Source organism: Pollicipes pollicipes, unplaced genomic scaffold (genome assembly GCF_011947565.3).
Source record: "Pollicipes pollicipes isolate AB1234 unplaced genomic scaffold, Ppol_2.1 Scaffold_4002;HRSCAF=4701_pilon_pilon_pilon, whole genome shotgun sequence".
Lineage (NCBI taxonomy): Eukaryota > Metazoa > Arthropoda > Thecostraca > Pollicipedomorpha > Pollicipedidae > Pollicipes > Pollicipes pollicipes.
The window spans coordinates 13,037,449-13,095,453 of record NW_023596420.1 but is presented as its reverse complement, the minus strand read 5'-3'; the positions used below and the strand labels follow the sequence as shown (position 1 = coordinate 13,095,453).

The 58,005-nt window shown below is 55.7% G+C and overlaps 3 protein-coding genes across 7 annotated transcripts; 2 read left to right on the top strand and 1 right to left on the bottom strand.

The window, feature by feature from the left end:
- The first annotated feature begins 1,771 nt into the window (after positions 1-1,771).
- On the top strand, positions 1,772-7,404 carry Rrp47 (Ribosomal RNA processing 47). The gene is made up of 5 exons (XM_037216858.1): positions 1,772-1,788; positions 2,974-3,107; positions 3,830-3,896; positions 4,430-4,624; positions 7,275-7,404. The coding sequence occupies exons 2-5, from the start codon at positions 2,982-2,984 to the stop codon at positions 7,352-7,354; spliced, it is 468 nt and encodes a 155-aa protein (XP_037072753.1). The 5' UTR covers positions 1,772-1,788; positions 2,974-2,981; the 3' UTR covers positions 7,355-7,404.
- On the bottom strand, positions 7,397-9,650 carry LOC119093848 (mitochondrial import inner membrane translocase subunit Tim9). The gene is made up of 3 exons (XM_037216859.1): positions 9,563-9,650; positions 8,379-8,474; positions 7,397-7,656 (listed from the first exon to the last, which is right to left on the bottom strand). Exons 1-3 carry the CDS (start codon positions 9,638-9,640, stop codon positions 7,531-7,533), a joined length of 300 nt encoding a protein of 99 aa, XP_037072754.1. The 5' UTR covers positions 9,641-9,650; the 3' UTR covers positions 7,397-7,530.
- Positions 9,651-11,185: 1,535 nt separating this feature from the next.
- Snap25 (Synaptosomal-associated protein 25kDa) lies at positions 11,186-45,738 on the top strand. 5 transcript variants are annotated; one of them, XM_037216063.1, is made up of 9 exons: positions 11,186-11,390; positions 20,028-20,178; positions 26,808-26,849; positions 36,782-36,830; positions 37,622-37,740; positions 38,955-39,082; positions 39,967-40,111; positions 42,339-42,420; positions 45,309-45,398. In XM_037216063.1, exons 2-8 carry the CDS (start codon positions 20,104-20,106, stop codon positions 42,405-42,407), a joined length of 627 nt encoding a protein of 208 aa, XP_037071958.1. In that variant the 5' UTR covers positions 11,186-11,390; positions 20,028-20,103; the 3' UTR covers positions 42,408-42,420; positions 45,309-45,398. The 5 variants fall into 5 exon arrangements, with proteins under 5 accessions (XP_037071958.1, XP_037071959.1, XP_037071955.1 ...); XM_037216064.1 differs by lacking the exons at positions 36,782-36,830; positions 42,339-42,420 and adding an exon at positions 29,897-29,945 and having other exon boundaries at positions 45,309-45,738; XM_037216060.1 differs by lacking the exon at positions 42,339-42,420 and having other exon boundaries at positions 11,187-11,390; positions 45,309-45,738.
- The last annotated feature ends 12,267 nt before the right edge of the window (positions 45,739-58,005 follow it).

The following is a 58,005-nucleotide window of genomic DNA, read 5'->3' as shown; positions in this document are numbered from 1 at the left end:
GATAAGAGTCGATATATCTGTCAGACATCACCAGTAACACACAGTCTGCTCCGTGATGGTATATGCCTGAGGGCCCATTTTGCAAGCAGGGACAAGGCCGGAGCCAGCGATTTACATTGGTCAGGGCCCCACGACGCCTGAAGGGGGCCCTGTGCTGACAAGGGGCCCAAACTCAGCCAGAGGCAGTGTTAGAGGAGGCCTGAAGAGCCGGGGGGGGGGGGGGGGGGGGCACCGGATCCGACGATCAAGGGCTTGAGTGGAGGCTCTAAGAGTACGGAGAGTTGGTCCGGGTCTTAGGGTGTCTTCGACCGAAGGAAAATTGCTCAAGGAATAATTATCTCCCCGATAATTATCCACGGAGATCCTCCATTTTCGTTCGGCCGGTCCGGAAATGATCCACTGGATTCATCTCCGATGGCCATGCACAGCCAACGGGTACGCACCGCGAAAAAGGATTCTTCGTCTTGACCATCCCCCGCAATTTTTTTCCGGGTTGTTCCCTCGGTACGAAAATGATCTCGGATAACCTTCCGTGTTGGCAGTGTCGAACGCCATTCGCGAACATTTTCCAACATCCCGAATAATTTTCATGATTATCTGCCAACTGAACCCGCCCACATTGGGGGGGGGGGGGGGCGGATCCGTCCTGCGGGAAGGACCGTTAAATGACAGTCAGAGGGCCTTTTGCGCCGGTCAGGGACACGCTATGTAGATATGGGTCTATATGTTGGTCAGGCACCGCCGGTACCGCACAGTCCGCTCCGTATCCATATCGGTCTAAGGGCTTCACCTCCCATCCAGCGTCCAAGCTGAAGCGAGTGAATTGCACCTGTTTGGGGCGCGCATCTGCCAGGGACCCACAGCGCTTAACAGACGGCCCTGTGCTCCCAAGGGTCCCCAGCTGACCAAGTCAGGGCTCAGTGAGGCTCGAGAGGGGCCCGAGGGCCCAATGGAACCAACTATCGAATGCCCGGTTTGAGGACATAAGGACCTGAAGCACTGGATGTAGGTCACTTAAAGAGTCACAGCTCGTGAGGTCGTAGGAAATATCAGTCCAAGGTCCTCTTGTACCTTTTGAGGATCCCTCCTACAATGCGATTGCCCTGACAAAACATTGTGCGTCGAGACAGGACAGGTCGACCAGTGAGCATGAACACCGAACAGGTGGCTCCCTGTCATTCCGAACTCTATGTGCCCATTTCCCAAGCAGGAGCAAGATTGGAGCCCGCAAGTTGCATTGACCTGGGTCTCTGAAAAAGTAACTGGGCCCCTGCGTCAGTCAAGGGCCAACAGCGCATAATAACGGGTTGTGTCTCTGCCCCTAGTGGCCCCTAGTTGGTTACAGGCTTTGTTTAAAGAGGACCGAAGAGGTGCTGGAAGGTCCCTCGGGAGTTGAGATTAATGGTTCGATCGGACTTGGGCCCGGCCTTCACACGCAGTGCCGTGACCTGAAATGTCCCAGAGGGCTCCTATTAAGGCCATCATAGGGTTCTCTATCCTCTTTATATAAGGTCTCGGCACGAAGCGAAAAAGTCGGCTCCAGGCCCGTCGGAGCCCTTGAGACCCATTTCCCAAGCAGGAACGAGGCCGGGGCCTGCGATTTGCAATTACGTCGTCACGTCACGTGATCACAAAGCCTGGTCTGTGGCATCATGCGCCTGCTCACGATGCACGATGATGCCATATCCATATCGGTGTTTGCCTGGCTGCCATATCCACGCACGCCTGCGTTTCTAGCGCAGCTGTGACGATGCACAACTTGGCTGGAGAGGCAGACGTCGCAGTCTGGTGCGCGCGTGGGGATGGGGCGCGGGCTGCAAATTGTTTAGGAAGATTGTTCAGTATGGTGCATTAACCGCACAGGTCAAAGACGAACTGAGAATCGTCTTGTTGCGTGGTTATAAGAGGTGTCTCGAGGCCAGGCTGCAGACACTGTGCGGTACACTACGCAACGTCGGTGGGTGAGCCTCGCGCTCGTGCGCCGAGCAAATTGTACGGAAGCTTCACATGTTCTCATGAAAGTGCTTTCAGATGATTAAATTACCATTATCTTAACATTTGAACTTACCCTCGTACCATTATGATTCCTTGAAACATTGGCTTATGCACATAAATTACTCCAACCATGTACTAAACTCCAAGTGCAAGGAATTCAATGTGCCCAGTCTGACATTTTTGCCGTGGTGTCGCTGTGCTACACTGAAATGCTTAGGGCTTAATGTATGGTCACCACCAATTGCAGCACAAAGCCCATGTTTCTGGGAATTACAAGGTAAAGATCATTGCAGACTAAGATGTGAAAATATGAACACAAAAAAGTTATGCATAATTCAGTGTCATTTGACCAGGTACCAAGTTAAACACACATGTAGGATATGCAGAGCACCTATGTTGTGTGGGTGTGTGGGTGTCATGCACATTTGACTGGTCTTGTGCAGACTGGTGAGGGGTGTTAGAGGCTCTCTGGGCTGATATGGCTAAAATGTGAGCTGGAGGGCAAATGTGTGCAGAGCCAGGCAGCTAATATTACCATATTCCTATTTTTGAATTCTGAGACTACTGATGTGATGGGTTTCCTTTTGATGATGGGATGGGGACAAGTCACCCCACCCCTTATCTGCCTTCTGTCTTACTGAGATGTAAAGGTCAGATGGGCATTGGTGAAGAAACTAGATCATGCATACATACTTATATACTCATACATAAGTAAGTGTAAGAGCAAAAAATGATGAGAAAGGATGGATAGATACAATAATTATATATATATATATTTATATATGCATATATAAACAAGTTTTACAGAGTGGTGTGGTATATGTATACTTTGTCAGTCTCTTATGATTTGGTGTTTGTCAAACTTTTCTGGTAGGTTCTTTGTTAATCTCTTTGGATTAAAGATGTGGTCTTAAAGTTGATGTATGTCATATTCATGCTCTGAAGTGCCAACTTAGTAACATGTTACTCCTGTTCCAGACAAAACCATGTCAGCTGAAGAGTTTCCAAAAGGATTAGCTGTAAAGTTGGGTGAGATGGACAAAAGCCTCAAGAGTCTGGAAACAACTCTAGACCCAATTCTTTCAATACCTTTAGAAGAATCATACCAATCAGTAAGTAAAGACTTAAGTTAAACATCTTGAGAGCATTCATCAGTTGCTTACTAATGGCTGTCTTCTGCCTCCACCTGCCAGTTATATGTGTTCCCTCTCTGGCCATGTCACTGTGAGTGCCAGTCCCCAGAAAACCATGGATCAGTGCCTGGATCTTGTAGTGAACCAGCTTCCGGACACTGCGCGAGGCTGGTTGCACGTGGCTGCCTCCACCTCGCAGACTGTGCGGCTCATGGTGCGCAGCATGTGGCGTTTGGCGACCGACGACGAGCGACCAGCATGGCTGGATGACGTAAAGACTGCCTATTTGAGCACCTGTTGGCAGTGAGGCAGTCGTCATGCAAGCTGTCAGAGGCTTGCACAGCCGACTCGCTGACATGGTGACCAGTGCCTATCCAGAACTGCTTGATCCCGTCGCAGTATTCCGAGATTCCTGACTCGTATGGATTAAGCACCTGGAAATCAGGATGCTGATATTATGGATGCCACAAAACACATTACATAGCGCCTGTTATATCGCCGAACGGTTCTTAAACGAAGCACGCGTATGGTGCAGTGGGGTTAATTCTGGGAAGTCTTCATTCGTCTTTATTTTTGGATGCAATACGTGCGCGACTAGTCGTGCCGCGTTTCGTGTTACCCGACAACGCACCTTCTGCGTTGTCTGTCGGCCGCCAATTAAGTCCGATGAGGTGTTAACGATGCCCGTGGACCTGCTTCAGATGTCGCCGCTTGACCGGGCCAGGTATGACCTGGTGTCAGCCTACGCCGTCAACTCTCTGTTCTGGGGTGAGAAAGCTGTGAGGCATCAGCCAGTGTCTGCGCTTTCAAGGCTCGCGCGTTATGAACCACTAACTCCCGCACTATGCGCTCAAACAATGCACCGCACGCGAACGGTTCGGTGCTTGTCCATCTTCTTCCGTGTGGACTGGCCACGCGTATCTCACTGAGCCCACTGCCAATACATAACCATTTTCGCTATGGTTCTTGTCAGCACGAAGAGCCACTGATCCAGTGACCCTTCCAGAAGACGGGAGCCATTTCATCCATAAAGGTTTTGAGCTTTAACTGCAGGAGGCTTGCCATGTGTTGACAGTGCCCGCAATGCACGTCTTTTTTGACGGACCGCTTCGTTGGTTGTTTCCTGCATGATGAACATGATGCCACGCCTGGCTCCGTCACGCAAGATTATCGACGCGATAGTTGTCAGCCCCACGTCTGCGTCCGCGCTCCTCGGCACATTATTTTTGCCAGACTCTGTTGTCACTCGATGGCGAGCCTTCCGTCCAGCCGTTTGAAGCTGACGCCTGCCGCTCTCGCAGTGTACCTGCGCACCAGGGGGGAGGACGCGAGGGAGCACGGGATCAAGGGCGAACTGGACCGCCTGAAGACGTCCATGCTGCGCGTCAAGGACGTCGTGGACAGGGCGAAGGCGATGCGGGTCGACCAGCCGGCCGCCAAGAGGATGGTCTCCAAGAGTCTGTGGCAGGCAAAGGACAGGACCCGCCCGACGCCCGGTGAGCCGCGTTCGTTTACTCACTAGCGTCACGGAGCCGCGAGCAAGATCGCATTCCATTACTCGCCGGGATAATATGCCGAATCTTGTTCTGTTGCTCGCTGACAGTTCCAAGCGGGTGCGTATTGAAACGTCGAGAGCTCATAACGTCCATTGGTCAAAATGTCCAAAATCGCAGCATCCAGCGTTCATAACAGCCAGAAACCGTCCAGCATCACTGGAAAGAGGAGAATCAGAAAGTCCAAGCGCACAGCACCCAGAACCGCAGCATTCAGAGCTCAAAAGATCCAGCGTTCATAAAGTCCAGGGTGCGTGAGGTACAGGGGATGGGATACCGTACCACTTCCTCGCAACCCTTAACCTAATGGTTCGTCTACTGCCCGGCGGAGGGCTACCGTAGCCGCTTTCGCCCGTCTCAGCCGACGGGTGGCGTCATGCGGTGCAGTGACACCCAGTTAAACCACTGTGCATGGGCATGGACAACGTTTTGTTTATGCGCGCAAACTTTGCCACGTCAGCATGCCCTTGGCAGCAGGCGCATGAAAGAATTCAAGGCAGTGGCTCCACGGTAATCGTGGAAGACACTTGTCGGGATGCCTGAGGTTTTTGTATTGCGGGCTATGGGTAAAATTATCCGCGGTATTTGGTTCCATTATTTACTGTATGCGTTGGTGATGTTTCACAGCTCATTTTTTAAAGGAACCGATGGTTGATGAGCAAGGTTGACTGATTTCATGACTGCTCCAGGTAGGCGCGCATGTAGATCTGGAGCTCCTGGCACGCTAACCCATATTGTTAGTGATTTTGTTTGTCTGTTTCCCTTCCTCCTCCAACTGCAAATTCCTTCGCACGCTCCTGCAAACAGGACTTATTCCGAACTCTACATATCTTTACTTTCAAGGAGGTGGTGGGGCGGGGGGGGGGGGGGGCGGGCGGGGGTGGGATTGCTTACGTCAGATTTTGAAGTTCCGAGGTCATGACCTTCGGCTCAGATAAGATCTAACGAGGTCAACGTCCGGGTGGGTCTTCAAAGCGCCCCCAGAACCTTAGATACCTGTTCTAGGCAAAAGGTCACATGCTCCGTTCAGGTCATTGGCCTTGTGTGACTTGTCGAAGGTCATGATGACCAAAATAATACAAGACTGTTTCGAGCTATGCACTTGAATAAGCGACAGAAATTACGCTAGGCAGTATGTTCCTACAAACAAAATGTTGGCCTGGGTCATTTCAGGTCAGTGACCTGTTCTGACCTTTGAGAAGTTCATGGAAATGTTATGATCCATATTCAGCGTATATGTGCGTACTAGGCAGCAGGGTGGCGGCGGGTTCTGCCATTTTATTGATTTTTTCCCGCCATTTCAGGTGGAGGCAGGTTTCTCTGGTGGATGTATCGGTTTAGATAACAGCATGCTGTGCGTGTGTGTTTTTTCTCACGTATTTTAGTGCCCGTAGTATCTTGTCGAGTTGTGAACGGAGTCATGTAACGGGAGATGTATGTAACCCAGAGTAAGAGTGCAAATGCGTGAATTTATATCGTGTTATGCTCAGAAATATGTGGTTGTTAGTAAACAAGTACCGTTCTCTTGCTGTCTTACACATCAAGCTATTGCTGCCTTAGATATCGCCAGTGATGTTTCGTGAAAAGATAATCCCTATTTCTGCGATAATTGCGGAAGATAGATAATTGCGGCTATGCCCCCGTCCCTCAGGGTAAGGGGACAACAAAATATCACGGTGAAGGGGCAGCGAAATCCTGATTTCGGATCCACATAACCTTTATTTTGGAAAGCCCCGAAATTTCAAGGGCACCTTAAATGACCACAAATATATTTTCGATAGGCGCCAAAATCCGGGAACACCATAACTGACCCCAAACCTTCATTCTCCAAGGGCACTTAATTTCAGGGATACAGCATTATCGTGCCTCCCACCCTGACAAGATCCTGGATTGGCTCCTTTGGCTAGGGGGCACCAAAATGGTCAGTTTGGGCTGCCATAACTTTCATTTCGCGGCAACATAACCTTTATTTTAAAGAGACCCTTTATCTTAATGGGTGATTCAAATTCCCCAAAGCGTTGGTTTTACATTTTTGCTGCACATTATGAACGCTGGATTTGCGGTCTTGGACAATATGACCACTGTACGCTGCAGTCTTAGACGTTTTGACGGCTCCCCTTCCAAGCTGGCTAGTCTTGCACTGTTCATCCAAGTTACAAGTTACCTAGTTAAGACTGATCGTGTGCTTGTGATCGTAGACGGAGCGTATAATGAGAAATGCTTTCCTTGTACTCCATCGTTCATTCACGTTGCTGTCCTTAAAGGGGGTGCATCTTCTGTTGCTCACTCGCATTACGGAACCGTGACCTGGAGACTGGTGCGCTGTTGCTCAGTGCATCGCTGATGTTAGTGAATCGTAGCTGGCAAGAATTTTGAAACCATACCTTCTTCCTCAATATATAGATTTCAGCTTCCTAGCTTGGGACATGATGGATCTTCTGTATGGATAGATCTATGCATCTTAGCTTTGTTGCCTTGAATCAGCTATGAGCGGCATTTAGACTTTGGATTCGGTCCGAAGAGCAACATGGCAGATAAGGATCAGGTTATTACCAAAGACATTGCCCAAGACCTTACCATATTTGACTTGCAGGTGACGGAAAGCGGCAGACGGGGGACAAACCCGAACCTTCAGCGAAGAGAAAGAAAAACGCCAGCCAGGCCAAGAAGTGACAAGCCGTTTGTATCCCGTTCACTGCGCAGTAATACACATCATCACCACATCAATGTATTGGAGTTGGTACACTTGAACACTATCTCAGCAGGAGGGCTGCACTAGTGACGTCAACCACGCCCGCTGCGCCACAAGACGAACGCAGCATCGTCCCAGCCACCCGCCGCCGACTCTATCACCGACTAGCCTTCATCGCGGCCATCGCGCTCTCGTTGGCTATCATCTGATGCTCCTGGAATCGCTGCGATATCCTGTTGCTGGCCTTCAGGAACTTCTCGAGGCACGAGATCGCGCATGTCTCCTGAATAACGAACAGCATGGGTCAGGTCAACGGTCATGTCGCCGGTCATCATCAAACGCAGGCACAGCATCGCTCAGGCGCGTGGACGGCCATACGGCAGCGACTTCCGCCGTTCGTGCACTATAGGCACTCGCGCCGAGCAGTGCAGGCAGATGCCATCAGTATCGGCCGTCAGTAGATGAAAGGAACCCAGTCGCCACTCGATGCCACAAAACCTGATGTTCATATGGACATTTTGGTATTTGATGATTGCAGTAAGTGCCTATGGGCGCGTCGACTGCATGACCACTCGGCGCCCCCTCGAAAACTGAACTGGATGCCATTCAGTCCGTAATGGGTCCGTGAACTGTTTACATATTACTCAAGAATGTCCAAATACTTGATGTTAGCAACTGACATCTTCGTTTTACCTGTTCCCGAAGAGACGCGAACGTTGACTAGTATCTGCTTAGAAATGTCAGAAACTTTCTGAAAAATGCAACAAAACTGAGACGCTCGAGCATTCAAAAGGCCCGTTCATTTTTTTTCTCGAAACGTTTCGCTCCTTCGAAACTTAGCTCTATGAAAATGGATAATATTAACATTAGTAATACACAAATCTGACCACATGAAACGGTCTTACTAGCAACTCGGTTTTCAGCGAATCCACCCATAGTGCAATTCGCGTCTGTATTACGTGGGTGTGCAGTCCGGCCCTGAAGCTAGCTTTGATCGGCGCCCACCTCTTTTCCTCGCACGTCCCTCGTTGTGAAGTCCCAAACGCAGTCTGTGAAACACATCTCTGAGATCTTGTTAAAATGCATGAAGAAATCCCGTATCTGAAAAACGGAAATACATCAGTTGTCTTCTTAGCACCGCGAGCACACGGCGGAAACATAAGCCCATACAAAATAACAGACCGGACGTCCGAAAATAAGCATCAGATGGCTTAAGCCAGTGACATTAGTGCGACCCCCTATGACTTTTGAAGACGGTGCCACCTTTCTGGCCGCTCAGATCACAGTGACATTTCATTTCGCTGAGTTTTGGAATCTTGTTCGACTGACCCGCAACTTAACGCTTCAAATTCTGGTCCATGGACTCGCCCCCACGGTTTGCACCGCGAAAATGTGGACGTGAGCGTTTCGCAGTCACCAAAATAGCTCGCAAACAAATTACTTCCAATTCGCCCGCAAAGCCGTTAGTCATGGTCATTTATACAGCAGGCTGAGATACGTTAATGGTGATGGTAAGCCCTTTTGAAGGTCACGCCAGGCCGAATCTGGGAGAGTACTAAGACATGCTAGCAAACATTCTACGGTATAATTATGCCATCGTCATCGTCCATGAAGATTTGTGAAATGGCCGCAGCTGCCGATGCGCTGGTCAAGCACCACAAACGCTAAGATGTCAAGTATAACCGTTGAACCTAGAAAAATCAAAAGCCTCAGGTGGTCTTGCATCACCCCTTGGGGCATGCCTTCGCGTGGACCGGCTCTGCTTTCGGGAAAAGTTCAAATGAAAATAAAGATGCATCTTCACTTATTTTGGCCCTTCCTGAAAGATCAGACATTAGAGAGAACCAGGTGTGCTTAGTTAAGCTAGGTGATCACGTTGGCGACTGAAGCCCTGCATGCTGTTATGGTGAAATTTTTATTTAGTGAATTGTGTCTGGAGACAACACAAGTGTAGAACCTCCTCACTGTGTATGGTTTGGGAAAATTATGTCAACTGTTGGTTACAACAGTGACTGCATCCTATTTCAAGTTGCTGTAGTGCATCAGATGTATAAACAGCAGGGTGGTTGTATCTGCATAATGCTGTGCAAATGAGCAAACCAGGAAAAGACAGCCCCCATTAAGAAAGAGGAACAGCCAGCCAGCACAAGGTCAGGACAGAGAAACCGTGAGTCGTCTCCACATCCTACCTTGGTGATTTGTTCTGCTTCCTCTTGCGGGGAGGCTGCGATGCCTGTCCCAGCTGCTCCTCCCATCAGCCCAGCCATGTCAAGTTTGCTGCAATGAGAGAAATTTTAGGCTGCCACAAAAGTGTACTAGAGCTGATGCTTCATGATCCAAAATGGCTTCTAGCAGATTTAGGTCTCCTGAATCCTCAAGCCCACAAAATACATATCAAAATTCTTAAAATCAGCTTTTCAATCCTAAAAGTTACTGTAAACCATGCACACTAACAACTAAGTCTGAAACAAAATGTTTTCAAACATCTGCTAGGTTCATTCCTTAAATAAGCTGAAAAGTTTCATGCTTCATCTAACCTAACATCTAACCATGCATTCATCTAACATCTAACATTGCTGGTTTCATTCTGTTACCATCACATTTTTCTGGTTTGCTGAGTGAATGAAAGTGAACTGAAACTCAAGTAATCATGGGCTTTACCATAGGTTATTGGCAGGAACACCAAATATGCTCAGGATCATCTTAAGTAACAGCCCAATGAAGATTTAGATGCAGCCACAACATGGCCTCACTATTTGGACCTCTGTTCTAACAAGGGTGAATGCAAATCTTTGCAACTGGATACAATGCCCATGTAAGTCATATGATGGGGATGCACAGCTAACATATTGGGGCTGTGGGCAGGATCTGGGTGTTTGCACAGACAACCAGATTAGGTGAGGTTAGATTTGGTGGACAGGTGAGGTTGGGTTAAATTGTTTTTTTCCACACATCTTTGAAATGCTGTATCTTTGGAATAATTACATTTCAACTATGTTGTGGCAATGACACTGGCATGTTAAGAGTTTTGTGTCTCTGGAGCACTCAGATACTTGCTACTGCAAATATTAAGTTTGTAGGTAAGAGTAGATGTACCCGTCCTGTTTCATAATTACCGATAATTGCTACCTTACAGAAGACGATTCATGCCCAATGCTCTTTTGTAACATAAGGTACAGATGTCAACCTACACCACACACGAATATCCAACGCAAAAAACAGCAAATAAGAAGCACGCGATATAAACTTCCCACCTGACAACCACGAACACGAGGACCGGGTCAATAACTCGGCGAAGAGAAACATTGCATAGCGAGAATGTACTATTTACGCCAGTATGTCACAGACTCGTACTAACTGCCGCGTTCGAAATAGCGATAAAGTTGTCCCCAGAATGCGTTTTTCCCACACACCATTCACGACGAAGTGAATCAAGTGCGCGTGAAGCTGTCGTTTTCAGGAAAGAAATGAAAATGTCGACGAAATGCAATGTTTTGGATTTATTTAAAATTTGGGTTTTGGTTGTTTTTTGTTTGAATTTACATTACGTCATCTTGACATGTTCTGGAAGAACGCACTCATTGCTTTTGAAACTACGAGCGATATTTTTGTAGTAAAAAATAACTGATCTGAAGGTCTTTGTGATTTTATTTTTGCCCCACCCAGTGCATGCTACTCAGGGTGATGAATATTTAGTTTCTTTGTCTTAGAGACTTTATATGACGCCATTAAAGATCTGAGAACGGCAACAAATAACGGACATTATTACCAAAGATATTATACTTCCTTGGGTTCCTTGTTCCTTGTGAGGTGACGTGACCAGCCTTGGCCGTGACACCGCCTACTTCGGGTCTGGTCGGGTATGTAAAACCCGCTCCGGCCCTGCTCATTGCAGTCTGGTTCATTGGTTGGTCTCATTGTTTGGCGTTTGGATTTTCCGTGTTACATTGAATTGTGCGGGGGACGGCGCGGGTGGTTTGGTGGCCAGCAACCTGTCGAGGGCTCCATAGGCGGAGTGTAAGTATTGGTCAATTACGTGTGATCTGGTCGGAGTTCAGGGATGTTGTCATTCGTGTCTCGGCCCCCCCCCCCCCAGCCGTTTAGTTATTTTGCGTATGCGGCTTGCCTCGTAAAAAATAATCACAATAATTCAAGGTATTCATGTGAGCTATTCAGAACTTAATCAGGCTCATTTGCAGCAACAAATGGGAGGTATTTTGGGGGATTTCATATGAGGCTGAGAATCAAATGGGTTGTAAGTCAAGGTGCCTGCCTAGATGTCACTACTTAAATCTGTCCACTGTAACAGATGTTCGCATAACATCAGAAACCATGCACCAAACTTTGAGTGTTTAGATTGGTGTTGCACATTATTGCAGTGAAAATGTTCCTGGGATGCTGCTGTTACATCAAGCATTGTTTTCTGTGATGTGTATTTTATTTTAGTTTGGGCTGCATGATGTGAACAATGTATCTAGATGCCCAGATGCATGGAAATGTCGCAAGCACTTGTATCAACCATGGCATCTGCAAGACATACCTGGTTGTTAGCCCAGTCATGAAAAGTTCATCCAGTGCATTAGATGCTCAAGTAGCATGAACAGGCAGAACCTGACATATTTACAGGCCAAACTCAGCTCAAACTAAATTGTGCTTAATGTAGGAGTAATTTTTACATGCAAATAAGTATTTCCATCCTGAAAACCTTTTTATCTCAAGTTATGACTATCATAATATGATTCATTGGAACCTTGTCTTTATTCTTGTCAATATTTTCAGTGGTCATGCATTTAGTTGGGGGTACTTAAATTTGCTGCATACAACCAGTTAAATGTTTGGTCTAGTTTTTTCATTACTTTTGGCATGTTTTGTGTGGTGTATTTTTGCTGAGTCTGGATGTTAACCAATCCAAGAAGCATGTTATATCCACAAATGGAACTCACCTGAAGATTACAGAGTCCAGTTCATGACCAAATATTGAAAGCTCGGAAACTTCCAGCATCATCTAACATCTTTTGTCATCATTTGGAATGGCCTGGCATCTGCCGAGCTACAAGATCAACAAAAGTGATGATTTTTCAAATATTTTTCTTGTTAAATGAAAACTTTTGTTTGTAATCAAAGCTATCTGCCTATTTTAGGAAAGCACAATGATAATATTTTTGGGCCAACCCATCACCTGTAGCTCACAACACCTGGTGCTGGTAGGATTCAGAGCAGGTGTCCACACCTGGTGTGATTCAGAGTTAAGTGCAGATTGAACTATCCTGTTGAATTATTTTGTCATGTCAGTAATAGAACTGACACATAATCTAGTATTGATGCCTCCATTTGTCTGCTTTGTCTTCCAAACAAGCAAAAAGGTCTCCTTCCTTTATTGGTTGAGTTGTCATTAACCCTTTGTGGATGGATAGACATAGATCCATATGCTGACAGTAAAGTTGCTCTTCACAGAGACCTTGATGTTGATCCTATGCATTTTAAAACATCATTGGACCTTAGATTGTTTGTAGTGTTTCCTTGTCCAGGACCTGCTGAATAACACTTCACATATCCTCAACCAGGTTCAGGTCTAGCATGCTTCTGGAAAATATCTTTTGGCCAGGGATGAGGTCCCTTCTCTTGGCATAATGTCTTGGGCTGGGCAGAGTGTTGAGTTGGGAAGTCCTCTTGATGGAGATGCACTTTGATCTGCCATCCAACAACTGTGGCTCTAGAACATAGCTGATCCTGGATGTTCTGTTTAACCTGGGTCAGAGTTCTCAAGGTCAGTCTTCACACTGTGTGCAGCACAAATGGCTATGGTTTGTGGGGCCATGTGCAGCATATTCAGAGCCTGTTTGAACAGTGTCCCCACACCACCAGTTGCTGGAAGTAAATCACTCATCATGTCCCAGGCTAGTCTGGTGGATGTTGAACCCAGTGGTGTTGCTTGACTGACTGGAAAAATTTGACTTGTGACTCATGACTGGAAAGAGGCTGTATTAATATGGTAGCAGACCAGTCCTTGTGCTCTGAACATGAGGCCCTAAGGCTCTATTTGCTAGTTAATTTTGCTCTGACATGCATGTGGAGGCCTCATTCTTAGGATATCATCCCCATGGTGTGTCAACCTATCAGAGATGGGGAGACCCTGGCTGGCAAATCTTGGTGTGGTTGTGGTCACAGTGAAACTTTTCTTACTGCAAACTTTATTTAGAGCAATTGTCATCACTGCAGGCATGATCAGACAAAATTCTTACCTAGACCCATCTGTAACACTCCTTTTAGTCAAAGCTTACTTCCACCAACACTACAAATCGGACAGCTTGATGCTGGGACCTCCCAGGCTGCACCATTCTGTAGCACAACTGCCGATGCCAAGGTCTTGGATTTTGCCTGCATTTTTCAGCACCCATTTTTCCTGTGGATGTCCTGTCCTAAATGGGTCCTATTCTGCCAGAATTTGACCTTAGGTCACCCTGCGACCTCATTTGTGCTCGGGAGAATGACAAGAAATATCATTGCATTCAGGGCGTCAATGGAGGTACGCGAAACCCGGGTGCAGGTAGTGTGCATTGCGCGGGTAATATCCAAACTTTTCCCGAACTCTGCAGAGTGTCAGCCACTGATGGCGTCGCAGGCATACGTGTCTAAAAGCCTTGCTTCTATGAGTGATCATATGGATGTATTTCAGGCCGTGGGTCCCTGTTTGGAGGGCACTGGGGGAGTTTTTTAATGTATTATCATGCTCATGAAGTATGAGGTCAGAGCTGGGCATCATTATTTATGCTGTCTGAAGGCAAAGCGGCCTAAGATCATGTTTTCCTAAATGGAGTTATTTACATCATTTCATGCAGGTTGGATTACTTGTTATGTACTTTTATCTTGTGATTTAATGCAAAAACCACAAAAAATTACATTTGTAACATGCTCAGTTTTCTCAAAGCATGTATGCACGTTCTATTCGCCGAAAAACGCCTCCAAGCAATTTAGCCTGATCGTGCTCAGGCCTTTTTGCCTTTGCATGACAGATTTCGTATAAAGCATGGATATCAGGCAACACCATCTTTCCTTTTGCTCGAGGCAAATGTTTTGTGCCCGTGGAAAATAGGCAGTCAGCGCACCTTATACATAGTGCATGTTATACTTGCGTTTGGTAACTTTGCATTCGTGAGTTGCTCTCTAAGCATTCAAGGACTAGCATGATTGCAATCACGTTTGACTTCTATTGAATGGATGCAGAACCTCACTGTATTGGAAAACATAATGTTGGAATTTCCGGCTTTGGAGCTCGGACAACAGCAACAACAAATAACAGTCGCCAAGAGTCACACAATCATAATTCATAGGTGGATGCTACATGGAAGGTAATTTTTCAATATGGGAGACAAGACAGGTAAGGACTCTTACTTTTAAATGGGACGCATACACCGGACCATCAGCAGAATGACTTTTCAGTGCTCATGATTTATTCACGTAATGAATGCGCGTTGACATTGTAGTTGGCTTTGCACGGGCACAAAACATTCCGAACCAATGCAGTGATATAGGACGCCCAAACCAGCATCCGCAGCGGCGGTGAGTCTGGTAGGATTCGCAGCGTGTCTGGCTCGAGACTGGGCGCTACTGCGCCGTAGGTGGGACTCAGTAGATCGGCCCGCGGCGTCGGGTCCGCCGGCGGCCCGCGTCCGACGCCGGCCGCGCTCAGGCCGGCCGTCGGACCGACCTGAGCCGGGAGACGGACGAGCTCGGGCGCCAGTCCCAGCCCGCCCAACCGTCGGCATCCGCTGACCCAGGCCGGCCCTATCTCAGGTCAGCTGGCGATTGGCTCCGGGGACGTCGCCACGGACGGGGGTGGGAGGAGGGGAGGAAGTTCGTGCGTGCCTCCTTCCCCGATGTCAGCTGCAATTTAATTGTTTTGCTGATCCAGCATCCAACGATCGCTTTGTTCTCTTGTATCGAAAGCACAGGCTTGCCCTCTCACCCAGAACGGCAGTTGGTCGCTCTGGGGGAGAGGGGAAGGGGACTCTGGCAGACAGACCCCGGTGACGCTCTTGGTTGGACCAGTCCTACCACCTCCGGCGACCATTCACCGCGTCGCCAACAGCCTTATTGTGGGAGCTTGCAGCGCTGACCGTGTGCTGTGCACTTTATGGTAAGATTGCCTGTCTGTTCTGGCTAATGCGAGGCAACGCTGAAGCATCCGTCTGGAATGGTTTCGGGGAAATGCCCGCCTCTTGTGTGCTGGGAGGTCCAGAAGCCCATGAACAGTCAGCAGCAGCCATCCAAGACGTAGCAGCTGGCGTGGTTGTCTGTCAAGGACATCGAGATGGCCTCCTGTAGGACCGCTGCAGTGACCGTGTCCAGACCTAGCGGCCTGTTCTTCCAGGCGTCCTTTGGACACTGTGTTTTCAGCACCCGTCCCCGTGTTGGAGAGGGGCGGCAAAGTTTGCTTAGTCCGCGGCTCGCTGTTGCTGTACCGCTAGCGAGTCACGCTCCCCAAAGGCTGGCATGGCCCCCCGCTCTTGACGGAACACTCCCGCGGGAGGCACGGCAGCTGGCGAGTCAGAGTCCGCGGACGACTCGTCGGCCTACCGCCTCACGCCGGCGGGAGCCCAGCGGCCAACAGGCGCCCAGCCGCGGCGCGGCGGGGCAGCTGACCGCCGCCGGGACCGGAACGGAGCACGGCCCCGCTCGGCAGCATTCCGATGGTGACACGGCTCGTCGGTCGCCGCCGCGGCCCGGCTGGAAAGGTCAACCGACCAGCGGCGACGCCGCGGCCGACCCCGGCGTCCACAACAGGTCGACGCCTGTAGCAGCGCGCCTCGCGGCCTGCCTCTGGCCCGTAGAACCCGCCGCCGGCGGCCGCCAGCCCCTGACCGGTAGCGTGTTTTCCGCGTGCGCCCCGTATCGCCGCGCCATCGGCGCCCGTTTTCCGTTGATTGGCCGCCGCCCGGGCGGCCGGTGGCGCTGGCCGGCCTCCAGGCGGGTGTGCGCCTTTGTTCTGGGCCGGCCGCCGCCGCCGTCGGTGTCGACCGTATTGATTGGGCAGCGGCGGCAGCGGCGGCGGCGGAGCTAGCCGGCGTCGGCGTCGGAGGCACGCACCTGACGGTGCTGCCAGTCGCCGTGCGCGCCACGGCCCCAGCGCTGCCGCCGCCCCCGCCGGCCGCCCGCACCCGCCGCCCCGCCGCCCCGCTGCCGGCGCTAGCCCAGGTCAGGTCAGGTCAGGCCGGTCCGGCGGGTCGCGGCGCACGACGCGTCCCGACTGTCGGACTGTGGGTGTGGGCTGTGTGGGGCACCTCCCCGGCGGAGATCTGGAGTGGGCTGCTTGGGTTGCCGTCAGACCCGGGCCACCGGAACAGGCGGCCTGGCTCCCGCTGTCCATTGGCCTCTGAGTTGGCTGGGCTCCGGTGTCGGCTGGCTGGCGGAGGCCGCTCGGGAATTGGTACGCGGAGGCCAGTGAACCACGGGGTTTGAACTTCCAAGCGAGCGCAACGTGGTTTGGGCTGACTGTCGAACTTGTCCCGCCTTGCGCGGTTTAGTCGCATTGCATGTGGTTTCGGCTTCGACCCTGGGTGATGTGATATCGGTGTTTGGGGTGGCGGTGGTCCTCGCATTCTCGCAGCACAGCAAGAGGTGCTATTCTTGTAACAAGGAGTGCTATTTTCGGGGGGAATGCTTGCTCAAGGCAAATATTGGCCTTGCCTCAGAGTGGCTTGTGGTGTAAACAAATACAACTTTGTGCAGTTGCCTGATAATAACATGTGCTGGACAAGTGGGACAAGGTAGCCTTTCTTGACACGACTGATTGCTTTATTGCGCGCACTGGGGTACTTGTCGGAAATGCATCACGGCGGTGCGGTTGGCCATATGAGCAAGCCACAGATGGCTGCTCTCAGGTAAACACGAAGCATGATCAAACGCATTTTGAAGCTGTTTGATAGGTCATACTGCAAGTTCAGCACTTTGGGACGGTTTAGTGCCCGGAGTAAAACAAGAGCATGTTTATTGACAGTGGGCGTCCGTCTTGGCCCGCGTGAAATCCGCAAGCCGGTGACTACAGAAGTGATCCGTGCTGAGGCGCGAACGTCTGGGAAGGAAAGAAGAGGTAGCAGTACCGCGCTCACCGGCACAGCCGAGTGCCGCGAGGCCTTGGATAGTCATCACCGTCCGGACGCGGTCCGTCCGAGCCGCGGCTGACGTCATCCCCCGAACGTGCAGGGCCGGCGCCGACGCTGGGAGTCGGCGGCGCCGTCCGAGACCGGCGCTCGGGTGGTCCGTGCGGGGCCGGCGCCGGCGCTGGGGGTCGGCAGTGCCGTCCGATCCTCGGCTGACGCCATCCCCCAGCCGTGCAGGGCCGGCGCCGGCGCTGGGGGTCGGCAGTGCCGTCCGAGACCGGCGCTCGGGCGGTCCGTGCGGGGCCGGCGCCGGCGCCGGGGGTCGGCGGCGCCGTCCGATACCGGCGCTCGGGCCGTGCGTGCAAGGCCGGCGCCGGCGCTGGGGGTCGGCGGCGCCGTCCGAGACCGGCGCCCGGGCGGTCCGTGAAGGACGGCGCAGGCGGCAGGGCGATGCGGCGCTTCAGCCGCACGTGAGCCGTCGCCGTTGATGCGCGCCACATGTATGCACGACGGGCATTCGCGGTCGGGTGAAGGCCGCTGTTGTTTTGGGCGGCAGCCATCGGCCCGTGGCGCGTGTGTTGAAGGGGCTGGACACTTCCGGGCGCAAGGTGCGACGATGGGGAAGACGAAACAGGCGGTGAGTCAGGCGCGGAAGAGAACACTCAGCACACGGAGCCAGGTGGTCGTCGCGTGACGCACTTGACAGCCGTCTCCCCGCCTGCGGAGGTCGCCAACGCTCGTGCCGAGCCTGATTAGTGGATTCGGTCAAGTGCGAAATTGATCGCGTCGTTATTAGTGCTCATGCTGGGCAGATCGATGGGCATGCCAGCTGTCCGAATCGTCATAAGGGCTGCTTAATACTGTATCGGCATTCTGCCAGCGAGACCGCGACGATGCTAGAATTAATCGCGGACTCGAGCTTCGCATCACGCGAGCCCCGCGTCACGGGCGGTGCCGATGAGTTCCGCAGCCGAGGTGAAACGGTTTGCCCGCGCCAATATTGACCTGCGCAGACTGGGCACTCAGTTGCGGACCTGTTTGAGCATTGTTTAGCAATGATTGGCTCATCTGAACTGAGGGGTGAGGTAGGACCCTGGCCGGTAAGAAAAGCCTTTGTTTCCACTTCTCTCTCTTCGGCTGGATTTGGTAGCGCATGCGTACTGTCAGTAAACACAAGCGGAACTATTAGGCCAGCAGCTGAGAGACGCGTGATGAGGTTCTTAGCGCTCAGGCCTGACGCCAGTATGCAATCCTGCTGCGCAGTCTCGCCCTAAGAAGTCTCTGTAAGAGGACGACAACTGATTATGATGTGATAAATAAGAGAATGTATGATGCATTATTGAAATATGGTTTAAAGAGGGTTTGAGAAGGTCAGACCCCCTGTTATGGACAAAGTTATGCATATGTATATATATATATATATATATATATATATATATATATATATATACACATATATGTATATATGTATATGTATCTGTCGTCCAAAGGCAAAACCGGATATGTTTCTTTTGGCCAATTTGCGTTTTTTGTGTCTTTTGATTGATCTTCCCTAAATGAATGCAGTTAATTGAACGATTAGTTAAAAATTTTACAACCTTTTAGCTAAAGAAGGAGGTAAAAGTTTGTGAAAATTTCAACTAATGATTGAAATAAATGAATTCAGCTTGAGAAACAAATTAAGTGCCATCAGATACTCAAAATGGCAAAAAATGTGCGTATGGGATTTTGCTTTTGGACGGCTACATACATACATATATGACACGACGTGGGAGCGTCGAATTACTTCCATCCGCGCACGATGTTTGTGATGTTTTGTTGTACCAGTATCTCCCTCTGACAGCCGCGATAGGTTGTCTAACAAGTCTGGTGTACTGAAACTGCCGCAGAGGCGTGTTTTGACTTGCGATCGTGTGCTGTTATGTGGTGCAGGCTGCGTGAGCGTACTCTGATGTAAAATTGCATTCACGGCGAAGAAACTGCAGTGTTGTTTACAATTATTACCTCTTGATGGTAGCTTGTGCTTCTTTTTGTTATTTAATTAGAACGTGAGTCGTTCTTGTGACGGCGTCCTCTTGGCCCCCTAATTGCTCCCCACTCTACCCCCTGGCCGTGTCCACCGTCGGCGGCTCCTGGCGGTGTCCGAGTCTGATGTGCCCTCTGTCCAGGGATGTCGTGACGGTGACTCCCTGCCTGTGCTTTTCTGCCTGTACCCTGTGCCTGTGACACTCGCGCTATTCTTCTCTGATTACGCCCCCCCCCCCCCCCCCTCCCCGGCCGGGGACTTCCGACCATCTGACTCTGGCCCCCTGCCGGCAGTCCCGGGACAGTGTCTGACCCTCTGATCTTCGAACCGTGAGCTGCCGGCAGCCCCGGGGCAGTGTCTGACCCTCTGACCTTGACCCTCTGCCGGCAGCCCCGGGGCAGTGTCTGACCCTCTGACCGTGACCCTCTGCCGGCAGCCCCGGGGCAGTGTCTGACCCTCTGACCGTGACCCTCTGCCGGCAGCCCCGCGGCAGTGTCTGACCCTCTGACCTTGACCCTCTGCTGGCAGCTGCGGGCCGAGTCGCGTCGCCTGGTGAAGACCGCTGCCGCCGTCGCGCCACCCGCACCCCACCCCAACCGCCGTCATGGCTGCGGAGGCCGAACCGCCGCGCTCCGAGCTTGAGACGCTCCAGATCCGGACCAACCAGGCCACGGATGAGGTGAGCAGACGGCGGACGCGCCCCGCGGGAGCTGCCGCAGCCGGCTCGGATCGGACGGAGGGCGCGCCCCGCGGGAGCTGCCGCAGCCGGTACGGATCGGACGGAGGGCGCGCCCCGCGGGAGCTGCCGCAGCCGGCACGGATCGGACGGAGGGCGCGCCCCGCGGGAGCTGCCGCAGCCGGCACGGATCGGACGGAGGGCACGCTCCGGTCTCGGAGGCTGTCGCTGTCCCCCACACCCCGTGTTGGGGGGCAGTGTGCAGAGCTGCAAGACGGCAGAGCCGACAGTGAAGTGGCCGTGTGTGGGGGAAGCGAGAGATTGCAGCGTATTTCTGTCGGGCCGGGCGCCGCAGTGTGTTTTCAGTGGCCACTCCGGGCGTAGGCGGGCTGGTAAAATATGGGGTAGTTTGGGTGTTTGAACAGGTGGGGTAACTTGTGAGGTAATGACAGATGGCTCGGGTCTGGGAGCCAGCCCACCGACCCGAAGCTGTCGTCTACGCCTGGAAAGACTGCGAGGCTGGCTGCCTGCGTCGAAGGGCTAGACGTCGCTTGGATGCTGCAGGTAGTGTAATTTGTGGGGAAGCACAGACTGTGGGTGCAGGTTTCGCGTGTGGGACCTTTACACTGCAACGGGGCAATCTCGAATCATCGCCATCATCGTCGCTGGGCGGAGTTTTCTGGGTTTAGGGATACTATAAGCATCCAAGAAGAGAAGGAGCATTCCGGCTCGTATGTATAGCAACTTAGTGCGTGCCGCTGGTTTCCCTGCTTCTGTAAGTAATTGTGTGATGCTAGATTATGATTATTTTGTGATAAATGACATTCAACGAACCATAAACACCGCGAGCATTATGACAATTAACATGGAACACGAGATTGCTAATCCTGGCGACAGATTGGAAAACCATAAAGTCGACCACTCATTATAGTGCTCAAGTGAGATCAGATCAAATTCCTTCCGTTGAATGTATTACGGACGCCTGTGGTACCAAATCAACGCGCCTGTGTACGTTGAGCACGGCGCAATGAAAGGCCCGCACATTGGTCGTTAGCTTCACAGAGCATGTTGTGTGGAGCAGTGTAGAACGTGGCAAAACCAGGCAGGGCAAAAATCTCCCCGCTCCGTACCTCACAACGGCACACAATAGCCGCCGAGTCGGGCGTATGCTGCGGCAGTCAATAGCGCGGTCTGCGTTTATTTATAAATCGACCATTTGCCGTTTGGTCCATACTACCGATTTGGTTGGCGGCCGTCTCCCATGCATTATTGATGCTCACTCCATCACAAAGAAGCCATGCTGTCGATCGGCACACACCAGGAAGTACGCACCTTTTTTGGAGGATTCATGCTTCCGGTCATTGAGTGGGGGTATTTTTTGTCATACATGTTTAACTACCTGTAATCAAGTACTTAATGGGGCTTTGATGGGCGTCGCTTCCAGAACTGCCGCCTGTCCGTCCTCTGCCAATCTAATCACGCTCCCTATGACGTCACACTCGATCGCCGTTTATGACCCGGCGGCTGGATTGAGCCATCCACTTCAAGCGCGATTAACTCATCGTTCAGCTCGGCGACCGCTGCAGTGACCGCACGCCGCCTACTGAGACGCGGCCGGTGGTCCGGGCGGCCGGGCTAGTTCTGCTCCTGTGCCGGGGCCGCCGACGCTGACATCGGAGGAGCCGCCTGCCCACCGCGGGCCCCCGGCAGCGGCGCCCGCCGGGGCTGTGGAGGTCCCGGCCCGCCGGCGTCCGGTCCGCGTCAGCAGGGCACCACCCGCCGACGCATGCCCCGCCCCGTCCGCTCACGGGGGCCCCGGTTCCGTCCACGGGATTAGCCGTCGGTGGGTAGGCTGGACCGGCATCATTGCAGAAGCCTGCAGCGTGGCGTAGGTCCGTTAATGGTGCTCTTTTCGGGGCGTGGAGGCGGCAAAGGCGTGGACCGATGGCGCCTGGCGCGTGCATTGATCTCTCGCCTCCTTGACTGCCCTTTCCCACGGGTTTTCTCGCTCCCTCTGGCGCTGCTGCCCACTTCTTTTCCGTCGTCCCTCTGCATTCTCAGCTCCGCTCTCTCCACACGCCACCCGTCCGCTCGCTGACGCGGTGTACCGCGTCAGGGCGGCCGGCGCCGCCTCCCCCCCCCCCCCCGAGGCAGGTCAGCGCGGTGGTGGCGCCGCCGTCGCCGCGGCGGGAGCGACTTATCCGCTACGCCGGGGGTTCCCGGCCGGCCGGCGCTGAGCGTGGGGCGCCGATAATCGAAGCGGCCGTCCCCAGCGCTGATGAGCCAGCGGGCGCGCCGCTTCCGCCGCCTCACTCGTGTTGGCCTAGGCGGAAGTCGGTCTCGGTTTGAGGCTCACTGGCGCTGGCCTAGGCGGAAGTCGGTCTCGGTTTGAGGCTCACTGGCGCTGGCCGAAGCGGGAGTCGGTCTCGGTTTGAGGCTCACTGGCGCTGGACGAAGCGGAAGTCGGTCTCGGCTTGAGGCTCATTGGCGCTGGCCGAAGCGGGAGTCGGTCTCGGTTGGGGGCTTGCTCGTGCTGGCCGAAGCGGGAGTTGCGAGACGGACGGGGTTGGGTCTCGGTCAGCGGTTCGCTCGCGCCGGCCGAGACGACAGCCGGGGTCGGCGGAGAGTTCGCTCACGCTGGCTATGTCTGGCCGCGGTCTTGAACGGGGAACGCGTTCGGTATCGGCCGGTGTCGCCGGCTGGGCGCCGCGCGTCGTTCTAGGGCCGTGTGCTTGCCCAGCACAGGCCAACTGTCTGCGGACAGTCTGCTCTGGCTGGTCGCCCCACCGCGCTTAGCCCGAGCCACATGCCGGCCGGGCTTTTGTAAACGTTCACTTTCTGTCACTGCTTCCGGTCCGGAGCTATCCTCCATTGTCTGGACAAGTCTGGGCTCGGGGCTTCTGGGTTTCCTGTTGCGGTTGGTTGGGGATCAGCTCGCGGCTTTGAGTCGCCTGACATTGTCTGGCCGAAGCCCATTCCGCGGTGTTTTGCGGGCACCCTCATCTGTTTGATCAGGTGCAAATCTCATGGCTGCTAGGTTTCTTTCCGCTTTCCTGTGTATTCAAGCTCTTATCTTATACTCTAACCTTCGCCTTTTACTTATCGAGTTAATGCCTGACTCCGGTTCACACCGACAAACCTTTCTAACAGCGTGGGCGCAGTCGAGTGGAACAGCTCCTGGCAGGCGATCATGACTGGATCTGTGCAGCCGGTTACAACCGGTTTTGAGCGGATGGCTGCTGCCGGTAACCGGTGCACCCGGTGATTGTACTCAATGACAGGTGCATGTCATGAGGTACTTCGTTGGTCAGCCATGCAAAGGATAAGACTCTGAACATGTAAGCAACGTGTGATATGTTGCTGGTATCTTATGTGCATTTTCTGACGATTTGGAATGAATATCACAAAGGCGACATCTAGTTGCATTATCAACTTTTTCTTGTCTGTATTTCCGCGGTGTGCGCAACTTCCGTCAGCTCGCATCGAAATAGAAATTGAATTAGATAAAATAATGCCTGTTATCTGTATGGATGCTACTACATATATTTTTGAACTGCAGCAGAATGCTCCCATGCCTCTTAGTGGTGGTGGCCAGATTTCAACTGATTCTAGCACTCCGGTGATTCATCGAGCGGAACAAGCAGAGGTCATCAGGCGCAGCCTCAGGTACCCTCCGCTGCATCCACGCCATGCATTTCTGGCCACGCTTTGTGATATCGCTGTGCTATTGATCGGGCGATTGAAAATGAAATGATTAGTATGACGACAGATGTTTGCAAAAAGGCGTCCGTTTTGTCTTTCTAGGCTTTGCCAGTTTATGTCCTTTTTGTAATGGTTAAAACTAGTGCAAACCAGAAAGTTACAGCAGACAGTTTCAGTGGCCATAAATTGCACGCTTCCAAAGCCTCAAGAACCGAATAGGTGATTTTGATTGCCAACAAAACCTTGAATATTTGTGTGTTCCTCGTGGTTGTTTATTACATAGCATGCTGACGTTAGGGAACAATCAAGTACATACACTTTCGTCTCTTCCAGTCAGAAGCCTCTAGCACAAAACAGTATTATACTATTTCCATCGGGTGACACAATCTTCATTTCTGTAGAAGGGGGCGGCGCCAGCACATCAACTGGAGCCGTTGGTAGTGATGCCAAATACGCTGCGGCCACGTCCGTGCTCGAGCGCTCCGCCAAATGGCCAGTTTCCGCGGACTCGCATCGGACCATTGCTATCTGTTGCGTGCTGACGGTAATGTGATGTGAGGGTGGGCTTCCATGTTTTCCAGCTGGACGTGTGGGCAGGGGCGCGAGCGCCGGCCGCCTGCGCCCTGTCGGGAATATACCGAACATGGCCACCGGTCTGATCACGGCATCGATCCTCGGGCGGGCCCGCCGGCGGGGCTGCAGGCGGGACCCGGGGCGGCGCCCCGCCGCGTGGCTTTGCTAGCTGCCGGGAGGGCGCCCTGAGCGCAGCGCGACGCGGGGACAGCTGGCAGACGCCGCAGGCGACCGTGGGGTGCAGGGCAGGAGGTGCGACGGGGTCGGGGTTAGAAGCTGGCCTTGCAGCGCGGCTGCGATGCGGACGCAGTGAGCAGACTCGGCTCTTGCTCTTCAGTCATGCCATGCTGGCTTGTTAAGGAAGCGTGCCTGGTGAGGAATGGGAAAGGGTGCGGCGTAAGTACGACTGCTGTGCTCGGATGCCACCCTGATCCCTTGCCTCCGCTTCTGACGCTACTCGGGCCCCATACCGCTTCAATGCAGAGGTCTCCTTCTGAATTCGTGCACGGCTTCTGTTCGGTTTGATTTCCTGAGCGGTCGATGGCGAGGCGGCAGCCACGCGATGCCGTGCTATGCGGGCTCTTACTTCTGCCAACAGCGGCAGCAACACAAATGACGCAATGTGTTATGAACATAATAACGCTGCACCAAAGCCAAGGTCAAACCTGTCCTGCGTAAGTCGGTCCGCCGGGGGGGGGGGGGAGGGGGGGGGAGGGGGAGGGGGCGATTAGTCACGCCAATCGACCCAACTTTGCCGAGAGCACGCCTGCTCCCAACACCTCAGCTGGGAAGGCGAGGCGAAGGCGCCGGCGACGGTGTGTGGAACACCCAGGAAATGGTCACGTGACTGACCCGTCTGCATTCGCGTAACCAACCTAGACGACGCGCCGAGGACATAGCAACGAGATAACCGGTCTCACTCGCATAACTCTGTAGGTTCCCTCGCCCTCGCGGACACGAACCCTTCCAGTTATGTGACGCAAAGCTCCTTAAGATAACCGGTCGTATGGGGAGAGCTCCGTGTTTTCCCCGCCAGCTGCACGGGGCGGCTTGCAGTTGTCACACGGGATGAGGTCAGGGTCAGCCACCGGTAGTGTCTGCCCCTCCTCAGACGCCACCGGTGACCGTACGTTCCCGTCACGCCGCGCTCGGTCGGGCGTGCACGCGGCTCACTGCCGCAACAAGTCCGGCCGCCGCCTGTTGTGCGGCCGCCGTGGCATTGTTCCAGCGTGATGCGCCGAGCTGGGCCGCAGGACAGCGGGCGGCGGGCGGCGGGGCAGCAGCGGCCGGCGGGCGCGGCCGGCCGGTCCGCGCCATCGACCGTGCCGCCGGCGAGGAGTCCGACATCGAGCGTTGGCTGCCGCCCCCGCCCGCGACCGGCGAGCCCGCCGCCGGGGCACGGCCACGCGGCGGACGGCGGCCGCGGACACAGCGGACACAGCTCCAGATGGTGCCAGCGACCGTCCACACGACGGGTGACGCTGCAGAAGGCGTCAGGGAGCAGGCGTCAGGGAACAGGCGTCAGGGAGCAGGCGTCAAGGAGGAGGCGTTAGGTCACACCCACCGGCTCCTCGGGGATGGGACCTGGAAATCGGACCGTTGCAGAGGACACCGCTGACCTTTGGTGATCCGGGATGTGCGTGGCGCGGGAGCGCGGCTGGCGGTGATATCCCCTGCCATGCCAGCTATAGGCCGGTGGCACGTGGAGAAGCTTACGGGGCTTGCGGACGTGATGGAGCGCTGATGGGGTTTAAACGCCGGCGTGGGCCGAATGGCCTTACGGGAAGCGCGAGCGCTGGATGGCGAGTGCAGGGTGGTGGGAAGTAGTACCCAGGGGCGACCGGTTAGTCATGCTACCGGGGCTGAACAGGTCAGACGGTGCGAAGGCCAGCGGGGCTCGTAGGTCCCGGAGACCGTCGCCAGCCGTGAACTGCTGCAGGCTGTAGAGGGCCCCGAGTAGTGGGAACCAGGATCGGTGCTGGGGAAAACTGCGGCTGGCCTTTCACCCGCCTCTGTGTCCTGCTGGCGTCCTTTGTTAGGTCATTTAGTTGAACTCAGTCGGGTGTTGTTGCTATTCGTCGTCGATGACATTCTAGCGGGTGAGTGATTTGCTTGCAGAACCAACGTAAATTATTACCTCGACGATCTAACTAAGATTGCACGTAAGCGCTGGCCACCAACAACGTTCGCGTAAGGCGTCAGCATGTACCTCTTATCATGGCTGCACTTGTTGCAGAGCTGCGTACTGTTGCTCGCTGACCGCCGCGCCTGTCGCCTGACCCGGCGACGCCTCTCGTTGCCGTCGCCGTTGTGACGCGCCGCTGACCACCGTGTAACGCGTGCCGCCCCCGTTCCAGTCGCTGGAGAGCACGCGGCGCATGCTCTCACTCTGCGAGGAGGTAAGCTGGCTGGGCTGTACCGCCGCCCCGCCCGCCAGCGGCCGCGCGGCCGGCGGGAGGCGAGCGCGACGTCGGGTGTGACCCGGACCGTGTGCGTGCAATGAACCGTATGATGTTGCATGTGATGTTGCGTGTGATTTTGCGTGAACGGTGTGTGTGTGCGGTGCAGTGCCCGGCAGCGCCGCCGCCGTCGGCGAGCGCCGGCTGACCCGGAGCTCCGAGGACCGCCCGCCGGCGGCCGCGGCGCCGCCCAGGCCGCGCTGTCCTCCCCGACGATGACGCGGAGGACCGGTTGCCGGCGGCCGCGGCGCTGCCCAGGCCGCGCTGTCCTCCCCGACGATGGCGCGGAGGACCGGTTGCCGGCGGCCGCGGCGCTGCCCAGGCCGCGCTGTCCTCCCCGACGATAACGCTTCCGGCGGGGCCGCTCTGACCGGTCAGCGGGCTTCGATCGGCGGGGGTGACGGGGGCGGGTGCTGACGACCCGACGTCTGACGCGGCCTGGCCAGCGGCTGGGGAAGGGAGCTGGAAAGGTCGGCTGGGGAGGGGAGCTGGAAAGGTCGGCTGGGGAGGGCAGGAGGAAAGATCGACTGGGGAGGGCAGGAGGAAAGATCGGCTGGGGAGGGAAGCTGGAAAGATCGGCTGGGGAGGGAAGCTGGAAAGGTTGGCTGGGGAGGGGAGCTGGGAAGGTCGGCTGGGGAAGGGAAGGAGGAAAGGTCGGCTTTGGGCGGCGGGAACAGTGGGAGGCGGACTGGGCTCGCCGCCGCTTGGCTCTGGGGTGTAGCGAACATCCCATGGTCTGCTTTCGGAAGCAGGCTGAAGGAGGGGCGGGGGAGGGGGCGCGGAGCGTAACAGAGAGGACAGGCTGCGGACGAGACTTCTCACATTCTACTGCGGTGTTTTTCCACCCTAGAACGTTCTCACTGAGTAGTTTCCTTTTGACCGACTCTCCGCGTCGGAGCCCAATTCAGCATCCGAAGCTACCAACGACGCGTGCCTCCGCTCCCCATCTGTTGTGCGCAGAATTGCTGGCGCTTGACTTCATTTTCCAATCGCTGACATATTTTTTAATTGTCTATAGCGGCTTTTGGAATAGAAGTGGTGCAGCTGCTATGCGGACACATTCATTATGCGGCATTCGATGTCCTTCGGCACTATACGCAATGCGTGTGCGCCTTGGTATCACATGACTACTCACCGTATTTCTGCCTGTTTTTTTATCCGTGCCTTTTTATCGTCAGGAGTTTTTTTTTGCGCAACAGCTTTGTGTGGCTGCTAATGTTATTGATCTACAATGATTTGCTTTGCTACTTACGAATGTGTGAGATCTTTCATTATTGGCTTCCGTTCTCATTTTCTTAAAGAACTAAGTAATGGCCAAGTTAAGGGTTAGAGGAGGCACGATACCTATTCAGATGCAAATGATACCAGTGTGCGCGATGTGGTTGTGTCTGCATCCGGGAGGTCCTCTCGCCGTGTGCCCGGTCCTGGTCTGGTCCTCGTCGGGTTCGGTAGGTCCTCCCGCCGTGTGCCCGGTCCTGGTCTGGTCCTCGTCGGGTTCGGTAGGTCCTCCCGCCGTGTGCCCGGTCCTGGTCTGGTCCCTGTCGGGTTCGGTAGGTCCTCTCGCCGTGTGTCTGGTCCTGGTCTGGTCCTCGTCGAATCAAGGGGGTCTTGTCGCCGTGTGTCCAGTCCCGGTCCATTCCTCATGTGGTCCTGGCATTGATCCTGGTGGGATACGGTCTGGCGTGATCCTGTTCCGGTCCCGGTCAGACCCGGCCCGATCCCGGTCTGATCCTGGTCTGATGTAATCCTGGCGTGGTCCCGATCAGGTCATGGTCCACCGTCCCCAGTGCCGCCCGCTTGCCCCGGTTCGGCGGCCTGCCCTGGTCCGCCCCGGTCCGCCCTGGTCCACCGTGGTCCACCCTGGTCCACCCTGGTCCACCCTGGTCCTCCCCGGTCCTGGCCCGTTCCGTCCACCCTGGTCAGCCCCGGTCCTGGCCCGTTCCGCCGTCCCCAGTGCCGCCCGCTTGCCCCGGTCGGTCGCTGGCTCGGCCGGCCGCCAGTTGGCTCTGCACAGCCAGCCGTCCCACCATCGATCGGCCCCCGGTCTCGCTGCGCCGCTCCTCCTCCCGCCGGCCGGCCCGCCACCCGCCAGACCCGAATTACAGTCGACTCCTCTTCCCGGCCGCTATCGACCTCGATTCGGGGCCGGGCCGTCGCGCCCGCGCCGCCGCCATGAGGCCCGGTCACGCGCCGGCGCTGGCCTCGGGGACGGGGTCAGGTCACGGTTCACGGGCCGGGGTGCCGTCCTGACCCAACACTCGGCCTCGGCCAGTCGACCGGTCAGCGGCCTGGCCTTCCTCCGTGCTCGTGGCGGGTGCGTCTGGTCTGGGTGACACAGCGCCCGTGTGGTGGGACAGATGTGGTTGGGGGGGGGGGGGGGGGGGGGGGCTGACTGGCGTGCGGGAAGGAGAACGGGAGCGGTCGAGAGATAAACGGAATCGGCAGACATTGGGGATTGACGATAGGCAATGATAACGAAAAGGGTAGTGAGGAAATGGTCGAGACAGCCATGCATTGCGGCGGCAATGCGGCCGGGCATAGACAAGAGCGATGGTGAGAGATGCGTGGAGGGGTGGGCGAGACGAAGACTGTGGGAGGCCGACACTGGCAGCACTGCTACTGACTGACATGTAGGCAGTGACTGCCGACGGGAGGGACACTGTGGCAATGGGCGCTGAGGCGAGCATTGTCGGCAGCCGCGGCAGCGCGGCAGATCCGGGACGGCGTACGCCACCACCGTCTCGTTGTTGGACCTCCCCCAGTGACACGTGCGCCCCGTGTGTGTGTGCGTGCGTGCGTGCGTGCGCGCGCGCGTGTGTACGTGTGTGCGTGCGTGCGTGCGTGCGTGTGTGCGTGCGTGCGTGCGTGTGTGCGTGCGTGCGTGCGTGTGTGCGTGCGTGCTTGTGTGTATGCATATGCATATGTGTATAACCACGCCGCGCCCGACACCGCTCTAACGTTGCGCCTCACCCCGAACGCTGCACTAGAGCAAGGAGGCGGGCATCAGGACACTGGTGGCGCTGGACGACCAGGGAGGTGGGTGTCGGCTCGCGCGGCTCGCGGCCCGCGGCACGCCGGCCCGCCCGCACCACCGCACCCCGCATGTCCGCCGCCTGCCCTGTCGCAGTGTGCCCTGTCGGCTGTAGTCGCTCCGTGTGGCGGCCGGCGCCGCACACAGCGCACCCGCTGTCTGTGACGTGCTCTGGTCCTCAGGTCTCGGCAGCGCGGCGAGCGGCGCTGCGGCCGCTGTCGTGTCATCCGTGTTGTGGCTGGCTCGGCGTCGCCTCTGTCGTGCCCTGCGCCCCCCTCCCCTGCCCTCTCCTCCCCTCCGCAGCCGTGGCCTCGCCGCCCGCCGATGCGGTCCGACGGCTGGCGTGGGTTGGAACACAGCCCGTGTCTGTCTGCGCGTCTGCGTCTGAAGCCACGCCGTCGCCGTCACGTCCAGTCACAGCCCGCCCTCCCCTGGCGAGCCGCCGCCCCGGGTGCCATATGACGGGGCGGTCGGCGCGCCCCAAAGCCCAAACGATCGCCATCACCCGCCCCATCGCCTTGGCGCCGGCCGTCATATTAGGCCGCATTTGTGACCGTAAACGACCCGGTGGCGCCCGGCTGGCCGCACCGGAGACCTGCGAACTCCTGGGAGGTCCGTGTCGGCCCGCCGTGTGGGCCGGGCAGTTCCGCTGCAAATGACGGGCGGTGGCCAGCGCGGGCCGCGGCGCGGTGGCGTCCTGGGTCACGCGTCCACCTGCACGTGACCAGCCGCCGGCGCCGCGGCGATTCCGGCGCCGCGATACGTCTTGATCGAAGGGACGCAGTGCTGCACGAAGGCGGCGGACGCGTCGGTGCCGGCTGTGCGCGTTCGCTTAGCTGTCAAATTAGTCATCGAAGACATCGTACGCCAGTGGTGAAGGCAATATCCGATACGGAATACCTTAGATATGTAACTGTCTTTCAGTTTTGTCCCGCTGCAAGGTTGTAATGCTGCGACAGTCCATCGTATGGAAGCCAGCCGTTATCGACGCGTGTGGCTAATAATCACGCAATGCCGCCTGACAGCGTCTGCCATATCGGTATGGACCATGCGCATTCGCTTGGCTGACGAAAGAAACGCACGCCAAACAAACTTTTGTCCTCCTGTGTGTGTGTGTCACATTGTATAGATGCACAGTTGTAAAAACGACTGAGCTCGTTGAAGAAGGATGGGCACACGGATGATGGTCGACGATCCAATTGACGGTGTTCGGAGGGGCAAGTGCTCGTTGACAGTCTTCACCGGCTCGAGTCTTGTCGCGGGTGGTTATACCTTTCGAGCCTCGGGACGCTTCATCGCGGCCCGCTTTCCCTCCCCACTTCACTCTACTCCACCCCACTCCACTCCACTCCACTCCACTCCACTCCACTCCACTCCACTCCACTCCACTCCACTCCACTCCACTCCACTTCACTCCACTCCACTCCACTCCACTCCACTCCACCCCACCCCACTCCAATCCACCCTACACCACACCACACCACTCCACTCCACTCCACTCCACTCCACTCCACTCCACTCCACTCCACTCCACTCCACTCCACTCCTCTCCACTCCACTCCAAGGTCGGCATTGACTGGGGTGTTGCATCGGACGGGGCTCTTCGAATACAGAGAGTTAGCTGACATACTCAAATAGAATCCTATAACTCGTGCCATCTGGCTGGGGTACGATGTCTACGCCACAGGCTCTCCGGGCTGAGAACGCTGCTACCGAAGCCGCGCAGGCGAACATAAGCTCGCTTGGAACTCCGAGAAACCCAGGCGCCGGAGGACCGGGTGGAACATGGTCCAGCTCCTGCTCGTCCAAAGTTCGGCGCCAAGCCTTTGGGCTGTGGATGAAAGGCTGTATCCGAAGACGGTTCGACCTTCGCGCTCTTCACACACTTCCACGCTTTTGAGAGGCCCCTGCTCTGCATTGCTGTGCTACGCGGCAGTGCGGCGCGTTCCCAGCCCATGTAGCGAATGTGGAGCGGGCATGTGGCGCTCCCATCGATCTGGCGGTCGACCGAGGGACGAGCAGACCTGTTTTCCCCGGACAACTGGACGGACCCATCCCCGGGGTACCGCCGCCGCCGCCGCCGCCGGCCGCCACACAGCCCCGGGGCGGTGTTTACTGTCCTGTTGCCGTGTTCGCGTTTCTGGGAAGGCGACATGTCGCCGCAGTCCCGCCCAGGGGACCTCCCCTGACCCGCCGCCGTGGTGGTCCTGACGAGGGGACCTCTCCTGATCCGCCACCGTGGTGGTCCTGCCCAGGGGACCTCTCCTGACCGGCCACCGTGACGGTGGTCCTGACGAGGGGACCTCTCCTGATCCGCCACCGTGGTCCTGCCCAGGGGACCTCTCCTGACCCGCCACCGTGACGGTGGTCCTGACGAGGGGACCTCTCCTGATCCGCCACCGTGGCAGTGGTCGTGCCCAGGGGACCTCCCCTGACCGGCCGTCGTGAGATTGGTCCGGCTCGAGGGAGCTCGTTTGACGCGCCGCCGTGACAACACGGGCCGTTACAGTGGTGCAACCCAGCGGACTGGGCCGTGTCGGGGCAGCCTGGCGTCTCATTACTAGCCAATCGATCGGACAAAAACCGCCGCCGCCGGCGGAGGCCGCGCGACGGGGGCGGCCCGGCGCCCGTGTCCGTCTGCGAGGCGCCGCGCCGCCGCCGCCGCCGCCGCCACCGCCACGGTCGATTCCCTGCCGGTCTCTGCTGCGCAGTCGGGTGCTCCGACCCCGTCGGCGGGCGATGAGGTCGCTGCGCCGGGCCAGGCGCCCGTGCCCGGTCCGTCGGCCCGCGGACCGCAGGGGCCTGCCCGCAGTCCGCCGGGGTGCGTGTGTCCCTCCCAGTGCCGTGGTCCTCCAGAGGGACGGCCGGCTCCGGAGCGGCACCCGTGCCGTCAGGAGCTGGGCGGCGGGCGACAGGGCTCCATCCGCACCGGCGGGAGAAGAGGAATGATGGAAGTCGCCGCCTTCGAGTCCTGTTCTGGTCGCCGTGAGGGAGACCACGTCGGTCCGGCTGCCCCCTCGTGGCCGGCGGATGGCGCCGCGCCGCGCCCGCACCGGCCACGGCCGCAGCGGCCCTGGCGAGGAAAGGCAGCGCTTCCTCCACCTCGGTGTCTCCATATCAGTGCAATGCACTGTCGCGCCAACTGGAGTCTTCCCACGCTGAATTCCAAGTAGCTCACAGTGGGGTGAGATGACAAATGATGACTGCGCCATGATGCTGTGGCGGTGGCAGGGACGGCAATGGCTGTCCGCGGTGCCCCGCGGCCATAGCAGCAGTGTGGAGGCCTGTCGCGTGGCCGTGACGGCGACCCACCCTTCCCCTGCATCGTTAACGGGGCCGGCCGCGGCGCCGGCCGGCACCCGCCGACGACGGCCGACCGGTCGCTGCATTGTTCAGAGCCCGCAACGCTGGCGTCGGCCCTGGCGTGAGACGAGTTCGTGACCGGCCGGCCGTGGCGCCGCTCCACGCTGTACCTGTTACGCGACGGCTGCCGTGGTGACTGGCGCGCCGGGCCGGGGTGGTGGCCGCGGCCCGGCTCGGGCAGCCGTCGACGCCCTCGGAGACGCCGTCGGATCTCGCGGCGATGCTTCGCCGCGGCCGGCGCGGTCGCCGGGGGCTGGCGCAGCGGCGGTCCGCGGCGCAGAAGCGGGCGCAGGGCGACGACCGGCGAGCGGGCGGGACGACTTCGTCCGAAGGACCGGGCGGGCGGGGCGACTCCGTCCGAAGGACCGAGCGGGCGGGACGACTCCGTCTGGAAGACCGAGCGGGCGGGACGACTTCGTCCGCGTAACCGAGCGGGCGGGACGGCTCCGTCCGAGGGACTCGTCGCCCGGCCTGGCCCCGCCGTAAATCGGGAGGCCGGTCGACGTTGTCATGACGGCGGAGTGTGACGTCACGGCTCAATATGTCCCGGTGTGGGGGCGGGCCGGGTTCATGAAGCGGGAGACAGCGCTCCGTGTCAGCGGGCGGTGGCGCGGCGCCTCCGCACAGTGCCCGGACACGTGCGCGGCGAGTGGCGTGGCCATTGGCGATAGAGACACGCAGGCGGGTCATGCAGGCCCGGTCCCCGAGGCCTGCTCGCGAAGCGCTTCGCCTCGAACTCGAGTCTGACTGAGAGCGCCGAGTAGGCACGCCGGTAGTTGTTGTTAGTCTGCTGCAGCCGCCGGCCGGCTCCTGTGGCCCGACTTTGGAGATCGACCCCGCCGGCCGGTCGGAGGTCGTGTGGTCCGGGCAGCTTCTCTGGGATGGAACACGTAGGCGCTGGGAGACAGACTTGGAGGAGCAGACAGCTGAAAGTGTCCACAGGCGACACCCGGACTTGTGCGAACGTCACTGGTGTGGACTGTAGAGCTGTTGCTGAGCTTCATGTCGCCCGTGGTATTGTCGGATTTGCACGTCATCTGCCATCCGGTTTATCCATGTGCGTCGCGGTCTGAAACGTTTTTAATCTCCAATTCATAACTCAACAGATGGTGCGGCGGGCCGTGATAACAGCCGCCCTACTGTCACGTGAGTCAGGAGTTCAGAAGCGTTTCTCTTAGTCAACCTGTCATAAGAGTTCCGTTGAATTTTGCCGGGTGTCTGCTCCTTATTTCATTCGTTCATCCAGACGTCTAGCGTCCGGCGGCCGTTTTGGAGCCTGTCGTTGGCCCACTTGCAGAACCAATGGCGCGCCATTTGGGACGATCAACTGCACTCTGCCGGGGGGGGGGGGGGGGGACCGAGACCCGGTCGGCGTCCCGGCGCCGCGGCCCGAGCCTCGTCTGCCCCGCACCACAGATGCCGTGCCGGCGCCGGCTCGCTCCGGAGGCGGGCGCCGCTGAACTCTGAACTCTGACCTCTCTGCGGCAGTCTCAAATGGCTGCCTGAAGTCCGAGGCCCGTACGTGCTAACGGCGAACGAGTCGGTGTGCTCTGAGAGCGCGCGCCGGCCGCCTCGCGCTCTAAAGACCGACAGGATGGCCGGCAGCGCTCTCGCAAATGTTATGGCCTGCTTCGCTCGTTTAAATCTTGCTCGGACGTGGTGGCGTGGGCTGTTTTGTGGGCCGTTTTGCGCATCCGCGTGTGAAATCCGGCTGGGAGTGGACGTCTTCGACCGGGGTGCGCCACGCGCCAACAGTGGGACCGACCGTCGAGTGGGCGGCTCTTGCAGCTGGTGCCACTTGAACCGGGCAGTGCCGAGGGGCGGCCGAGCCGAGGTCTAGAGAGCGGAGGCGAGCCGAGAGGAGGGGGTTAGGGAGGCCTCCCAGCGACGGCAGCTTCCTCTGCCTTCGCCCAGTGTAGGAAGCAGATCCGACAGCCGAAGGGGCACCCGAGCCGAGGTCTAGAGAGCGGAGGCGAACCGAGTGGAGAGGGTTAGGGAGGCCTCCCAGCGACGGCAGCTTCCTCTACCCTCGCCCAGTGTAGGAAGCAGATCCAACAGCCGGAGCGGCGGCGAGTTGTGAACTGAGTTGAAAACGGATTCGAGCAGTTGGCACCCAGCGGCCGATCCCCTCCTTGTCTTCGCGTAGCTCGCAAACGCCTGTACCTCCTCTCCGGCGCAAAATGACCCTAGAAGTCGACGCGCCCTAAAACCCCAATCATCATCATCATCTCCGACGAATCCTCGCGCTGGCTGGTTGTGACGTATACGTGTCTGCGCCTGAAACGTGCGGCTTCTGTCCCGTAGGCGAGTGATGCCGGCATTAAGGTTGTCTGTCTGTTGGATGAGCAAGGCGGTAAGTCCAGCGTGTGGGGCGCTGTGGGTGTTATGCGGCTCCTCCTTTTCAGACGGATTTTGTAAGCTGTGTGCTGTCATGATTGGACGTGTGTGGACGGGCGGTGTGAGGGTTGTTTTGGTGACGGGATCTGTGGATTATCATCGGGTTCCTTCTTATGGCATTGGGCTCAATACTTGCATATTTGAAACAACCAACGTACAGCGCAACGATCCGATTCAAAAGGAGCGATTCGACATCTAGGCCCCCAGTGTCACAGCGTCCAAGTGTTTCTCTCATTCAGCCTCGAGTTGCAGTGTCAGCATGTAAATAATTTGACTCACGTCTGGAGCTCCGACGTATTTTTGCCGCCGACGCCAGCCATACGCCAGAGTTTGCCGGTGGGGAATGTATCTTTCACAGATCCTGTGAATTTTGGCCACATGACTGCAAAATCGCGCAGTATGTGTTGTAAGCTTCTTGGCCCCGAGGGCGGGACGGGAGGGGGAGAGGGGGGGGGGAGGGGGAAATAACCCTCTGCCCTTGGCGGCGTTCCTGACTGACACCATCCCTAACGCGGTTTGCAAACGTGCAATCTCTTTAGTAATAGATGACGGGATCTTGGCATGCGCTGTAGACGCGCTGCGGGTAGGTGAGCCGCGCCCGTGAAATGGAACGGCCATTTCCCCACCATCGCACAACAGGTTCGGTCGCTCACATTGTCTGCGTGCCCGTCGGCAGACCGTGCTCGTAGATCTGCTGTGTGCAGCTTGTCACGTTTCCCCGACCTGGCCGTCCGGTGTACTGTGCCAATGGACGCCGAGGTTACCGGCCCCGCCAACGGGCAGCTGTTGGTGTGCTGGTGTCGGCTGCGTCAGGCCACGGCGCGAAATCACACACCACACGTCTGCTGTCACATCGTCTGCGACGTGCTCGTCACGACTCGCTTGTGTTTGCAGGGCATGGCTCAGGCTTTGTGATTGGCGAGATTATCGGAGCTTCCGTATTTATTATTTTCATCTGGCGATATGCACGCTCGTGTTGATTTCGTATGTTTTGTGCATTCGGGTCGATGTTTTGCGTTGAATTGGTTGCATGTTACATGTGTTATTCTTTTTGGTTGATTTCCGTTTCGTTTATTTATAGAGCCAAGACGTCGGCGCAAAGACCCTGGTAAATTTGAACAACCAAGGCGGTAAGCATGCCCCACTCCTTTAATCACACTGTTTCCATTTTCACATGGCTGCAATTTAGGCTCAATGACGTGCGTTAGCGTCTGTCATTTCTGCTAAGTTCTCTTTGCTCACAATCTTGCTGTATTGTTTGCCAGTTGCATTCACGGAAGCTGCGTGGCCATTGGCGGACGCTGCGTGGCCATTGGCGGACGCTGCGTGGCCATTGGCGGACACTGCGTGGCCATTGGCGAACGCTGTGTGGCCATTGGCGGACGCCGCGCCCTTAACTTCCCCCGTTGACGAACGTGGCCAAGAGTCAATTCGCTAGCCCGCTTTCATTGGGTGGTTTTTCAAGTAAACGTACTTTCATCTTCCGCCTGGATGGGCTCATAACTCATTTTTGTATGCTTTGGAGACTACGAGCGCCGTATGCTCGTGTTTCCCCATCTGGTGTTATGTTACCGCGGTGCCAGCGTGGCGTTCAGAGTATGCTGACGGCCGCGCTGGGAGTCATTCGCAGCGATGAAAAGAAGGCTGCAATCGATACGAACACCCTAAATTCATCATCGTCTTCTGTAGTCGCATCTCTTGGAGGAACTGATTGTGTGGATCGGTGTCTTCAAACGCTTTCCCGTTCTGACCTGCATTAAGCCAACGGGACTGCCGACCGACCCAACCACAGCGCGCCCGGCCTGTGTCGCCCTGTCGCAGCCGCGCCCGAGCCATGGCTGGAACGCGTCCAAGCCGCGCCCCAGCCTCGCCCAGGTCGCGTTTGGGTGTCGTTTGAGCGGGCGCTGGCCGCGTGTTACAGAGCAGCTGGACCGGATCGAGGAGGGCATGGACCAGATCAACGCCGACATGCGCGAGGCCGAGAAGAACCTGACCGGCATGGAAAAGTGCTGCGGTCTATGCGTGCTGCCCTGGAAGAAGGTAATGCCGTGCCGTCGGAATGGGGACAGGCGGAGATTACATGTTTATGCGTTTAAACGGTAGAAACTCTACGTGTGGAAAAGGCTTTCCGAGTGATGGGTGAAAGTTGCAAGGGTGAACACACACGTGCGACTAGGTCAAAGGGCATAAGCGTGGTGACACCGCAACGCTGCCGCTCAAGGATCTGGGAAGCCATGCACCGCACGTCTAAAAGCACTCACCGAGGAGTCGTGCAGTTCTGTGAACAGCAAGCTGCACAACAACGCAGTACCAAAAGCGCCGCCTGCCTGCTCCAGTCCCTATGCGGGGGAGAGCTTGAAGGATCCTCTCTCGTCACGGAATCTGGTTTGTAGGCTGTCTACTCTCGTTTAGGCTTGGTAGCTGTTGCGTCAGTGGGACGCTTATTTCGTTACCGCGGCTGCCTGATTGGATTTTGAACGGCGGGCGTGCATTGACGTCTCGAAATGCATTATTGACTGGGGCGAGTTTTGTCCGACCTGGACCGCTACTCGCATGCCACCAGTGTGGATCCGCGGGAGATACGTCCTAGCTTTCCGCATTGGTGATGTGGCTACGGATTCGAGTGTAGTCGGCTTACCTCCGGCATCGCCTGGTCCCGGGGAGGGACGCGACATAACGTACGGCTACTTCCATCGGACCGCCGTACCCTCCGCTTCGTCAGACTTCGTCAGAGTGGTACCCAAAATCAGAGCCTCAACCACAAAGTGGTCTGCTCTTGCGCGGCGGCCCGCTCAGTAGGGCCATTTGGACCAGAGCCAAACGAGCTCGGAAGGACCGTGAGCGTGCGGAAAAATGAACCGCGTGCAGGCTGAACGTTGCGTTTAACGGGCCCAGGTATGGCACGCCCCATCGTCTGGCGAAGGACGCACACGAAATGCAGGAAGACCAATGCGTTTAACTACGGCTTGTACGTGGGGCGGAGGAGGACTTAGCAACCTCATTTTCTTTAAAGAGCACAATGTGTGTGGGCCATGCCTATTACCATGCTCACCTCGACCTTTATCAACAACGCAGCACAAACTTTTTCGACTGAACGGTATTTATTTGACACCAAATTTAAATCACGTTGACGGTCCGACTGCAGGATATTTGGTTGCAGTCGGTGTCGCGCTAAAAACTAGGGGGCCGGGCATCGCCTTGCCACCGCCATCTGTTGACCGTCTTGACAACCAAGCTTCTCGCGCCGTCCGCAGGGCGGCCAGTTCAAGGAGGACGACGGCACCTGGAAGGGCAACGACGACGGCAAGGTGGTGAACAGCCAGCCGCAGCGGGTGATGGACGACCGGAACGGCATTGGCCCCGGCGGCGGCTACATCGGCAGGTCGGCACCGTCTCCGGCGAAGGGGGAGCGGAGGGGGAGGGGCGCGCGTGATCCGTGTGACCGGGCCGTGCGAGAGTCGAGACGAAGGTTCGGTTGCTCACGTTGTGACGCGCTGCTGGTGGTGCGCCATGGTTTTTTTCCTGCCGTGAGTTGGGTGGCGAACACCTGAGACACTGAGGCGTGAACGCCACTCCGCCTGCACTCCGGTTGACTGGACCACGACTTGCGGGTCATCGAACAAATCAGAAACGTTGGCGGAAAGTTGGCTTTCACAGGTTAGCCATGGAGGAACCCGCCGTGATGAAGTGGCGTTAATTAGTTGACAACAGTCGGGTCATAGAGATGGCTGCAACCGGGTAAACCCCCACAGTAACCAACCCCAACCCTGGTCATCAACCACTTTTCTTGTTTTCGAGTGGCAGCTTTTCCGCTGTACTCTGCTGAAATGCCTGTCCGCGGTGGACGTTGCCCTTCTGGCAAGTTTGTCACCATAGCTACCATGTCTAACCCCTGCAGCAAAAGTTTAGCCACGGATGCTCCACGACCCCGCAGTAGCAGCGCCCAAAACGCCAAACGAACAGCCCAGGAAAAGGTCAGCTGAATGTTAGCGGCGCCCGCCGCGATCTGACCTGCGAGGCTGCGGCTGAAGCGGGTGGTGCCCGCCGCGATCTGACTTGCGAGGCTGCGGCTGAAGCGGGTGGTGCCCGCCGCGCTCTGACCTGCGAGGCTGCGGCTGAAGCGGGTGGTGCCCGCCGCGCTCTGACCTGCGTGGCTGCGGCTGAAGCGGGCGGTGCCCGCCACGCTCTGACATGCCAGGCTGCGGCTGAAGCGGGTTGTGCCGGCCGCCGCCGGTTGCCCCAACTCCGGTCCTTCTCCGCCCGCAGAATAACCAACGACGCGCGTGAGGACGAGATGGAAGGCAACATGGAACAGGTGAACACGATGGTCGGCAACCTGCGCAACATGGCCATGGATATGGGCTCAGAGCTGGACAACCAGAACCGGCAGGTGGAGCGGATAAGCGCCAAGGTGAGCCAAGACAAGCCAAAGTGGGAATAACCGCCAAGGTGTCGCTGTGCCCTAACGGTGGCTCGGGGCCGCGGACTGCACGGGTCACTACAGGGCCCGTGTTTGATGCTGGTGCTGGTGCTGGTGCTGGTGCTGAGGGTTGTTTGGTGGCGGGATAGTGTATGGTGCTGGTGCGGGGAAGTGTCCGATGGTGGTGCTGGGAGTTGGGGCACTAATGTTTAGGCTAGGACCGTGGCTAGTGCTGTTTCTGGGCTTGTGTCCGGCGCTGTTTCTGGGATTGTGTCCGTCATTGTGTCCGTCTGTGGCGAGTGTATGGTGCTGGGGCGATGTGTGGTACGGGCACTGTGCTGCATGCTGTGTGACTATGTCTGACACTGACAATAGGATAAGTGTTACGACTGCAAGGCTGGTCAGTCTGATGCTGGTGCCTTGGTGCAAAAGCTGGTGTGCTGCTGCTGGGTTTGTCTGTTGTCTGAATTGTAGTCGGCTTGCGTCGTGCTTTGGTATGTTTCATGTCTGGTCCAATGCTGAGCTTTCCCCTGGCTGGGACTGGGGCCGTGTCTGGTGCTGCGACTGGCGCGGGTCGGCTTTGTGTGTTTCATGTCTGGTCCGATGCTGGGCTATCTATCCCCTGGCTGGGACTGGGGCCGTGTCTGGTGCTGCGAATGGCGCGGGTCGGGCTGTGTTCATGGTGCGGTGCCAGGTCTGTGTCTGGTCTAGCTCTGGGTCTGTATCTGACCAGATGCTGAGACTGGCTGGGATTGTCTGGGGCGCTGGAACTGGAGCTATCAGCACTGGGGCGAGATCTGGTCTGGTTTTGACCACGGCTTTGTACTGGGCCTGCGTTTGGTCTGGTGCCGGACCTCTGTCTGGTACAGACGGAAAGCAGTAGAAACATTACTGTGCCGACGTGCCCGGGTTCATGTCGTGACGTGTGATGCCTATAGTCGGATCGAGAGTGTACTGCAGGTAGTCAGTTGGCTGGTGTGGCATGGGGAGGTGGGCAGGCTAGGCCTCCACCGCCAACATCCACCGTAATGCTAGGTGTTTGTTGTTGTCTGTGCGTCGCTGGGTGAAAGGACATGGTCAGGAGGAGGTGCCTGCAACTATATGATTTACTTCGATGCTTGTGGCGTCTGTAAGTCGGTAGCTTTGTGGTTTCTTGTGGGTGGCTTGTCTCTGACGGCGCATGCCGAGTACAGGCCGCGGCGTGTCGGGGTCGGCGCTGGTGTCTCGTGTCTGGGTGTGGTTTGCCGGGGTCGGCGCTGGTGTCTGGGTGTGGTTCGCTGGAGTCGGCGCTGGTGTCTCGTGTCTGGGTGTGGTTTGCCGGGGTCGGCGCTAGTGTCTGGGCGTGGTTCGCCGGAGTCGGCGCTGGTGTCTCGTGTCTGGGTGTGGTTCGCCGGAGTCGGTGCGGGTGTCTCGTGTCTGGGCGTGGTTCGCCGGAGTCGGCGCTGGTGTCTGGGTGTGGTTCGCCGGAGTCGGCGCTGGTGTCTCGTGTCTGGGTGTGGTTCGCCGGAGTCGGCGCTGGTGTCTCGTGTCTGGGTGTGGTTCGCCGGGGTCGGCGCTGGTGTCTGGGTGTGGTTCGCCGGGGTCAGCGCTGGTGTCTCGTGTCTGGGTGTGGTTCTGGGGTTATGCGAGGCGTCCGGCGCCTGCGCCCGTCGGACCTGGTCCCGTCACGTGGCCCGTGCCATCGCGCCGTTTGGGCCCGGCACGGCGCCGCCGCTAGAGGGACTCGCTGCTGCATGGGCGCGGCTTGCAGTCTAGAGAGGGCGGCGGCCGCCGCGCGCCGCCGCCGCCGCTGTACAGAGGACCGGGAACCCGGCATGGCGTGTGACCCTTCGGCACCGCCCGCCGCCCCGCCCGCCGCACCGCCCTCTCCGGCTCTGCGTGTGTCGTGTGTTGAGCCGGCCGCCACCCACCGCCGCCGCCGCCGCCGTCGGCGGCGGCGCCGGCTGGCCCAGCTCCGTAGTGTGCCCTCCGCTCACCGGCACCGCCGCCCTGCGTGACCATCCTCCGGCCCTCTGTGTGCGCCCCTCGGTGTGTAGACGTGTGTGTCGCGGCACGCCCCTCCCTGCGCGTCACCGCCGCCTGTGCAGACGGCCGGCCCGCCCTCACGTGCACCGGGCCCGGGCCCGCCGCGTGCCTGCCTCCCCGCCTTCCCCGCGCCCCGGCTGCTAGGCGCAGTCTGCCGCGCCGCACCGCCAACACTGCTCCCGTCTGTTTGTAGGCCAACTCTAACGCGTCGCACGTCGCCGCGGCATCCAACAGAGCTGGAAAGCTTTTGAAATCCGCCTAAACGCAAAGTAAATGTATGTTTCTCGTACTTGCTCTTTCTTCCCTCCTCTCTAGCTCCCTGTTTCTTCTTCTCAACCTCAATTTCTGTTACTCTTCTTTTCTTTCCTGTTTTCGTGTCGTGGTCATGTAATCATTCCACTTGTTTTTTTGTAATAATGTTGTTATTAATATCCATATATCGTCCCATAGTACTTGTTTTTTTTGTGTGGTAATAATGTTGTTATTGATATTCATATATCGTCCCATAGTACCTGTGTTTTGTCGTAATAATGTTGTTATTAATATCCATATATCGTCCCATAGTACCTATACATATTTTCAATGGAGCCCCTTGTTGCTCCACGTATCCTTTCATTAAGTGACGAATGAGTTGTTCTCGCACATATCTTTGTTCTGACCTTAAAACGAGCCCTCAGACCTGTCTTTTTTGTAAACCTTGTTTCGGGTTTTTGTTCTGAGGTGGCATCAACTTTCCGTTTTCGTTAGTTGACAACTTTCTGTGTTCCCGGGTCTCAGTGCTTTTTGTGACTTGCCCGTCGATCGGATCCTTTTGATATTTCTCGAACTTGCTTTCTTGTCTCCCTAGCGCTTTTTCGTCCGTCTTGATTTTCCTCTGCTATCTTTCTTCCGTTCGGTTTGATGTTCGTAATGCTTTTGTCCGTGTTGAGTTCTCCCGCCCATCTTCCTCGGCTTTGGTTTGGTCTCCGTGGCGCTCTCGTCCGTCCGTAGTCTGGCGCGCTCGCCCGCCGTGGGCAGGCTACTCGCTGCTCTTGATGTTGTCTGTTCTGAGCTTGTAGTCCCTGTGACACGGAACACCATGCCTTGCGGTTGAAGGATGGCTAGCCGCCCGAGGAGCCCGCGTACGGCTGCATTGTAGCCGCAGGCGGTTACACGAGTCCGAACAAGACTTAGATTAGTCTGTCGGCAAGCCTGTTGCGTACGGTCGAATGTAGTCGGCAGACGTTGGCTACACGGACTCCGAGTCCAGTGCAGATAGAACGCGATGACGTAAGCGTAGACGAGCCGTCCGCAGTTGAGTTTTGTCGTGGATTGGCATGCAGGCAGCGTCTTTAGAACCCCTGACAGACAGGTGTGCGGTGCGCACAACTGGAATTTTTCGCCGTCACCATAGTCGAGAGACGGCGGAGGCGGGATCTCGTGATCCGGCGGCACTATGTGCCAACCCTGGGGCTCGTGCCTGGAAAGTAAGAAGGTGTGGGACGCCCGCTGTGTCGCTTCACTCGATGCGAAAGAGGTCCCCCGGTGTCTTGCCCGATTAGAATATCGGTGATCACAGTGTGGTCTGCCGTAGAACGCGCTGTTTGGAGGATGGGCTCCAGAAGCACACAGCATTCTCTTCGTTTCTGGCTTTCCGAGCCGGGCGCCGTCAATGCGGTTTGTTAAGATTAGGTTTTAATGAGAAAGAGGTCATTGCAATCGAGTTTACCCGCGTATACAGTGCAGCGTGCTTGTGTGGGAGAGCCTTCAGTCTATCCAGCTCACACATTGGCCACGGCGTCTTGATCGTACCCGTCCTCTGCCCAGTCTATACCTGTCCCACCCACCCGTTACCCATCCGTCCGCCGCATTCGAAGGCTTGGGCTTAGCGGCAGAGGAAGAGGACCGCTTGCCATATTTTTGGTAATGCGTGGAGCATTTGCCACGCAACTGATGCTCATGCCCATACCCACGCTCGTGATCTTCCCAGAATTTCTCTCGAATCCAGCCTGCCACCCATTCCATACGGGTACCCATGGGTCCCCCTGACCATTGGAGGGCTCTATTGTCCCAGCTCTGCTGTGCACCCGAAAAACCACGTCAGCACGCGCCAGTCTTTTCAAAACAGCGGGCGCTGGTTGCACACCGGCGCTTCCCGCAGTTTTTATCTCGCATAATCAGGCATCGTACAGGCCACTTACGTACACACGCACAACAGAGGCTGCATGCAGCCCTATGATTGTCAGCAGACGTTTGCCGACGTTAGAGAAAGCCGCACCGCCTTACGGGGAGGTGCGTTTTGAACAGTGAACACGAAGTACGTCTGCTACCAAAATAAGCGATCTACCGTCCATTGGTATTTTTTCCCAAGAATTCATCGGTAAATGATAGTGAAATTGAGACAAGAAATGAACATGACGCGCACTATGAAGTTGCATGCCGCGGTCTATCCTAATTCGTGGCGCGTAAATTATACAGCCCGTCTGACTGAGCATTCGATGGGGTAGCCGCCACCTGCCGTCGGTCGGGGACATCCCTGACGTTCAGGTCCAGGGCGCCGCAGCTCGCTGAGGCACGTCTCGGCGCCGCCGGCGCTCCGTGCCTGCTCCCGCCCGCTCCTCCCACTGCATGACCGCCACGTCCGCTGCCTGCTGCACTGGACTGTTGCGCATGTGCTTGTGTGCGCTTGGCGCGCAGTAGCGGCGGCCCGCCAGCTGACGCCGCCGCCAGCGACCGTCCCACGCGTCGTTCACGTGCGTGGTGGCCCCTGCAGCGTCGCGTCGGCGACGTTGGCCGGACCGGGATCGGGGGGGGGGGGGGGGGGAGGGGGAGGGGGGGGGGACGGAGGTTGCGACGGCCAAGTGTTGACTGTGGAGCCGGCCTGGCTCGCTGCTTTGTTTGGTGTAAATATGAATGGATTCGCTGCGGATGTAGAGCCGTCCTCGACTGGCGTGTGGAAGCGTCACGCTTCTGTGACCCGTTGCGGGTTTGAGGGGTCGCGGGTCGCCGGCTTCACCAGCGATCGGCCTGGCGATTGTGACGGTGATCGGCCGGCCTGCCGGCCGGTGACGCGGCGTCTCCGCGTCGGTCGCGGCGGCCGCGGACGGGCGCTCTGACGCGCGCCGAGGCCCGCCCGATCGGTGACGCCTGGCTCCCACTGACCACGCCCCGAACCGTGTTCCAGAGCCAGTCGAACGAGGCCCGCCTGAAGCTGGCCAACGACCGGGCCAACAGCCTGCTGAAGAACGCGTAGGCGGCCGGGCGGCACCCGTAGGCTGCGCCCGGCAATCCGCACCCGCCGTCAGCCCCGCCCGTCGACGCCGCGGCGGCGCCGGCCGGTCGCGATCGGCTGGCCGGGGACGCGCCTGTGGGCGACGCCGCCTGTGGGCCGGAGACCTGTCCGCTACCGGTCATCGGGACGGCCGGGGGGCTAGTCTGCGGTCGGCGGTCGGTGCCGTCCAGCAGCCCGTCCCTGGTCAGCCGGCACGAATGGTGTCTCCCTCGGTCTATCTGTGCCGGCTAGGGGGGATAGGGGCTGTTGCCTCCCGCCTACCAGTGACACCTCGCGGCGGCGCGGCGTCGATGCTTGCCATCCTCTCTGCTCTCCTCCGACACCCCCCTTCCTTGCCCGCCCCTGCCGTCGCCTTCCCTCTCGCCCCGTCCTGCCTGGAACCCCAGCTCGCTAGCAGCCGGCACGGCCAGCTCTGGCCGTCCGGCGCCGGTGACGTTACATTCCGGCCGCACCACTGGCGGCGGCGGCGCGCGTGGTGATCGCCGTCGCCGCCGCCAGCGGCGCGGTCAGCGGAGCGGAGTGCTCGCCTACATCGAATCGGAGGGGCCGGCGCCGCCGCCGCCGCCGCGGCCGGCGGCGCGCGCGCGGGCCGCGATGGAACGGTTATCAAAACACGCAGATAACGACTCGTTTGTTACAAATCGTAGTGAATTCCGTTGCGACTGGTGCAACCCGTTGCTTCTACATCGTGTGTTGTTGCGTTGTTCGTGTCGTGTGTCGGGGCATGGGGCGTTTTGTCCCCGTTTGTAAGCGTTAGGTAGCTGGTCACTAGCCTCTAGCACGCACCGGAATCGTCGCCGTTGGTCAGACGTCTGTGATTGGTCGGACACGCAATACGAGCAGTTCTCCATTGGTGCCGGCTGCGCCTCTGCTTCCCTATAGTAATACTCCGTGGGATCGGGCCTGGAGTCGTTGCGTCGGTGGGGAGGGTTTATCATAGGCCAACATTAGGACGGGCTGGCCGTCGGCATCGCAAGTCTCGATCAAGCGGGCGGCGAGGCCCCTGCTGGCCATACTTTCCCGTGTTTAGAGAGGGAACTGCATCGCTCGTTGGATGTTTGTTTGCTCCTTCGGAGACGCAAAATACCATGTTTACGCCGTTGTTTGCGTTGTCTGTTCATCCTACAGCAGATTAGGCGATTTTACTAGCGTATTTATTGCCGAGCGGCGGAGCAGTAGGCTGTAGTGTAGTGTTTGCACAAGTTTAAGCGCCGTTTGTATAAACTGTACATAGTCACGACGGTCGTCTGCCTTTGTGGTGATTCCTCTCGAGTTGAGCCTCGTGGTGATTTTCCTCGTCTTTGGCCGGTCTGTAATGCTTCCGTTGCTCGCAGTGCTGTCCGGCTAACAGTTGGACACGGCATTATGGAACTATACAGCTGGCAGTTTATCAATATAACCGATATAACAGGACGGTGGTGTTGCGGTAGCGGCGATTGACGGATGTCGCCGTCACTTGTTAATCAAGGCGGCGCATGTGTCTGGCCGCTGTACCGATGTCACAACCTCGAACGCGTCGGAAAGAGTAAAACAGACAACCCGCCGGGGCCGTAGCTGATACTGCCAAATGCTGTGACGGATGTTCACAACGGGTCTCCTACCCATAAACTTCAGACTTCAAAATCATCATCATCATCATGAACCGCGGCCGTGAGAGCGCGCGCGCCAAGAAGACCGCTGCGAACGTCGACACACCGTCTGGGGACTGCACGAAGGTTGCGTGCTCCCGTCTGGTCCGGAGTCGTACGGGGTGTACAAGTGTACGCGGTGCACCCCGGGGTACTGTTCGAGCACAGCTCCGTCAACACGGGGGTGGTAGACTGCCGTGCGGCTAGGTTCCTCCGCCACCAGAACTGGAGTGTACGGCGCAGTCGCGTGTACAGTGAGCGTCACCGGCACCAACACGCGAGACTAAAGCCACCGTGACAGCGTCTTTGATGAAGGTGGTAGGGCCGTGTCGGAGTCCCATGCGGGGGGTCTCGGGTTCGTGTCCCGGTCTCGGATTGGCATCCCGACGCGAGACCGACATATTATGACGTAGCAAGGGACGGACATCGCGCTGGCTGAGCCTGAACCGTCCACCCGTCAACCCACGAAGGCGTATACGTGTGCCAGCGTCATGCGTCCCTCACGCAAACCATGGGTCCGCCTGCTGTGGGGTGTTAGCAAGACCGAGATCAGATCACAGTAATCAGGCCAGATAAAGACGTGAAGTCAGCTGCACGGCGCGGGTCAATGCGGACGCTGTCTATAAATTACAACAGTGATCCCGTCACCCTCCTAGTAATGAGTCAACGGCCTCCGACCAATAGGTCAGCGCCCTCCGACCAATTGATCAACGCCCTCCGACCAATGGATCAACGCCCTCCAACCAATGGGTCAACGCCCTCCGACACCGACCAATAGGTCAGCGCCCTCCGACTAATGGATCAACGCCCTCCGACCAATGGGTCAACGGCCCTCCGACCAATGGGTCAACGCCCTCCGACCAATGGGTCAACGCCCCTGATCAATGGGTCAACGCCCCTGATCAATGGGTCAACGCCCCTGATCAATGGGTCAACGCCCTCCGACCAATGGGTCAACGCCCTCCGACCAAAATGCGTCAACGCCCCCGACCAATGAGTGCGCCAGAAGTGCACAGGACAGCGACCACTGTGTTTCCAAATGTGTTTGTGAACAGAGTACGCCGAAGTGAAAAGATATTGGGCTTGAAGCTGCGTGGACGTGTTGCTCAATTTGTTGTGACTAACATCCAGCGAAAATGATTTCAGTCACAGTCACCAAAAATGCCGACTTTCCCAAATGCATGGCATTCGTTGATGAAATCTATCAAATGTTGCCAGGCTCCAAGTCAACCAACCAATCAAACATCTATTGCAAATGCGCACGGGAATGCCTAACATCAGTGCGCATCTGCCTGCCAAGCTCAGGAAGAGAGAAAGTCCAACGCCTTGATCAGACCGATCTGCTGAGGGTAGCCAAAGCCGACAGGTAGCATTGTTTTATGTTATGTTATCAGACACAGGATAATGACAGGTCTGTTATCACCCTGCTTGTCGCATGCCGCAAAAGGTGTGCTTCCGTGTTCTGTAACGCGTGGCATATGTTTAACTCGAGTGATGTACATCTAGCTGCAGCTGACGTGCTGAACCTATCCTAGCACGCAAAACCGCACCGAACCTAGCAGCTGACGTGCTGAAGCTAGCCTAGCCTACACAACCGCACCGAACCTAGCAGCTGACGTGCTGAAGCTAGCCTAGCACGCACAACCGCACCGAACCTAGCAGCTGACGTGCTGAAGCTAGCCTAGCACGCACAACCGCACCGAACCTAGCACGGCGCAGCCGTTTCCGTCTCGATGTTCAAGCACGATGTCAATGGGCCGTCCTCGACAGGCGTGATCATGCTCACTACAACTGCACCCGACGGCGGCGGCAAAGCGCGCGGCGCGAAGCTTCCGTCACACCCGGAGCTTCGGCCGGCACGGGCAGGGGGAGGGGGGGGGGGGGTAGCACGCGCGCGCGGGCGTGTGGGAGTGGTACCGGCCGGCGGCCGGAAATTCCCTGGCGGATCTCGAGATGCTCGCCCTCTGGCGAACTCTGCGTCTTTGCTGGAAGCCGTGATCGTAGAGCGGTCCATCCGCGGTGAGCGGCCGAGTGTAATCCGGGAAACGCCGCTGCAGTTTTTGGCTCTGACCGCAGCCATCGCAGCCGGGAGCGGTCCTCAGCAGGTGTGTATGTATCATGAGGTCTTGAGGGTGGATGGCGGTCTGTGGGTTTGAAGGTGTGGCTGGGGAGGCAGGATCCTTTCACTCTTGGAATAACCTCATTGGATCGTGCTTTGCATGTGTACGGGGTTCCGCGATCCGAACATTTCAGACGAAGAAATGTGGGGTGTTTTTGTATCTCTGAGTGTTCTAAAGCTTTCATCACTGGTGTCGACAGCCTCTTTCGAAATATGTGCCCTCCGGAACAGTTTGCACCCACAGTTTGTATCCAGTTGTTCTTATCATGCAGTTCCGCTTCTGTCCGATTTCGAATTTTCTGGTCGGACAGGACAGCTGTTCACGCTCCCCTGGGGTAGCGAGGGCCAACAATATTGTGCTATACGATCGATAGCTATTTAACTCGTGGCAAAAATTTGGAAATTCGGCCTCATACTACCGCTTAAGGCTGCTGTGTTCTTTTCCGCGTTCGAGACGTTGTAGGTGGACGAATCTTCGGTGTCCTCGGCACGGGCCGACCGCTGGTCAAAGCTGCGCATGCGAACACTGACTAACCTCATATACATGCTGTGATGTTTGAAATTGCCGAACTGAGTGCGAGATGGGTCAGCGCTCAAGTCCTTGTCAGGGCGCGGGCTTCAGCGGAGTGGGACCTATCCATGGTCTTGTTTTAACCGCACGGCCGGTACGTCAATGCGCGAACGGGGTCAGCACAATCATATTCTTCTCCGGGAGGCGCCCTGTTTGGGATGGAACGAGCAGGACAGTGGCTCAGGTGCGTGTTCTCGCATAAGGCGGCAACAAATCCGAAGGAATGTTGTTAAGTGCCTCCCCGTCCCATACTTAGCCGGCTGGAGTACGTACCTTCCGATCCGTCTGCTTATGGCGGAGTGGATTTAAGTTAATTCAGGCGCTCGTCCTTGCCCCTGACTGTGATGCCCTGCGGCCGGTGGCAGCGGCCGCGCTAAGGGTCAAGTGACGTGACGCGACACGATGGACCGTGCAAGCATAGCGGCACTTTAAAGGACACGGAATTTTGACAGATTTGGGGATATTAGTTATAACGCTTGGTATACTTTTAAATGGAATAGACTGCACTAGACAACACAGTATCTCCGTTTAGCAAATATGCTCCGTAATACGTCATTGTTTGCGTAAGTCATTTTACTGTGCACAACATTAATTAAGAGTCAATTGACAGTCATAATATCAGAACATCGTGCTCACGAACGACTCGACGATCATATTCTTATTAGCCTTGATTGCCGTATGCGTTATGGAACGGTATGATTTGAATGACGTGATTATGACGTCACGTATGCCTGGGTGACCTTGAAATAGGCTCCCCGAAGAAGTGTGCTTATCTTCGCGGACGTCTATCTCAGAAACTAAGGGGTTTGGGTCGAAGAATGACAGATTTGTGAACTGCACAGTATGATCTTCAAGATGGTTATTTCAGTTCAAAACCCCATACAAATAAGAAACACTGCCTTTGAGTGTTTATCGCAAGTCGTTATCGTCGTTTAGCCGGCATTTTACGACCGGGCGGTGGGGGTAGGATTGGGGGTTCATGACTCCGCAATACTCACTGCTAAGAGTAACCGCTGATATGAGGAATCCATCTGATGTAAAGACTCTCCAATGTAGTCTTTAAAAAGAAGCATTTAAAACGTGCCAGAAAAAATAACGTCATTGGAACATATCCCCGTGTAGTCACACCACACGCTTGTCCAGTGCGGTCTAGTACTGAAAGGCTGACAATCCCTCCCGCTCTGAAGGCATTTCTCAACACCGGCTACGCAGCTCCACATATTTAAAACCTATGAAAGAAAATGAATCGGTGAGCTCGTTCCGCGCGCCTGCAATATCCAGGCTTAGCTGAAGTTAAGCTCAGCAGCTTAAGTTAAGACTCGGCCTGCAAGCCCCACTTGTCCTTGTAAAGCCACAAACCGCACGCCTCTGGCACCTCCACCATGAACTTCATGTGCCGGGGAAGGCGGCGGGCATTCATGTCGATACAAATGCACACCGCTGTGCTCGGCGGGCTTTGCGCACTCAGACGCAGACCAAGCATTTGGAAATTTCGTGCGTTTTGATGATCAGTCAGATGTGGGTGATCGGGGTACATAATGGGTGAAGCCGGCTTCATGGTGTCGAATGTTCCCTCTACTAGCACGTGGTCAACTGAACCACGCTCGACTCCTCGGGCTGACCAGCAAGCGACCTGGAAGTGGGCATTGGCCCGGTTGCCGAGACCGGACCAGATTTTGATTACGTAGTTCCTTATACGGATTACAAGTGCTGTTTGCATGACCGTTTTGCACAGAATCCGGATTTCCGAGCGCAATGGAAACGAGGTCAAGGTTGATTCTTTCAAAACCGGTCTCGAGTCAAACTCACCGGGGCCCAAACAGAAAAAAAAACATGGAACATGCAAGCCACAGAGGCGTATTGCCACCACCGGCAAGGAAAAAGCAAATCACTTCTGTGGAACGTACGCTGAAATCTCGAGGCTTACCCAAAAATGTAACCACAGACTACCCAATCAGAGGAGAATCCAATCAAACTGTCAATGCCGTTCAGTGACAGTGGCGTCAACAAAGCTTCTGCGGTCTGCTTTCCAGACGTTGGTCGTAAACTGCGGTGAGGAAGCTAAAAAAGTTAAGAGCCCTGGTCATGGTTCAACTCGAATGACATATTAAGCCAACCAAGCTCCCGCACGCAATGGAAAGTGGTAAAACGCGTCATCAACATGATCTGAATAAAGAATGAAATATCTGCTTTCTGGATAATCGTTGCGATACCCAAAAGGGACAAACTCCCTCAAAGACAACGAGCTATAAACCATGAATCTGTTCAGCTGCGTAGGCAAACTAGCTTAAGGAATGGGCAAAAGCCACCTCCAGCACTTGCTAAAATTAAATAATACATCATCTCGAAACAAGCTGAGTTTCCACAAGGGACAAGTAGCTGGCACGCGTCATCCAGTCATTTTTTAAATGTTTCTAGGAGCTGAAGCTGCGTCGACCATCCCTGATCTAGCTGGACTTAAAGCGGGGGGCAATATATGCCATTTATGGAAGTCTGGGTTTCAAGGTGTCTGGGTCTAGGTCTGGGTCTGGGTCTGGGGTTTTCAAGCACGCGAAAACGTGGTACACGAAATTAAGTGCAAACTGTGCGAAAGAAAAAATTATAGAGGAAATAGTCCATATACGGGAGTCCATACGCCCTTTTTGTTTTCAGATGCAATAAACACCAGCGAGGGGCTGAAAAACAAACCAGGGAATACCCCTTTCGGTGACCAATTTTTGGCAAAACACGCCCAGGCTGAAATCCGGGGAGGTGTAGACACTATACCCTCTTTTAGAGCTTAACGTCATCTACAGTGCACAGGAGCATCCAGACAGGAAAATAAGTGAATCTATTCCTGGCGACCAGATCTTAATGTACAGGGCTCATCGTGGTCGATTATGCGAATGTGAGAAGTGTCTTGATGTGTGATGCGTGCTAGCTTAAATCGCTTACATGTATGGATGATGCCTGACTCGTGATGCGCGATACCTCTTTAATTGAAATCGTTTGCATGCATAATCGATGCGTGATGCCTGTTTACTTGAAATCGCTTGCATGTTTGAAGGAAGCATGATGCGTAATGCCTGTCCACTGGCAGCCATGTGTGTTTTGCAAGCCAAGCAGTTTGCATGTACACTAGGATGTGTCATCGAGGGGGTGAATCTCTTGTAATCAGCTGTGACAAAGTTTTTCCTTGGCACGCGGGTTGATGATAAGCTTTCAGGTCTGTCGCACCGCACCGATGTTGATATTCGTGAGGCGAGAGCAGTTTTTCTTTGATAGGCCAAGAAAACCGCATTCGATACCAGCGCCACCTACTTTACGCACTGGAATCATCCTCCACCGAGCCTCAAAGCTGCCACTTTCCACACTTCTGGTACTTGGCAGATTAAGTGTGAAATAGCATCACGAAGAGCATCAGCAAAACATTGCCAAATAGCTTTTAAGCAAATTTTTAGTAAAGAACATTAACTTTTAGTTAAACCCAAATCTGTGCAGCTATGAAAATGCCCCAACAGACCGAGTTAGGCTCAAGTTCGTTATTGCTAACGCATCATTGTGATGTTGGTGCTTTTTGCATGGGAGATATGGGCTTTTTAGCATAATTTTGCCTGTACTGAAACATTTCTTTCGAACAATTACTTGCATGAGCATGCCGAAGGCTACACGGTCGCGCGCAAAACATTTTATGACAGGCCACCCGGCCCTACTGTCCCATCACCAGCTGCCGACTACGGGAAAACCTTGAGGTACATCAGGTGACTGAGCGCATCGAAAAGGAATCTCACTAATACCATCTTAAGACCGCGACAGTAGGAATCAGGTTACTGTGGATCGACGAAACGACCCCTGTTCATGATTTAAAATACATGGCAAAATTGATTGAGAGGGATTGATATCATGCAAACAGAGCTATCAGCAAGAAATCAAAGGAAGAAAGACAGTGACACAGCAACTCCGCCACTGCGAAATTCAACAAGCTTCTTGATGTCGCGAAATGCCAGTGCAAGCCTCAGTGCAGTTTTCCATGCCCAATTGCCTGCACAGTGTATCAGGAAGAGGTTGCCATGATGGGCCAGTGCAGGCACCAGAAGCTTACCTTGGGGTCATACGACCGGGATACGATTGTGACTAGGGAGGCTGGCGAGATGCGGAGGGTGGCCAAACAACTCCAGGGGCGTCGTGGCTCGTCCGCCAGTGAAACGGTGTCTGCTGCTGAGCCTGAGTCGCCTTCCCCGCCGACTGCTGAGCCCGCGCCGCCTGCTGAGCCAGCGCTGGCTGCTAGTGCTGACCCCGAGCCTGCTCCGGGACCAAGTGGTCTCAGCGCTGACCAGTCAGCTGAGAGCAGGGGTTCATGTATTCATTCACTGTTCCGTACATGGTGGAGGATGGCGACGACGCCGATTGTTCGTTCCGGTTGAGACCACTGCCACCATAGATTATAACGTTAACGATCTAGCACCGCTCTGGCGGTTGACAGCTACGATGGCTCGAAACGGATCGCTGCTGCTATCATCGCCTTTCAAAAAGAAAGCAGAGACGGACTGGCTATCTGAAATGAAATATCGTAGATCCTAAGAAGACCTGCTGCGCAAGAGACAGAAGGAGAAAAGAGACGGCTCGTCAAAGTGGTGGAGCAATCCACGAGTCAGGTTTGACCGTCCTCCACTCCGACGGCTGCGAAAGCAGGAGCTGCACGAGCCACGCTGAGGCGGACGAATGCCATCGAAAAACACGTGGTTGTCATCACTGAGCCAGGCAGCCGCTACGTGACTCGTTTTACGCCCAAGTTCGGCCGCGCCCTGCACTTGTTCAACGAGCTACACGCTGTGAGCCCGCAGTGCGACGGTCACATCAATGTGCTCAGCCGCGTTGGCACGGCCGTCAACACCGAAACGATAGTCGATGTGTTCCGGCTGTTTGAGCTGGCCATCGAGTCACCCGAACACTGGTTCATCTGCCAGCTGCGTGGCAACGAGCTGCACCTCCTCCATCTGCTGCTGAGCTTGGACGCCACGACCACGGGATCGAAATTTTGTTCTGGACCCATCTGCAAGACTTGTGCCGGAGAGGTTTGGGAGATAGACGTTGTGGCATTCAATCCCTAGTCGGGGCACGTGCCAAACCTGCCGGTCGACCTGATTCAGCCGCTGAGCACCAGCCAGCAGCTGCTCTACCTTCTGGCCTACGGCATTCCAAACGGCCCTGTCCGAAACGTGGCAGCCCAGCGGCGAATCGGACCATCGAAACAAGTCAGGTAACTATGAAAACACATTATCTTCGAATTTATAACAATGAGTGTTAAAGTCCATCAAGTATCATTTGATATTTCATGTGCTCAATGTTGAGCATTTACTTATTATCGTACCTTGTGCCGTAGTATGTCGCATCATTTGCTGGTTCGTTCATGCTTACTAGCATATTTGTTGATATGTATTCCGTCACATTTGAGGACTCTGGATATCGGCATAGTTACATACACTGAAGAGACGCAACAATATTTGTATGATCCAATGCTCAATTCGTAGCGCATTGTTCTAATATATTCACTTTTGTTTTCAGATGGTCGATGCTAGCCGTTGGTCTGATCCTAGTTCACATCTCTACCAAGACTTCCAGCAGAGCTCTTAAGAACCTCGTCCAGTGCGTGGTCGGCCACTCTGTATCCATATGGTCTGCCATCCGGCAAAGCAGCGGCTGCGACTTTGGCTTACGCAACTTGTTCCGGAGCATCGCGCTGCTCCGCGACCTGACGCAGCACGCATAGGCCACTGTGTAATCAGTCTTCCAGCGTAACGTGTACTGGGTCCGTCCGGAGCAGTTGCTGCTGGATATGGTGTGGGATGAGAACAGCATGGCCCGCGAAAAGGCGGTTCCGATCGTCGCGCCGCTCGTGAGCAGCAAACCGAGGACCTTCTTCAGCCCAGGGTCCTCGCCATCTCAGGGGAAAACTTCGAGGCCATGAGATACACCCAACTGACTCCCTGGCACGGATCCGTCACACAGCCTCCATCGCGAAACCTCAGCGATTGCGAGCTGCGGAACAAAGTGCAGACAACCGCTGGACATCTTGCCCTATCTGGTTCGCACTAGGAGTACGACACAGCGCCGCACTGCTGAGGACGTCTGGGGCTGGAGTTGGAACTTCGGCAATATGTGGAGCCCAACTGCGAAGATATTTCTGCTACCGTACAATCTCTGTCAACACGTGTTTTGGGCTTCCAGTCCGTGAGTAGTTGCTGTTTGGGCCGGTGCATCGACTACAAAGGCTCGGCAAAGAGCAAGATGTGCATGGGGTCACCCTGCCCCCGCCCCCCCCCCCCTCTACGTCCGTGGTACAGGCTGCAGAAATTGCCCTATGTATTAAGTTGTACACCAGACAATATATTCTGAGTTGTATCCTATACACAGTTTCGTTTGCATCACGTGAGTTGTCTTAGAGAAGTGAAAGTCTAAGCAATGCTAACCAGCATATTCGTACGAGTTCATACTCGACAGCACATAAAGTTTCCGCTAAAAGGCAATCAATCGGACAATGTCTGGTCCGCATATTACGCCTTAGGCCGGGACATTCTCGCACGACGGCTTAAGGAGCGCTCAGCAGCATCGTTCCTTTACGCAAAGGTATTTTGTGTCGCATGCCACCCACGACTTGGTGCTACCTGCGGCGATAGACGCCGCCCAGCATTAGGTGACTGCAACGCCGGGCGTTGGTTTACGGCGATATTTTGATCGACCCGCGCCCCACGAATTGAAGTTTTTGGGAAGAATCTTTGCTATGCCGTGTACTTTTGGGCTGCAGCGCCAACGAGTTTCTTTGTCTCACTTGGTTTTGTTACTGATGACACGCTCTAATGTACACGTATTTTTCTCGTATTGTAATTCTTAGTCAGATGTGCACTGTATCATAGCAATGGTTGGCAATCTCTCCTCGTTTATTCCCTTGAAGACTGGTTGTCTGTAAACACTGTGGCTCGCTGTCTAAACAAAAACTAAATCTCTAGTAGAATGGACAGACAATCTTGAGTTTACTGCTGATGGGTATTGGGGATGTCAGTGGCCCTCCGAGAAATGGCCAACGGCGCTACAGTATAAAACAACGGTTGGATTTCAAGCTAATGATGATTGAACTAAGAAGGCTGAACCTCGAAACTCGACTATGTTGTACCCCAGTGAAATTTGAATAATACCCATTGGTCACCACTTGCATTTTTGGCTCCTTTGTTAGCTTTCCTTGAAAACGCCAGTCACAGTAAAATAAAAAATTTGGTCCAAATGAGGTGCTGGGATCCACTGTCAGTCACTACTGACACGATACTTTTTAAAACCTTGAACCTTGATCTTCGAGTGTTTCACATTCTGAGATCTTGAAGTGAGCATGGGATATCATGAAACAGGCTCACCTATAGCTGTTGCCATACTTGTAAGAAGACAAGATTGCTCTGGGCTCTGTTCAGTAAATGCGCTCCAATACACGTCATTGTTTGATTACCGCATCGTATCTTGCACAACATTCATTGAGAGCCAATTGACGGCCGTTGTATCGGGAAATAAAGCTCGCAGACACAAGATATGAATGACTCAGCCGTTACACTTTTTATTTGCCTTTATCACCGCAAGACTTATTAGATGGCACGATTTTGATGGCATTCTTATGATGTCATGAATACCAAGGTAGACTTCAAATACTCTTTCAAATTCCTTTCTAAAATCTTTGCGGCCTTTAAGCCCACCAACCAGATGGTGTTAGGTTTTAAGAAGGGTGTGGCCGTGAGCTGCATCAAAGGCTTTTTAATATTAACTTCAGTTCTCAATATATAGTAAATATAGATTCAGTTCTAAACCCCATACAAATGTGGAACACTCCCTTTAGCTGTGAACACCATAACTGAAGAAATCAAGAACATAACGCATTGCTTGACACATGTAAGAAATTCTGCGCGCCTTTGGCGCGCGTTGAACTGTTTTTTTTAGTGCAAGTTTAAGTTATGCCGCCTCTTCACTTCGAAATTCTGCGTATACTCCTGCTCCCTTGGCAAGGCTTATGACGTCATTTGGGATTCTTTCCTGAAACCATAGCAATTCACCACTTCATTTATCTCACTCACTAAAAATCCGCTTCTGTTTGGAGACCCGAATTTTCATCGTCCTGTATGAGACTCGAGTCGTGCCTGCAGCAGGTCGACAACTGGTCATCTCCGCCTTTTGGAATTTTTTCTCTTCTACATCAAGTTCGTTTTGCACTCTACGGGCCGTGGCCATGCTAGCGTATGGGTCAGTTTTGGCATC

Excerpts from the sequence above, each read along its gene's own strand:
- Rrp47 (XM_037216858.1), top strand. The coding sequence starts at position 2,982 with ATGTCAGCTGAAGAGTTTCCAAAAGGATTAGCTGTAAAGTTGGGTGAG. Across the intron at positions 3,108-3,829 it reads TAGAAGAATCATACCAATCA|ATGTCGCCGCTTGACCGGGC; the intron begins GTAAGTAAAGAC and ends GACCTGCTTCAG. Across the intron at positions 3,897-4,429 it reads CGTCAACTCTCTGTTCTGGG|TGTACCTGCGCACCAGGGGG; the intron begins GTGAGAAAGCTG and ends CCGCTCTCGCAG.
- LOC119093848 (XM_037216859.1), bottom strand. The coding sequence starts at position 9,640 with ATGGCTGGGCTGATGGGAGGAGCAGCTGGGACAGGCATCGCAGCCTCC. Across the intron at positions 8,475-9,562 it reads AAGCAGAACAAATCACCAAG|ATACGGGATTTCTTCATGCA; the intron begins GTAGGATGTGGA and ends TCCGTTTTTCAG. Across the intron at positions 7,657-8,378 it reads GGGACGTGCGAGGAAAAGAG|GAGACATGCGCGATCTCGTG; the intron begins GTGGGCGCCGAT and ends TTCGTTATTCAG.
- Snap25 (XM_037216064.1), top strand. The coding sequence starts at position 20,104 with ATGGCTGCGGAGGCCGAACCGCCGCGCTCCGAGCTTGAGACGCTCCAG. Across the intron at positions 20,179-26,807 it reads CCAACCAGGCCACGGATGAG|TCGCTGGAGAGCACGCGGCG; the intron begins GTGAGCAGACGG and ends CCCCCGTTCCAG. Across the intron at positions 26,850-29,896 it reads TGCTCTCACTCTGCGAGGAG|AGCAAGGAGGCGGGCATCAG; the intron begins GTAAGCTGGCTG and ends ACGCTGCACTAG.